Source organism: Theropithecus gelada, chromosome 1 (genome assembly GCF_003255815.1).
Source record: "Theropithecus gelada isolate Dixy chromosome 1, Tgel_1.0, whole genome shotgun sequence".
Classification (NCBI taxonomy): Eukaryota; Metazoa; Chordata; class Mammalia; order Primates; family Cercopithecidae; genus Theropithecus; species Theropithecus gelada.
In genome coordinates this window covers 103880572-103952660 of record NC_037668.1, presented here as the reverse complement: position 1 = coordinate 103952660, position 72089 = coordinate 103880572, and positions in this window count along the sequence as shown.

Below are 72089 nucleotides of genomic sequence, written 5' to 3'. Positions count from 1 at the left end.
TGGCCACAAAATATGTTCAAAGTAAAATTCCTTTCTCTTTCTGTATAGAGTCTTGCTATAGTAACTTCACAGTTCTTCCCAGTCTTTCTCAAGCTATTTTTGTCTCGTTTGTTTATTCTTAAACAAACTATGTGTCTCATTGGCCCAGCTGGGTGGAATAATTCTCAGACACCTACACTCGGGTCTCTTACTGACTCCATGGCTTCACCTGTTGACAGGGCATTGGGGCTGATTCATACATAAGAATGATGAGCCAAAATGACTCAAAACATAACTAATTTGGTAGCTGTACCTAATTCCTCAAACTTCCAGCCAAAGGCCACCAAAACCGTAGGAAAGAGGGAGATCCCTATCCCCAACAAAAGACAAAGGAAGAGGTAAGCTGTCCTCAGGCTGAAGTGAGAGCTCTAACCTCTATAGCTCCAACTCCTTGGAGACTTAAGGGTCTGTTTTTCTCATCAAAGAAATAAAAACAGAGAGAGACACATACAGGATGTGAAGGAACTCTAAAGTTCAGCAAGCAAACAGAAACTAGTTATCTGTCAATCAGAGAAAAAGGAAAACAACAAGAAGAGAAATGCAAGAAAAGTAAGAGAGGCAGACAAGGTGGATGTTGGCAGAAGGAGAAAGCAGGGCAGGCAAGTGAAAGAGATCAAGAGGGAAGGGAAGAAGAGATGGAGAAGGGGACTGAGATTGATCATTGTGACCATTGTTATACAAGGAACATTCAAAAATCTCACACAAAAGACAAGATATGTGAGTCATGTACCTAAAAAGTGACTTAAAACTCCTCCTGCTTGTGAAAGGTATGGAGCTGTGCAGAAGGAGAAAAAGAGCAGCAAGTTTCCTGGGGAGTTCAATAACGCTATGCAATATCTATTGGGAGAGGGCTGATTTGATCCATTATCTTACCTGGAGCTGGTCTACAGCGGTGACCCAATAACATATATTACCTGATTTTAAATTTTAATTCTTCCTGTGCTTATACTGTTTACATAAATAATACATTACTTTGGTCATTAACAGTCGGTATATTAGTATTTTGGACTGGAATGGAACAGAATACTACCTGAAACAAATATATTTGTTTTCAGTCAAGTGTTTTTCTGTTTATCAGCTGTATGAGTCCCTCAAGGTGCAAGAGGCTGAATCCATGTACCCCTAGAAACCACAGGTAGAGTCTGATACACAAAGGAGGCAAGACCAATGTCGGGGAACCCTTGGCCACCATAGGCAAGTGGGTATCTTTCCAGTTTCACTCCTTCCTCTTATTCTAGGTTCCTGGAACCCATTTTTTGACTCATCCCCTGAACTCTCTGACCCATATTTTTCAGTAGCTGCATGTTATTAACCTATTTCTGACTATGGGTCTTTACTGCTAAGTTTCATTGGAGGGTTCCCCTACCTCACCATTTCCACAGCCATTCCTCATCAGCAGCTGCTGCTAGGCTTTCTTCCCTAGTGGATACCACCTATAGGCTCCCATGACCTTGGCCACACTTCAAGCCTGATGAATCAAAGTCATATCAATCGATTACAATACCTATTTTGTCCCCAAAACTAATGTTCATCATCTTCTATAATGCCTATTAGAAGTCTCACGAGGTCTCCCCAAACTTATACAAACCAAACATCAAACTCTTATAGGGTTCAGCAAATAACATAAATGATTGAAGCAATTGGGTAGGGAGAGACTAGGACATGGTGGAGACTGAGACAAACCCGAGTCCAAATCCCATCTCAAGAAGGTATACTCAGCTGGGCGTGGTGGCTCACACCTGTAATCCTAGCACTTTGGGAGGCCAAGGCAGGTGGATCACCTGAGGTCAGGAGTTCGAGACCAGCCTGGCCAACATGGTGAAACCCCATTTCTATTAAAAATACAAAAATTAGCCAGGCATGATGGCACACGCCTGTAATCCCAGCTACACGGGAGATTGAGGCAGGAGAATTGCTTGAACCCAGGAGAAGGAGGTTGTGGTGAGCTGAGATCATGCTACTGCATTCCAGCTTGGGCAACAGAGCAAGATTCCCTCTAAAACTCTAAAAAAAAAAAAAAAAAAAGAAGGTCAAATCACAGCCTACCTTTCCAGATCGTTTGAGTGTTTCATAAATCTCTCAATTTCTTTTTAAGTTGGAAACTAACATTTAAAAAATATATACTGTATGAACTAACACTATGAGGGCTCATATGCCTAGGATATTTGTTTCCTCCAAATCTCATGTTGAAATGTAATCTCCAGTGTTGGAGGTGGGGCCTGGTAGGAGATGTTTGGATCATGGGGGTGGATCCTTCATGAATGACTAGTGTCAACCCCATAGTGATGGGTGAGTTCATGCAAGATCTGATTTTTTTCTTTCTTTTTTATTATACTTTAAGTTCTAGGGTATATGTGCACAACGTGCAGGTTTGTTACATATGTATACTTGTACCATGTAAGATCTGATTGTTTAAAAGTATGTGGTGCCTCTCTTCTCTCTTGCTTCCAGTCTTGCCATGTGACATGCTTGATCCCATTTCACTATCTCCCATGATTGTAAGCTTCCTGAGGCCCTCACTTGAAGCCAAGCAGATGTTGGCGCCATGCTTATATAGCCTGCAGAACTACAAGCCAGTTAAGCCTGTTTTCTTTATAAATTACCCAGCCACAAGTATTTCTTTATAGCAACACAAAATTGGCCTAATACAAGGGCCAAACAAAACACATTTTCAACCCTAGGCTGTAATGTGTGACATGTTGCTTAATAACAGAATTGTCAACAGGGCATTGGCTTGCATATGTGTGATGGACAACAGCAGTCAGACAGAGACCACAAGCCATAGCACATAGCACATAGCACAGCTCTCCACTGTTCATCATTTTGTAATGAGCAGCACAGATGGAAAAAAAAGAGAAAAGAAATCAATAATGTATTTTAGGGGCACCTCAATTAGGCTACATAATAACGAACTGAATTCTGAGTTCCAAAGTAATTGGCAGCCCCAGAGAAACTAAATCCATGTCTCTGGTCCTAGGGAGGTTTCATGGGTCTCAAACCTTTTGTTAGGGTGAAGAGATTCAAAGTGAAGACACATCATCAGTTGGAGCCTAGCCTTTAATTTTGTAAAAATTAAGGTACTCAAAGAGTGAACCTTACGCAAATGTGACAGGAGGAATTATGTTTACTTATTATACACTAGTGACCACATGCCTTTCCCAAAAGATTCCTATCATCTTTGCACACACCAAAACCTGTCCTTAAGACCTTAATTCACCACCTCCCAAGCAGTGTGCATAGGCTCAGGTTATTATTTAAATGAGTTTGCTGAAACCTTGATTCCCTCAGTCCTCAGGGCTGTCTGGTTGCCATGTGGCAGGCAGCTGAAGTCTCTGAGCCTGTTGCCTCTGAACACAAGCAGCCTAATTTTTTTAACCCAGTGTACCATACACATATTATTATTTTTGATATGCCACAATGAGGATAAGATTAGGAAGCACTGCTAACCCATCTGTCTGCAGGGTTCTTTATGGATGGGTTTGCCCTGGAGGTGGACTTCACCTCTGTATAGTTGCTCTGCTCAGCTCTTTCCCTCCAGGGTTGCAGCACTTGTTTCCCAGCTGCTGGGTGTGTTGGCAGCTGGCAGCTCTCAGCTGAGTCCCTCAATGGGATGTGCCTTCCTCTGAAGTGAGCCACTTCATTCAAGGTCACTCTCCTCAAGGACACCCTACATGCACTAACAGTTCAGTGATGACAGATGAGAATAAAAGCCTGGCCCCCTCTTTCCAATTCTAGCTAGGTCTGAAGAGCCACCAGCTTCAGAGCTCCTATAAGTTCAGGTGAGGCCTCTTTCAATACATCACAGTTTAATTTCCCCTTCTGCCCAATCCTGCTTTCCTTGCTTCCTACAGTTGTTGAACCTAGTAGCACATTCAACAATCCTCCTGCATGCAAATCCCTGTCTCAGAGTTGGCCTCCTGGAGCTGACCTATGACAGCCTCCTAATTGAATCTCTCTTTCCTATCAAACTCATGCCCTCTGGAAACACGTAGAAACATAACTAAGCATGGCCTTGCCATCTCAGATGAATCTCATTTCAACCCCCATTTCCATAGAGATTATTAGGGTCTTAATTTCTTAAAGTCTTTTTTTCTCACATAGGTCATGAGGTCTGTCCTGTTTTCACTATCCTAGCCTTCTTCAGTGAGGTTTAGAGAACAAGTTTTACACAGAAGTAAAATAAAACTTCCAGTTCTAACACCCTCCCTCCATTTCAGGGCAGCCTCGGTTAGCAGATGTTGCTGTCCAGGAGTAGATTCAGAATTGGATTGTCCGTGCTATTATCCTCACTTAGACAATAATTACAACAATAACTATTACCACCATCAATTTTATACTTTCTGTGTCATAAGCTCCACACGAAAAGGGTTTTTCCAGAATCTTATCTTTAACTTTTCCAACAAGCCCAATGAGGAAAGTATTATTAACCTTTCTGTAGAGAAATAGTCTAAGAGTCAAATTGCCCAAGGCCATGCCATTCTGGAACTGGGATTAAATGCAGAATCTTTTTGTCCTAAAAGCCTGATCATGGTCCTCTGCACCACTCTTTCCCTGTCCTCCGTTATTCCTACTCCTCAGTTAAAAGTTCACTTTGGAGGGAAAGATTTCTAAGGGCAGGAAGTTTGGTCTGTTTTCTTCTCCCTTGTGTCCAAGTGCCCACAACAGTGGCTGGCATGCGGCAGATGTTCAAGTCGTTGTTTGCCAAATGAATGAATGAGCTTTGGTGACACAATCCTGTCAGAATGGACTCAAACACCAAAAAATGCTGACGAATGTCTGAGCTCATTATTTTTGAGCAGAAGTCAGGGTGCTGCTACTCCATACACTGCTCTGTGCAAATTAGAAAAGGAGTCCCCTCCTTGAGACACCTGTGAGGACATTGTTCTAGCATATGGATTTATTATTAGAGCAAGACACTTTACTGCCATCTGCCCCCAAATAATAAATGCACAGATCTGCAATGGTGGATAACATTCCCTTCAGTGGAGTGCTGCTGTGCACCTGACAACCCGCACAGCGCTGTGTGGCTGCTCTGCCTAGGCTAGCCGGGCTAGTTTATGCATTTGTCTAACTAGATACTGGTGTCAGATTTGTCTTACTTTTTGACAGCTGGACTCTAGCCCACATTTGTGTTTAATTCCTTATTTAACAATCTTTTCTCAATTTTGAGATAATGACCAAACTCTCAGAAAGTTTGTTAGATGACCGTCTAGGTATTACCTAGGCTCCCCACTCCATAAGGTTCATGCTTTCAGAAAGCTCTCTCATCACTCTTTGATGGAGAGCTATTTCCAAGAGCTACACAATTTCCTGACATTCTTCTTTACTTGTTGAAGATAGTTTCTCTTGAGAGAGTACAATATCTTCAGTACTTCAAAAACACTGGGAATGCCACTACTGCCCTTCTGAATCAAGCTTTCTTTCTCATCGGCAATCTTCCCCTCTGACCTGCTTTTACTGACTGTTTTACTCCCTTTGTCCCAGGCAGATAAAATACTGGTGTGGAAAAGGTCAAATTCAGCATGCCAAAATAATATATATTTCCACATTTCCAATGAAAAGAAAGGCAAATTGATAGATCATATTCACCAATCTATCTCTGAGTTTCCTGAGGAAGAGACACTAGAAAGGTGAAGTTATGAATTTTGATTAGGGATGGCCAGATGCCAATGTGTCAATCAACGGAGTGTTTTATTTTATATACAGTTCTTTACAAACAAGGCCAGGATAAAAATAAACAAACAAAATGAATGTAACAGGTTATCCGGCTGTTATAAAATGTAATAAGGCCAAGGGAGATCTCATAGGATCCAAAACTCTGGTTTATTATCCCAAGATAATAAAGTGAACATGATTTAGTGGTCTAGATATGTCACAGTACAAAATTACCAACTGCATTTTGATGATCAATTCAGTCCACATGCCATGGCAACTAAACTAAATCTTAACACTGCAGGTAGACCTAAGTTAGGTAGACGTAAGTTGTTTTTTGTTTGAGAATCCATTTCATGTTGTTTAATCTTCGGTTGGAGTATTTAACACATTGTATGGAATTTTCAGCTCACCTATCCATATTCTTCCCACTGGATTAGAAATTCCTTGAGGGCAAGAAGCAATCTCCCATATTTTCATCTTCCAGGTGATAATTATAATTCCCGATACATCATGAGTTTCCAAAATGCTTTGTGGGAGTCAGCTGGGCATTTTTCCATTGGTGCAGAGGAATTAGACAACATCCTTTATGAATCTTGCTTCAAGATAGTGAAAAAAAGAGATGTCATTAGCAGTACCCAGAAGGCTCAAAGGACATGTTCTTAAGAGAGTACTTTTTAACCTCACAGTATTATCATTCATTGATTTCCTGTAATTTATCCTGAATTTGCTGAAATTCAGCTTTTTCTCAGAAATCTTTGTATATTGCCCTATTGTGTTCAATGACTCAAGCAATGAAACAGATGGTCTTAGAGGGAGTCTTTGGCCCTCCCCATGCTGGGCATGAAGTGAATAAATAAAATTTCCCTAACTACTGTGCCAGAAAGATGATTAACGATGCTGTGCAGCAAGTGTCATGGTGCTACAAAAATGGGGGCTCTCAGAAAGAAGCCCTGCCCAACAAAAACTCATAAAATCCCTCTTCAACATGCCTGTAATCCCAGCACTTTGGGAGGTTGAGGCTGGCAGATCAATTGAGGTTAGGAGCTCGAGACCAGCCTGAACAACATGGTGAAACCCCATCTCTACTAAAAATACAAAAATTAGCTGGGTGTGGTGTTGGGCACCTGTAATCCCAGCTTCTTGGGAGGCTGAGGCAGGAGAATTGCTTGAACCAAGGAGGTGGAGGTTGTACTGAGCCCAGATCATGCCACTGCACTTCAGCCTGGTCTACAAAGTGAGACTCTGTCTTAGAAAAACAAATAAACAAACAATAACGACAACAAAAATCCCTCTTCATTATTCCATTGCATTCAACAATAATCCAGTGGGAGCAGGGGGTGGACTATAAATCCCACAGCTGAGAAGACCTATTCTGTGAAAAGAATGTAGTCTCCAGAATTTTCCAGCACAGAATGCTGTGATCAGGAGGGTAGTAAACACCACAGCTAACATTTGAGAGAATTTACTTTGCCACACACTTTGCTGCTATATACTTGACATGCATTTATCCTTGGAGCTACCCATGGAGGAAGGTATTCTTAATAATCTCTATTTTATAGATAAGGAAACTGAGGTTTATTTAACAGGTTAGTAATTTATTTAAATTCTCAGGGAAAGTAAATAGCAAAGCCAGCCCTGAGCTCTAGTCTGTCTGCTGGAACTCTGCTCTTTAAGCAAGTAAGCTCATAAATAGAAACTAAGTGTGGTAAACAATACCAAGGCTTACCACTGTATTTGAGTTCTTCTCTCCTGAGCACATGGGAAGATTACATGACCCTACCCATTTCAGTTAGTTTTCATCTGTTTTTGGCCAACAAAATGACACAATGCACTTTATTGCAGAAGCATTTAAAATTCGGAGTATGATTCTTCACTTCTGACACAGCAAAGCCTGAAGACCCATGTTGAGATGGCAGCATCACCCAAAGCACACTTCATGGCCAAGGATGATAATAGAGAAGAAAGTACCTCCTAGAAGGCCAAGCCAAGAGCTGTAGGGATTAATGGACTGGGAGACTCTCCTAGAGATCTGAATGGAGTTAAATCAAGGAATGTTCTCTACCTCCAATGTAGGAAATCAACACATGCCTAGTGAGTTTTCAGAATTGCTCCAGACCAGTTACTGTTATATGTCTACCATTCTTCCTCTCACAGAATGTGAATGTTTATTGACATTATCCTGTCCTATTCTATAGGAAAGGTAGGGAGCGAGGGAGGGGTCCCTCTTTTTAGTTCATAGTGTTTCATGGGGATTTGGAGTTCTCTTTCTTGCAGGGAGCAAGGGTAAGGAGTGTATTCTGGATGTGGGGGAAAAGGTGAATAATCTAGTATTTAGTTATTAGATTATAGTAGGAATTACAAATATTCCCCAATATTTCTCTTCTCTCCTTTTGGGAATACTGAAGATTATATTTCTCTGTTCTCTTGGAGTTAGGCATAGCCAGTGGCTTGCTTTAGCCAATGGAATGAGAACAGAAATGATGTGCCACTACTGAACAGGTGCGTTTAAGATCTAGCGCATTATCCTCCATGCTTATTTTCACTGTCACAGCAAACCCTAAACCCCCGTGTTGAAATAGAAATGTTGTAAAATTATAATTCTTCCATCATCCTGGGTGCCTGAATGAGCATTAGTGGGCACTGTCCCTGCCACCACAAGTTAAGCATGTAGTATTAGAAAAAAATAAACTTTCATCTTTCAAACTCAGAGAATTTGGGGGTTACTTGCTAATGCAGTGTAACCTAGCCTATCCTGATGCTACCCTAAAACTTAGCCTTAAGAGAGCACCCAAATTTGAAGCTAATATCCCAGCTCAGAGTGGACTGCATGGGCCAAGAGCAGTGAAAGACACTAAAAGACATTGTAGAATTAAGCTGAACTCTTAGTCAAACTGATCACCACTTGCTCTTTAGTGAAAAAGAGGTGAAATAGACCCAGTAGAGTTTTTTGTAAATGCACACAGATGGTAAAATATTTAAAATTTATGGCATCACAAAAATGCTTTAGTTCTCTGAAAAATTACCAGAGTTAAAGATCCCTTTGGGTATCCCCAGAGAAGACAACTAAGTAAGGAACACCTGATAGCACTGTTTCTCATGGTGTTTTGTTAACATCTTACATATGAAGGGTCGTTGTTAAAGATACAAATTCCTAGGCCCTACCATTGAAACCCACTGCTGTAGCAAATCTGTTTTAAGTGGCCTCTGTCTGTCTGTGTATACTAGATAATGTCTTGAATTTTCCTAGAGTTACTTAACTCCCAGCTCAGTAATGCCACAATCTCTTTAAATCAATAAATGTTTAAGACCATTAACAATTTTTTAAGAGCTTATGCCCAAACTAATATTTAAAAGGGACTTGTAATTACCTGGCCTTTAAGCAGATATTCTTGGTAGACTGGCATAAGGAAGAACCTGTAATGGCCAATGAAATCAGTATTTGAAATATCCCTTGGTATTATTGTCAAGAATATTAAGCACCAACCGTGTGCTTATATTAACCATAATGCTAGTGTTAGGTATACAAAGGTGATGGTTTCATTTCTCAAGGAATTTTATAGGTACACAAATATATGAATATAGTTGTTTCTCATTATTCATGAGAATCATATTCTATAAAGTCATTCCAAATGCTAAATTATCAAATATTGAACCATTGCTCCAAGGGGAAACATGGGGTTAAGTTTCTGTGAACCTCTGGTCACAAAATTTTTTTTGTCCACTCATCAATATGTAACCTTGTTTTATGCGGCATTCTATTTAAAGATACCTTATTTAATAAATATTGTTGATTCATTGGCATTGAATGCAATGCTAGCCAACAGCATTATACTTCATGCCTAAGTGAAGCCTACCTAACACACGTATTTTCTTTTTAAGACACATCAGAGACTTCTTGTGGTTAGGCACACTAGCCAGTCCTTCAGCACTACCTTTGGGGGCCATTCTAGATGGGGAAATCACCAATGAAAAGCACAAAAATGAGACAACATGGCACCAAACAGACTGCAAAATGGACACATGTTCATAGTATGAGAGGTAAAGGAAGAAAGCAGAGTGTCCCTTAACTTGATCTCAGATGGGAATGTGTGTCAGGTGACACAATATTTTTGCCATTATGCATGCATGTGTCCACAATGACTAGGAAAGTGATGCAAATATCGATTTAGGGGTTACAAATAAATTTTAGCATTAGGAAAATGCACAAATATGGAATCTGTGAAAAATGAAGATTAACTGTATGTGCATTCATAATGTACTGTAATGGAAGCATAACAGGGTACAATAGAAATGCAGGGAAAAAGAACTTAATGTAGTGGGTGGGGAAGCACAGAAGATGGAAAAACTGTCAGAGAGGAAGTCATGCTTAAGCAAAAACTTGAGAAGTAAATAGGAATTTGACCAATAGGCAAACAAGAAAAGGATAGTCCAGGAAGGGGGAAACATGTGAGGGAAGAATACAAGGCAGAACAGCCTGGTGAGGAAACACCCTGAAAGGCTTCGTATGCCATGCTAAGGAGGTTAGATTTTATTTTCTGTAAGTAGCAGAGGATGATATCCTGCTTAATTGAGTAGACTCTCTCAATTTGCATTTCTCTTCTATTCGCCACATTGCTTCTCCAACACCAAGTACTAGGAGAGTATAAATGATTATTTTCAGAACTGTAATTGTTTGCCCTATCCCTTTTGTAATTTCTCCTACTTAAATTTCATTTCCTAAATATGGCTTGCCTGAAAGCTTCCCGTTATGATTTATTCACAGAGTAATTTCACATTTAGGAGATGATGTTTTTGCAATGTTTTGATTAGATGAGAATCTAATACATGAAACATGACATGAATCAGTATCTAATTCTCAGACAACTACAACTCTTATCACATAAAACCAGTCAGAGTGGCTGTGATGTCTACTACATGTCAGTTGCATGCTTTTGACTAAGTAGGCAAAAACTATCATCAAGGAAGAAGTTTCTGTGTATCTAGAGAAGGTAAACTATAAACCAATTCAAAGATTTGGCAAATTAACTGGGCAGCCAGCTGAGTGAAATTTGCATTACTGGGGGCTCTATGGTTGTTGGGGTAGTTTAGGAACCTGGAGTCCTTTCTTCACATTGCTAGCTTTAGACAATGCTCAGGCAGGTCTGCCTTTTGTTCACCAAATGAAATTGCCACAGATACTTGGGTGATGAGATGTAGTCACCAGGCATCAGTATAGGCCACTGTCATCCGTCACCTCTTTTATTACTATAATCTCCTATCTGCCCTCCCTTACTCTAGTCTCACTTCATCTCCCATTAATTCCAAACTCATGCCAGAGTAGCCTTCTTCAGATAGTGCTATAACACTGGATTTTGATCCCTACAATTCATTTTGTTAAAGCCCTAACCCCCAATGTGACTGTATTTAGAATAGGGCCTTCATGATTAAATGAGAACATAACGTTAAATGAGAACATAAGGCTGGATCCATAAACAGATAAGACTGGGGTCCTTATAAGAAAAGGAAGAGCTCTCAAAGATCTCTCTTTTTGTGCACACACACAGAGAAAAGATCATGTGAGGATAGTGAGACAGTGGCAATATACATGCTAGGAAGAGATGCAACACCAGATCCCAACCCTGCTGGCACTTTGATCTTAGATTTCTAGCCTCCAGAACTGTAAGAAAATAAACTTCTGTTGTTTAAGTCACTCAGCCTATGGTATTTTGTCATGGTAGCCTAAACAGACTAATACAAGTTAGTATAGCCAACACATTTTTCTCCACCTAGGAGATTTGCAAGGGCTTTCCTTAACATCGTCTCAAGGCCCAGCTTGCTCAGCTTTCCCTTGACTGTCTTATGATTCTCATCCCCACTTAGTATTTGAGTCATGCTGGCCTATTAAGCACTTCCCTTCCAAAGCAAGATTTGTCCTGCCTCAGGGCCTTTGCACATGCTGCTCAAACAGCCCAGAATATGCTTCTCTGTTTCATACCACAAATTCTTATTTACTGTCTCATCTTAAACATCACCTCTTCCAGAAAGCTTTTGCTGACCACTCCATCATTCCCTCTGTGCCACTGTGTTAGGTGCCTCTCTACGGCTCCCGTTATTCCCTGTAGTTTACCTAACAAAGCATGGACATTTCTGTGTTATCACTTCCTGTTTACCTGACTGTCTTCCCCCATTTGACTACAAGCTTCATCAAAGCAGGGATTGTGTCCTATTGTTTCCTGTGTTTTAAGAGCCAACTCAGTGCCAACACTGTTTTTGTTACATTTGTTAAACATTTGAGTAAATAAACAGTGAATGAATCAATACTGCTGCTTCTTTTTTTTTTTTTTTTTTTTTTTTGAGATGGAGTCTTGCTGTGTCACCCGGGCTGGAGTGCAGTGGCCGGATCTCAGCTCACTGCAAGCTCCGCCTCCTGGGTTTACGCCATTCTCCTGCCTCAGCCTCCCGAGTAGCTGGGACTACAGGCGCCCGCCACCTCGTCCGGCTAGTTTTTTGTATTTTTAGTAGAGACGGGGTTTCACCGTGTTAGCCAGGATGGTCTCGATCTCCTGACCTCGTGATCCGCCCGTCTCGGCCTCCCAAAGTGCTGGGATTACAGGCTTGAGCCACCGCGCCCGGCCAATACTGCTGCTTCTAAGGAGGAGACAAGATATAGGACTTAGAATGTGAAAAAAAAATGGGCATGAGTTCTACTTCCACCAGTTATTGGTGTATGACTTGGGCAAGCCACTTATTCTTCCTGTAACCCAACTCTTATTTGCAAAATAGGGAGGACAGTAATTCCAACTTCACATAATTGGCACGAGGGTTGATTAAAATATGCATTGAGAGGCATTGCAAACTATAATTTGTTAAATACATGTTAGTTTTATATATATATATAAAATATACATGTTTATTATTCACAGGGTTAATTTTTTAACCACTGATTTAATTTAAAAAGTTTAATTTGATGCTGTGGGTGCCATTGTATCCTATAAATGAAAATCATTATAGTGTGACTAGGATATTAGAACTCTCATGAAATGCAGCAAGAAATTGGAAATGTTTAAAAAAAAAAAAGGCTAAACAGAGGGAGGCTGTTGCAATTCTAAGCTTCCAGCACTCAATGGAAAAAAAAAAAAAACAAAACTAAGAAACACACTATGCAAAGATCTTTTCAAAAGTGAAACTCTATCCAGTATAAAAGGAAATACGACCCATGATAACTTTATTTGCTGACACTAAAACAATAATTTATAAGCAACCCATTTTCTGTGTGGCCAACTGGAAACCCAGACATTGCAGATGATCCTGGAACATGTAGCCAACGGGCATTCTGCTCTTCAGTTCATTCAACCATATAGAGCTTTCAGCTCACTTCGCCATAGACACTGCACAGGAAGTTTCATAGGCAATAGCTCAGCTTCCCTAAATGATCAGGGAGCTCATGGACAGTCACGCTTATCTGAAAGCTGACACAGAGTATTTCTCACCAATGGCTTTCACAGCATTTCCAAATCTACTTCTTTTCTAATCTAGATCAGCAATCATTTTTAAAGTTTGGAAAATGGTTTATCAGCATATGACCTACCAGTGAACTCCAATATGAAATAACCAAGTTGTTCAAATAAAATAGAAACCTATTCAAACCAGTTCTTGCTTCCCGACTTCAACTGTGAATGAAAGTCATGTCAGGAAGTAGATTTTTCAGTTGTTGTTTTATTAAACTGCTAAGAAGAAGTCTGACATTCTAAAAATATTTCTTCAACTGTTTACTCTGCACTCCGATAATGAGGTAGGCAGTCCACAGCTCCCTATCTTTTTAAACAAGAGTAATTTATTAAAAGGGATAGATCACTTTCACCCAAATTTAACAGGGATGGCGGGAAAAGGGCAACACAAAATACTGACGGGAATGTAAGTTGGCACAACCTTTAAGGTGGGCACTTAGACAACCATAAGCATGCACACAAGGTAGCTGTTTAAATACAGTGGCATTTCTAAAGAATGTCCCTTGGGTTCAGAAAAGTTATTTGAATGCAGTTGACATTTTCCTGTGTACCTATAGCTTGCTTAAGAGATGATGTGGCAAACTGCTAGCCCACTGGTTTCTAATTCCTAGTTCAGCCACTTACTTCTTTAATTCCTACCTAGCTCAGACTATGCCAACTGGGCAAATACAAGTTAAAAGAGGCTTAACTCTCCTAAGAGGCTGGTCCGAGTGCAGTGGTGTTTACAACTAATTGATCACAACCAGTTACAGATTTCTTGGCCGGGCGCGGTGGCTCAAGCCTGTAATCCCAGCACTTTGGGAGGCCGAGATGGGCGGATCACGAGGTCAGGAGATCGAGACCATCCTGGCTAACACGGTGAAACCCCGTCTCTACTAAGAAATACAAAAAATAGCCAGGCGAGGTGGCAGCGCCTGTAGTCCCAGCTACTCGGGAGGCTGAGGCCGGAGAATGGCGTGAACCCGGGAGGCGGAGCTTGCAGTGAGCTGAGATCCGGCCACTGCACTCCAGCCTGGGCGACAGCGCGAGACTCCGTCTCAAAAAAAAAAGAAATAAATAAATAAAAATAAAATAAGAGACTCCCCTCCTCAAGACATGATACAATGTACATAAAAAATAAAAATACAAGCTAACAAGCTTAATAATGAGCACTGTTTTTCAGAAAACATAAGTAAAATCCGTGTATCTGTTTGAGTGTATAAGTTCATGTGTAAACAGACATTGGTGAGGAAAAAGACAAACCAGGAGGTTAATAAGTGACCTCAGAGGGGTGTGGGTAACAGGGAAGACGACTAGATTTTTCTTTATGTACATTTGGATTGTGTTGTTTCAACTGATGAAATAAAATTATTATTTTAATTTTTAAATATCAAATAAAAAAGGATTGTAAAAATATCATTCAGTCTCCAATGTGGAGAACAGATCATTAGTTGCTGAGGTTGGAAAGGAAAAGACTAGGTAGGATATTTCGGCAACAAGGCAAGAGTTGATGGTTGCTTGGACAAGGGTTGGAAATAGTGGTGATGGAGGGCAGTGGGTAGGTTTGGGTTAGATTTTGGAGGTAGAACTAATGCAATGAAGGTAAGCGGGTAGGGGAGTAGTGAAGACAAGAGTGGAATAAAAAATTACTCCAAGGTTTTTGGTTTGAGCATTTGGCCAGGTGATGGTATTGTATGAGAGCTGAGACTGGAGAAGAAATAGGTTTGGACAGGGGTGCCAATAGAGCAAGTGCTCTATTTTATAAATGTCAGGTTTGAAATGCCTTTTTGACATCCATGTGGAGATGGATTGCCCTCTGGACTATGCTATTTAGGATGTGAGTTGGGAGGTAACCTTTATATGAGCATTGGCATCTTAAAGGAACAACATGGAAGGAAACATGGAAGGAAAGCCATTCTTCAACACTGCCTACTTTAATGTACTTCTTTCCTGCAGACAGGGAGTTGCTTTTGTCCCAGGAAACATGGAACAGAGGTAGCTAGTTTTGGATCTTAATATCTGATCTCTCCCACTTCCTATGTCACAGAAGCTCTGATTTGTAATGGTGCCTATGGCCAAGGTGATTAAAAAAAAAAAAACGAACACACACTCCCAGCATTCTTTGCAACTAGATGTGGCAAATAGACTAAATTCTTACCAGCAAGCTATAAACAGCAGTGTTGACTGGCAATTTCAGGTAACCCACATTAAAATATAATTAGTATACGCCTTTTGTAACTTTTTCCTGTATCCCTTTCTCTATCCTGCTGCTACAGATGTGTGTGAGTGTTGGAGCTCTGGCAGCCACCTTGGACTAGGAGAATGAAGTCTAGCGATGACAAAAGACAATGCCTGGGTTCCTGATAACTTTGAAGAGTCAGTGTGTCAGTCATGGACAACCTGGCTCTTGACTTTTTTTATGAATTGGAAAGTTAAATTTGTCACATTTAAGCCACTGTAATTTTGGCTATTCTGTCATATATCAATGTCAAATCTAGTTTTGATTGATGAAGGGCAGAAAGAAACTATTATTTTCAGGATTCGATACTCTCAAAGTTCCTTATCCTTCTCTTCCTGACCCTCATATTGGCAACCTCTATATTCATAATTGGAGTTGGCTATAATTTCCTTTTTTCACTAATTGTCAACCTTCCATATTAACACTGAACTCATAAAATGAATTGGGTTTATAAAATGCATCTTGTTACTTCTCATCTTTTTCTATATATGAAATAGTTTTTAAAAAACACGAGAATTAACTGTTCTTTTAAAAGTTAGATAACATTCAGCTGAGAAACTTTCTGATTCTGCTGTCCTTCTTAAATAGTGATCTTTTTTATACTTTCAATGTCTTCTACATGAATTGGCCTATCAAGTTTTCTATTTCTTCTTATGCCAACTTTCATCATTTGCATTTTACTAGGAAAACATCTATTTCCTCTAGGTCTTCAAATTTATTGTTAAAAAGTTACACTTAGTATTCTCTATATTGTATCTATGGCTTCTTTTATATCTTCAGTTAAGCTTCCTTTCTTGTTTCTAAACATGTTTTCCTCTCTTCTTCATCTTCCCTTACATTTAAGTCTCTGTTCCAACTTATTTGTTTGGTGTCCTTTCTCATGTATTTTCCTTAGGTAGAGCACAGAGCCCAAAACATCTTTCCTTTTGCATGACCCATGAATTGTATATTGCCTCTGTATTGGATCATTAGGTTTTCGTCCTTTTCTCTAAGTCATCTGTGGATGTTATTCTACCATTTCAAGTATTGCTGAAATTCAAAGACAGTCTGATTGTTTTGTCTAATTAACCACTTTTTCTTTCTGCCTGGAATTTTGTGAGGTTTTCTCTTTATACTGGAATTTAGGAATTTTACCAGGATATGCCTAGTTAAGTCTTTTCCTTTCAGTCTTTCCTAAAATGTGGTATGCACTTTCAAACAGTAGTCAGGTCTTTTTTTTAGCTCTCTCATCCATCTATTGCTTTTTTTTTAAATTGGAATTTCTATTTTTTCCATTTTAGGCTCCATAGATCTTTTCTCTAAGTCTGTTCTCTTTTCCATCATGATTTCATTTTTTGAATGTAAATATTTGCTCTGTGTCTTCAGAAATCTGATGTCTCAAATCAGCACATAGCTCTAGACAGGAACTATGTTCTTCTTTCTTCATCTACTGATGTTTCATTTGTAAATTATGTTTTCAATTCTGGACAATCTATTTTGTGCTTTCCTTGTATATCCTTAAGTCTGCTTTTTGTTTTTTTTATCCAGGTTATCCTTTGTCTTCCCTAAGCAGCTGCATTTCAATAAGAGTCCATTCCAAGAGGCACGCTCCTTTCTTTAGTCTCTACCTGGACCCATGATGTGCTTGTTATTTTCCTTTGTCTGCTTATTGGAGTTCGGATGCAGCTTCTAGGGCACCTTGAATGACCAAAGGCAAATGGAAGAAGGCACACCTGGTCTCTGTTTTTTGGGGAAGAAGCACTATAGTAGCAATGAGGCTGTTGGGCCCCATCCATCACCTCTGTACCCAATTTCATCCCATTTGCTCATTCTCTGGGTAAGAAAGGACTCAGCCTGCCTGTTAAGCTACTCCAGAGCTCCTTGAAGTTCAGGGAAACCATGCATTCTGATATCAACTCTCCCCCAGGAGTGACCCAGAAAAAAGTTGTTCCTGTACCCACTCCCTCGAACAACCTCATTCCCACCCTTAAAGCTTTCTACTGGAAGCCCCATCTGCTCTTAGAATCAGAAATGGATAAGGTGGAGTGGGGGATGAAGAAAAGTAAGGCCATGTTTAAGTCTCTATCTTCCCAAAATCCCCTCTGTGTGAGTGGGTGAACTTATGCTTTGGGTTTTTTTATGTGGTGAAACAAGTGAATGTGTTTTAACTAACAGTTATTCCATGACTATTAGATGTACTGAGCTGAATAGGGTCCCTCAAAATTCATGTTCACTTGGAACCTGTGAATGTGACTTCTTTTGGAAATAAGGTCTTTGCAGTTGTAATTAATTAAATTAAGATGAGACCATACTGGATAGAAGTGGGCCCTAAATCCAAAGACTGGTGACTTTAAAAGAAGACCCCATGAAGTCACTGACAGACACAAGGAAAGCCACATAATGGCAGAGACAGAAGTTGGAGAGATGTGTCCACAAATGTAGGAATGCCAAGGATTGCCAGCAACCACCAGATGCTGACAGAGGCAAGGAAAGACTCTTCACTAGAGCCTTCAGAGGAAGCATGGCCCTGCTGACACACTGATTTCTGAATTCTAGCCTCTAGAACTGTGAGACAATGACTTTCTGTTTATTATTATTATTAATAATAATTTGAGATGGATTCTTTTTAAATTTTTTTATTTTTAACTTATAAACAACAGGAATTTATTGCTTATAGTTCTGGAGGCTGGGAAGTCCAAGATCAAGGTGCCAGCAGATAGTGGCTGTTGAGGGCCCATCTTCACAGATGGCCACTTCTTGTTGGGTCCTCACATGGTAGAAGGGGCGAACATGTTCCCTCCAGCCTCTTTTTTTTCATACATTTGTTATATCATTTTATTTATTTATTTTATTATACTTTAAGTTCTAGGGTACACATGCACAACATGCAGGTTTGTTACATATATATACATGTGCCATGTCTGTGTGCTGCACCCATTAACACAACATTTACATTAGGTATATCTCCTAATGCTATCCCTCCCCGCTCCCCCCACCCCACGACAGGCCCCGGTGTGTCATGTTCCCCTTCCTGTGTCCAAGTGTTCTCATTGTTCAATTCCCACCTACGAGTGAGAACATGAGGTGTGTGGTTTTTTGTCCTTGTGATAGTTTGCTGAGAATGATGGTTTCCAGCTGCATCCATGTCCCCCCAAAGGACATGAACTCATTCTTTTATATGGCTGCATAGTATTCCATGGTGTCTATGTGCTACATTTTCTTAATCCAGTCTATCATTGATGAACATTTGGGTTGGTTCCAAGTCTTTGCTATTGTGAATAGTGATGCAATAAACATACGTGTGCATGTGTCTTTATAGCAGCATGATTTATAATCCTTTGGGTATATCCCCAGTAGTGGGATGGCTGGGTCAAATGGTATTTCTAGTTCTAGATCTTTGAGGAATCGCCACACTGTCTTCCACAGTGCTTGAACTAGTTTACAGTCCCACCAACAGTGTAAAAGTGTTCCTATTTCTCCACATCCTCTCCAGCACCTGTTGTCTCCTGACTTTTTAATGATCACCATTCTAACTGGTGTGAGATGGTGTCTCATTGTGGTTTTGATTTGTATTTCTCTGATGCCCAGGGATGATGAGCATTTTTTTCAGTGTCTGTTGGCTGCATAAATGTCTCTTTTGAGAAGTGTCTGTTCATATCCTTTGCCCACTTTTCGATGGGTTTTTTTTTTTCTTGTAAATTTAAGTTCTTTGTAGATTCTAGATATTAGCCCTTTGTCAGATGAGTAGATTGCAAAAATTTTCTCCCATTCTGTAGGTTGCCTGTTCACTCTGATGGTAGTTTCTTTTGCTGTGCAGAAGTTCTTTAGTTTAATTAGATCCCATTTGTCAGTTTTGGCTTTTGTTGCCATTGCTTTTGGTGTTTTAGACATGAAGTCTTTGCCTATACCTATGTTCTGAAAGGTATTGCCTAAGTTTTCTTCTAGTGTTTTTATTGTTTTAAGTCTAACATTTAAGTCTTTAATCCATCTTGAATTAATTGTTGTATAAGATGTAAGGAAGGGATCCAGTTTCAGCTTTCTACTTATGGCTAGCCAGTTTTCCCAGCACCATTTATTAAATAGGGAATCCTTTTCCCATTTCTTGTTTTTGTCAGGTTTATCAAAAATCGTATGGTTGTAGATGTGTGGTACTATTTCTGAGGGCTCTGTTCTGTTCCATTGGTCTATATCTCTGTTTTGGTACCAGTACTATGCTGTTTTGGTTATTATAGCCTTGTAGTATAGTTTGAAATCAGGTAGCGAGATGCCTCCAACTTCGTTCTTTTGGCTTAGGATTGTCTTGGCAATGTGGGCTCTTTTTTGGTTCCATATGAACTTTAAAGCAGTTTTTTCCAATTCTTTGAAGAAAGTCGTTGGTAGCTTAATGGGGATGACATTGAATCTATAAATTACCTTGGACAGTATGATCATTTTCACGATATTGATTCTTCCTATCCTGAGCATGGAATGTTCTTCCATTTGTTTGTGTCCTCTTTTATTTCACTGAGCAGTGATTTGTAGTTCTCCTTGAAGAGGTCCTTCACGTCCCTTGTAAGTTGGATTCCTAGGTATTTTATTCTCTTTGAAGCAATTGTGAATGGGAGTTTGCTCATGATTTGGCTGTTTGTCTGTTATTGGTGTATAAGAATGCTAGTGACTTTTGCACATTGATTTTGTATCCTGAGGCTTTGCTGAAGTTGTTTATCAGCTTAAGGAGATTTTGGGCTGAGATGATGGGGTTTTCTAAATATACAATCATGTCATCTGCAAACAAGGACAATTTGACTTTTTCTTTTCCTAATTGAATAGCCTTTATTTCTTTCTCCTGCCTGATTGCCCTGGCCAGAACTTCCAACACTATGTTGAATAGGAGTGGTGAGAGACGGAGATGGAGTCTTTTCTGTCACCCAGGCTGGAGTGCAGTGGTGTAATCTCAGCTCACTGTAACCTCTGCTTCTTGGGTTCAAGCGATCCTCTCTCCTCAGCCTCCCAAGTAGCTGGGATTACATGTGTGCACCATCACACCTGGCTAATTTTTGTACTCTTAGTAGAGACAGGGTTCCACCATGTTGGCCAGGCTGTTCTAGAATTCCTGACCTCAAGTAATCCACCCATGTTGGCCTCCCAAAGTGCTGTGATTATAGGCATGAGTCACCATGCCCAGCAAATTTCTGTTGTTTTAAACTACCTAGTTGTGCTGATTTTATACAGCAGGCTTAGAAAACTAATATGCTAAGTTAGGTGCAGTGTGAAGAACTTTATCTCATTTCCTTCTCATATCAATCCTATGAGGTAGTACTATTACTCCATTTTATAGATAAGAAAATCAAGCCATGAAGAGTTTAATCCTCTTTCCCATGTCAAACTGTTGGTAAGTGATAAACTCAAATCTATGCAGGCCAATTTTTTTTTTTTTTTTTTTGGTGGAGTCTCATTCTTATTGCCCAGGCTGGAGTGCAATGGCACAATCTCGGCTCACTGCAACCTCTGCCTCCCGGTTCAAGTGATTCTCCTGCCTCAGCCTCCTGAGTGGCTGGGATTACAGGCATGAACCACCACACCTGGCTAATTTTGTATTTTTATTAGAAATGGGGTTTCTCCATGTTGGTCAGGCTGGGATTACAGACGTGAGCCACTGTGCCGGTAAGCAAGCCAATCATTGCTCTCTATAATCTCCTAGTGCCTTAGAAATGGAAGAATCAATATTGTGAAAATGGCCATACTGCCCAAGGTAATCTATAGATTCAATGCCATCCCCATTAAGCTACCAATGACTTTCTTCACAGAATTGGAAAAAACTGCTTTAAAGTTCATATGGAACCAAAAAGAGCCCACATTTCCAAAACAATCCTAAGTCAAAAGAACAAAGCTGGAGGCATCACGCTACCTGACTTCAAACTGTACTACAAGGCTACAGTAACCAAAACAACATGGTATACTGGTACCAAAACAGACATGTAGACCAATGGAACAGAACAGAGCCCTCAGAAATAATACCACACATCTACAGCCATCTGATCTTTGACAAACCTGACAAAAACAAGAAATGGGGAAAGGATTCCCTATTTAATAAATGGTGCTGGGAAGATTGGCTAGCCATAAGTAGAAAGCTGAAACTGGATCCTTTCCTTACTCCTTATATGAAAATTAATTCAAGATGGATTAGAGACTTAAATGTTAGACCTAATACCATAAAAACCCTAGAAGAAAACCTGGGTAATACCATTCAGGACATAGGCATGGGCAAGGACTTCATGTCTAAAACACCAAAAGCAACGGCAACAAAAGCCATAATTGACAATTGGGATCTAATTAAACTAAAGAGCTTCTGCACAGCAAAAGAAACTACCATCAGAGCGAAGAGGCAACATACAGAATGGGAAAAAATTTTTGCAATCTACTCATCTGACAAAGGGCTAATATCCAGAACCTACAAAGAACTCAAACAAATTTACAAGAAAAAAGCAAACAACCCCATCAAAAAGTGGGCAAAGGATATGAGCAGACACTTCTCAAAAGAAGACATTTATACAGCCAACAGACACACGAAAAAATGCTCATCATCACTGGCCATCAGAGAAATGCAAATCAAAACCACAAGGAGATACCATCTCACAGCAGTTAGAATGGCAATCATTAAAAAGTCAGGAAACAACAGGTGCTAGAGAGGATGTGGAGAAATAGGAACACTTTTACACTGTTGGTGGGACTGTAAACTAGTTCAACCAGTGTGGAAAACAGTGTGGCAATTCCTCAAGGATCTAGAACTAGAAATACCATTTGACTCAGCCATCCCATTACTGGGGATATACCCAAAGGATTATAAATCATGCTGCTATAAAGACACATGCACACGTATGTTTATTGCGGCACAATTCACAATGGCAAAGACTTGGAATCAACCCAGATATCCATCAGTGACAGACTGGATTAAGAAAATGTGGCACCCGTACACCATGGAATACTATGCAGCCATAAAAAAGGATGAGTTTGTGTCCTTTGTAGGGACATGGATGCAGCTGGAAACCATCATTTTCAGCAAACTACCGCAAGAACAGTAAACAAAGTACCACATTTTCTCACTCACAGGTGGGAATTGAACAATGAGATCACTTGGACTCTGGAAGGGGAACATCACACACCAGGGCCTATTATGGGGAGGGGGGAGGGGGGAGGGATTACATTGGGAGTTATACCTGATGTAAAGGACGAGTTGATGGGTGCTGACGAGTTGATGGGTGCAGCACACCAACATGGCACAAATATACATATGTAACAAACCTGCACATTGTGCACATGTACCCTAGAACTTAAAGTATAATTTTAAAAAAAGGAAAAAAAAAAAGAAATTTAAATACCTTTCATCTGGCTGTTTCTGCAGGCAACCGCATGTCAAACACTGCTTGTTGGTATGGCTGTGAGGACTTCACTTCAGTGAGCACCTTTCCACACCAGGGAGAGGGAAGCTGGGTTGCATATGAACCAGCAGTCTCTTTGTTGTTAAGCGTGAGATGCTGAGAGTAAGAGATAACAAGATCTAATGGAGCTCATGGATCTCACTACTACTGCCTTTGCAGGAAAGATTGTTTATGATATATATTTTAATTAGTCCTATTAGAATAAAATAATATATTTTATAGCTATAATGCATTGGCTACTTAGCAAAGTTAGAGAAACAAGATGATGCAGTTTCTAAGGGCTAGCCAACCAACAACAATGCACCCTTACACATGGGTATCCCTCCTCTATGTTCCTATTATACCCTGGGCCATTTGCTCCTGTTGAATCCTCCTCACTATGTTATTTTTTCTGTATATCTCTCTGTGTCCCTTACAAGAAGATAAGCTCGTTAGGGGTTGGGACAATGAATCTATCACCAGCCCATGCACAAATGGCTACTGTTGTATATATTACATTATACTCTGATATAGTTGTTTCTTTGGAGGATGGTTCATTTCTCAATTAAACTGTTTGTGCTAGAGAGAGGAGAATTTGGGTTAAGTTGTACTCAGATGAAGTAAGGGGCATGGAATGCCCAAGAGAGGAGTGGAAGGCATTTTGAGTGAAGACAATAGTGAAGACAATAGTATTGATTCTATGCTTCTTCAGTACTAGTGGTTTCTAGATAAAGAAAGCACTAATGGCTTTTGTTGCCATTGCTTTTGGTGTTTTAGATATGAAGTCTTTGTCTATGAAGACTAGGCTTCTTCAGTACTAGTGGTTTCTAGATAAAGAAAGCCCTAATATAAATCAGATAAGGGTGATTAGTACTGTGATCCACGTGGCTGAAACGGAGAGACTGTGTTAGATAGAAAATGAGAAACAAGCAGGCTGGCCTTAATGTCTAAGAAAAGCAGAGAATTAGCCTGTTTTCTATACGCTGTGATTTCAGCAACTCAAGGAAGTTTTCTCTCATTTTAGCAAATGCCTCCTCAATCCCATTGATGCCTAAAATTAAGGCTTTTTAAATTACAAAGTTTGTTCAATTATAAAGGAGATATGTGGAAAAAGTACAATAATTCTTATGTCATGGTATCTCAAAGGTGATACCACATCCTTTGCTGAGAACACAAAATGTGAAGATGAAAGAACATGAAGATTTTGGTCCCTGAGGGTGACGGAATATAGGAGACTCAATAGCAGAGGAAGAATATATATATATATATATATACACACACACACATACACATACACACACATACACACACACACACAAAACTAATTTTACAATTTTGCCTGAAGTATTGCTCTAAAAAGCAGGCTGAAGGTCTGAAAACACCATTTATTCTCTAAAAGTCTGTATTTTATTTACACAGTAGAACGAACACATGACTTATTAATTTATCAGAGCTTCCTTTACCAACATTCTTTTACTCTTTAGGAAAAAAGAATGCAAATATCACAGTCCCCAGGTCATTGACAGTGAATAAGTATTTTATTTCTATCACATAGAATAGAGTAAGGAAGTGTACATAAGTGATTTTTACTTTTTCCCAACTGCTTTTGATCTTACAATAGATTTCCTAGGAGGCCTTTAGAAAAAGACACTTCAAGGACAAACAAGTTCAAGTCTGATTATTATTTCTTTTGACAATACTTATTAAAAACTGGAAAGAGAGGAACGCTGTCAATTTCTCATTTTGGTTGACCTTGTCATTTTCTAATGACATCAGCAAGAATGAGGTATATCTCTGCCAAAGGTAATATTATCTTTACAAGAAGATATGTTGGAGAAATTAATTGTCTGGTGACTCACAATTTTTTATCTCTATATCACAAAAGCAAGAAAAGGAATAGAGATTGATAATGATCAAACAAAATATTGGTCACATATATTTTCATTTAACGTCCATTTTGGTATTCTCACTATCAACTATTCTAAGGATAGAAAGGTTTATATAATATTAACAAATTAATAATAATGCTTTTAATGCTAATAATAATATTAGCTATAATGAGCTTGTGTGCCAGTCACAGTGATACATTCTTTTGTGGTTCATTTTTTTAAAAATGTAATTCTCACAAAAACCCCAGTTCTGTCTAAATTCCAGATGCTGATCTCTTTTTAAACACTGTGCCTTGGTCAGTCAGACCTGGGTTGGAGCAAAGTTTCTGCCATTTACCAGTTGTATGTGACAAGCAATTATAGCACCTCTCACTGTTTCTCGTTTAAAAAGCAGGGATAGTATAGTCGTGGAACTTATACTAAGGTGTGATGATGATTGATTTTATATGGTAACTTGACTGGGCCTTGGGTGCCCAGATATTTAGTCAAACATTATTCTGGGTGTTTCTTGGAGGATGTATTTGGATGAAATTAAAATTGGTAGACTGAGTAAAGGAGATTTCCCACCCTAATGTGGGTGGACCTCATTCAATCAGTTGAAGGTCTGAATAGAACAAAAAGGATGACCATTCCCCAAGTAAGACAGAATTTCTCTTGCCTGACTGCCTTTGACATGCACATTGGCTTTTTCCCTGCTTTGGACTTGAACGGGTCTTAGTATTCCTGGGTCCCAAGCTTGTCAGCCTTTAGAGTGGAACTATACCATTGGTTGTCTTGAGTCTATGGCCTACTGACCACCTGCATACTTGAGACTTGCCAGCCTCCATAATCATATAGATCAGTTCCTTTTAGTAAATCTCTTCATATATGTGTATATGCGTGTGTATGTATATGTATGTATGTATAATAAGATATGTAGATAGATAAATCTTATTGGTCCCTTTTCCCTGGAGAAGGCTGATTCATACAATAGTGTAGTAAGGTCTAAATGAAGTAATAAAATATTTACCAAGTACAGCACCTAGCACACAGTAGCACAAACTACTATGCAATTGCTTTTCTCATAATAGTCAAAATACATAAATTGTTTTGGCTTCTTTATAGAATGAAACTATCCCAGCATTATTCTCCTGGACTCAAGACATGGAATAAATATCATAGTATTGATGATCCTTGCTTATCATTCATTTCACGTGTCTTTGTTGGCTGAATTATTTGCTTTAAAGAAACTATAGATTGAGTGATTTCAAGATCTATGTTGGGTTAGTTATTAAATCAATGTTATTAAAGTTGGCTTATTACAGTGTCAGGAATTTAGAGGTCAAGTATATCTTTTCTTTTTTCTTATATATAGATATTCCAGGTCCTTTATCTGTCAAAGCTGTATTTTTCTAAAAGAAAAAGAGTCTATGAGAAAAACAGCAGCTCAATAAATAAGCTATTCATTCAATACAGTGATATTAACCTACATCATAAGAGTGACAGAAGTACTGTCTACAAAATATTCTTACAAAAGGCATGCAATCAGAGAATGCAGAGAAAACATAATGTAAGTTGTTTTCAATGACCTGTTCCCAAAATGCATCTTCCAAGTAAAAATAGAAGAGTAGATATAGAGATCCTTACAGAGTGATGAACAAATTGGATACAGGAAATTCCATTCAGAACCTCAATTCAGATCACTATGTATTGTACACTTATTTTTGCCAGGCACTGTGCTTGGTACTAGACACAGAAAGGTCAGTGAGACTCAGAGGTACTCTCTGCTCTCAACGAGATCACAATCTAGGTACTGTTCAATGTGGAGTCCAGAATTTAATGAGGCTGTGAGGAAGAAGTGGTCTGCTCAATCTGGAAGTTAAGGATGGAGTAAACAACAACCATGGTCATTATGATGAGGTAAAAGAGAGGGAAGGAAGAGCAATCCTAGGGAGCAGGAAAGCATATAAAAACAAACCAGAGCATAGAAACAACAGTAGGTGTGGGGAAAAGACATTGGTTTCCCATGACCCAAGCAGTGGACAGGTCAGGGGAGCAACACAGAAGTGGTAGATGGGGCTTGTATTAAAGAGGACCTTCAGTGACATGAACAGGAATCTAGATCGGTCACATAAATCATTTGTATTAATCCAACAGGATTGTGTCAATACTATGATAACACTTCATTGCTAAGAACAAGGTATTTCCTTCACCTTTCAGAGTTAATGAGTCTATCAGTGCTAGATTCTCCACCACATGCTTTGCTACATTGTGGTCTTCCAGCAGAATCTGTTTGATAACAACCCTTCCTTTATCTGTTTAGAATGAGCTAGAAAAGAAAAGAAGTAAAAAAAGAGGGTTAGTGAAGGAGAGACAGTTTGTCACTTCGTCTTTTATCCAATTTTACCAATTTCCTGATGGTGGAAGACAGTGTAGGAAAGGCGTGATTTTCCACCTGCCTCCCTCCGTCACCCTAGAAAGAGCTGGAAGTCTTAGGAGAACCATCACTCAAAGTTTGAGAATCACTCTGGAATGTGGGAATAGTAGTTGATTACGAGAAGAGATTTCTAAAATTTAATATGGTGACAAAAAATTTGGAGCCTTTTTATGATATGTAACTGTGTTTTTGGCTTTGCTTTAGAATCACATTCACTTTAATTACCCTGTTTTATTGGCCAATGCAGTTGAACATCATTTAGGTGGCAGGAATGAAAAAAAAGGTTTCCTTGAAGAATGAAGTGAGCATAGTGCAAATGGTGATCATGGGATAAACTTGGTCTCCAGGCTTAATCTATTCCAGAAACTTCTAGAGGCAACATCAAGGGACATACATAAAGGGACTCAAGGCCTGGACTGCCCATATATTAGATCTCAATTGCTGTAGTAGGAAAGATTTCTGAAGGAGTCCCACAAATGGAATCAATGGGACTTATTCAATGTGTTGCTGATATTTTCCCCACAAGAGCCACAATCACACTTAGATTGACCATTATTATTATGGTTAAGCCAACTAGATTAACAGGATAAAAATGAAAAACTGGGGAATTTTAATCCTAGTCCCCAGGTTATTGTGCTTTCAAATAGGAGATGTCTGCTGCTATGAACTGGTAAGTTTTCAGGACATGATACTGACCACTATGCTACTGAGTAGAGTCTCTTTGTTAATCAAACATTACAGAATGCATATGTTGGGCCACTCCTCTTCTCTTTTCATTCATAGGCCTGGAATGGTAAGAACACTACAGCTGCCCTAAGAAAATTCCATCATCTATGTTACCCCTTTTCCAGACTTTTTTTTCCCCAACACAAAAGAAGCCCTGGAGTTACTACCCTATTTGGAGAAACCTGAGGCAAGCAACTCTAGGCATTAAAGAAAATGTGCTCTGCATGTCTGCTCTCTTGGCTTTCCTATCTTCTCTCACAGGTGCTCCTTCCACTTTTCCCTTCCTGGCATGGTTAGCTTTGGAGGAGAAGAACACATAAGAGCCTTTTGGACTGCTTTTATGTTGTTCACACCCATCTAGTTTCAGTAAAAAAATTCTCTGTAGACCTGGAGTTATATGCTGCTGGACTTTGGGGTCAAATTGCAGATTTGCCTTGCTTCCTCATGTGTGTGTGTGTGTGTGTGTGTGTGTGTGTGTGTGTGTGTTTATGCACATTCTCTTCAAGATCTTTTTGGAGGGATTACTGGATAAGAGCAGGATCTAGATTGTGTGGTTTTAAAATGTGTCTGGAAATTCTCTGACACTTCTTATTTCAAAAGGAGAAGCCAAATTCCTCTCCCTTTGATTGTGCATTCGACTTAATTACTTTCTTTTTTTAATTATTAGACTTTAAGTTCTAGGGTACATGTGCACAATGTACAGGTTTGTTACATATGTATACATGTGCAACGTTGGTGTGCTGCACCCATTAACTCGTCATCTACATTAGGTATATCTCCTAATGCTATCCCTCCCCGCTCCTCCCCACCCCACGACAGGCCCCGGTGTGTCATGTTCCTTTTCCTGTGTCCAAGTGTTCTAATTGTTCAATTCCCACCTGCGAGTGAGAACATGCAGTGTCTGGTTTTCTGTTCTTGTGATAGTTTGCTGAGAATGATGGTTTCCAGCTGCATCCATGTCCCCCCAAAGGACATGAACTCATCCTTTTTAATGGCTGCATAGTATTCCATGGTGTCTATGTGCTACATTTTCTTAATCCAGTCTATCACTTATGGACATTTGGGTTGATTCCAAGTCTTTGCTATTGTGAATAGTGCCACAATAAACATACATGTGCATGTGTCTTTATAGCAGCATGATTCCTAATCCTTTGGGTATATACCCAGTAATGAGATGGCTGGGTCAAATGGTATTTCTAGTTCTAGATCCCTGAGGAATCACCACACTGTCTTCCACAATGGTTGAACTAGTTTACAGTCCCACCAACAGTGTAAAAGTGTTCCTATTTCTCCACATCCTCTCTAGCACCTGTTGTTTCCTGACTTTTTAATGATTGCCATTCTAACTGGTGTGAGATGATATCTCATTGTGGTTTTGTTATGCATTTCTCTGATGACCAGTGATGATGAGCATTTTTTCATGTGTCTGTTGGCTGCATAAATGTCTTCTTTTGAGAAGTGTCTGTTCATATCCTTGCCCACTTTTTGATGGGGTTGTTTGCTTTTTTCTTGTAAATTTGTTTGGGTTCTTTGTAGGTTCTGGATATTAGCCCTTTGTCAGATGAGTAGCTTGCAAAAATTTTCTCCCATTGTGTAGGCTGACTGTTCACTCTGATGGTAGTTTCTTTTGCTGTGCAGAAGCTCTTTAGTTTAATTAGATCCCATTTGTCAGTTTTGGCTTTTGTTGCCATTGCTTTTGGTGTTTTAGACATGAAGTCTATTCAACAGCTTTTGATACTAAAAACTCTCAATAAATTCGGTATTGATGGAACGTATCTCAAAATAATAAAAGCTATTTATGACAAACCCACAGCCAATATCATACTAAATGTGCAAAAACTGGAAGCACTCCCTTTGAAAACTGGCACAAGACAGGGATGCCCTCTCTCACCCCTCGTATTCAACATAGTGTTGGAAGTTCTGGCCAGGGCAATCAGGCAGGGTATTCAATTAGGAAAAGAGGAAGTCAAATTGACCCTGTTTGCAGATGACATGATTGTATATTTTAAAAACCCCATCGTCTCAGCCCAAAATCTCCTTAAGCTGATAAGCAACTTCAGCAAAGTCTCAGGATACAAAATCAATGTGCAAAAATCACAAGCATTCTTATACACCAATAACATATAAACAGAGAGTCAAATCATGAGTGAACTCCCATTCACAATTACTTCAAATAGAATAAAATACCTACGAATCGAACTTACAAGGGATGCGAAGGACCTCTTCAAGGAGAACTACAAACCACTGCTCAACAAAATAAAAGAGGACACAAACAAATGGAAGAACATTCCATGCTCATGGATAGGAAGAATCAATATGAAAATGGCCATACTGTCCAAGGTAATTTATAGATTCAATGCCATCCCCATTAAGCTAGCAATGACTTTCTTCAAAGAATTGGAAAAAAAAAACTACTTTAAAGTTCACATGGAACCAAAAAGGAGCCCATATCACCAAGACAATCCTAAGCCAAAAGAACAAAGCTGGAGGCATCACGCTACCTGACTTCAAACTACACTACAATGCTACAGTAACCAAAACAGCATGGTACTGGTACTAAAACAGATATATAGACCAATGGAACATAATAGAACCCTCAGAAATAATACCTCACGTCTGCAACCATCTGATCTTTGACAAACCTGACAAAAACAAGAAATGGGAAAAGGATTCCCTATTTAATAAATGATGCTGGGAAAACTGGCTAGCCATATGTAGAAAGCTGAAACTGGATCCCTTCCTTACACCTTATACAAAAATGAATTCAAGATGGATTAGAGACTTAAGTGTTAGACCTAAAACCATAAAACTCTAGAAGAAAACCTAGGTAATACCATTCAGGATGTAGGACTTAATTATTTTCTCCTAATGAATAGAATATGGCAGAAGTGATGGTTTGTAACTTCTAATACTAGGTCATAAAAGACATTGTCACTTCCACCTTGCTTTCTTGGATTGGCTGCTCTAGAGGAGATCAGCCATCATGTTATGAGGACATTCAAGTAGCCACATTGGAGGAAACTGAAACCTCCCAACAATACTGAGCAGCCCTGAGAGTGAGAAACCTTGGAAACAGATTATCCCACCTCCATCAAGCCTTCATATAAGTATAAGTTTGGCCAACATCTTCACTGCAACCTCAAGAGGGAGGCTGAGGCAGAAATGCCTAGCTAAGCCACTCTTGCATTCCTAACCCACAGAAATTGTGAAGATAAAAAATGTTTGTTATTGTTTTAACCTACCACATTTTGGGCAATTTGTTTTACAGCAGTAGATAATCAATGAAGATTTTAGCACAGAAAATGGTACTATGCTGTAATAAAAACGTAAAGTGTGGGAGAAGTTTCAGAACCAAGAACTGAGAGGAAGCTGAAAGGACTTTGAGGGGAGTGTAAACAGAATCCTAATGGCCTTTGGGGAGGCTGCTGGTGAGGACTTAAAGAAAAATAAGAAAAACATTATTGGAAACTGGAGGAGAGGGGCTCCTCATTATGTTGAGGCAGAAAGCTTAGTGACAATGTTGCATGGAAAGTATAAAATGTACTAATGAACTGGATTATTTAATTCTCTTTTCTTTGTATATGGGCTGAACTTATTGACTTCTAATCAATAAAATGTGGCAGGAGAGAGAGAGTGTGACTTCCACTACATATTAGGGCAATTTGTTACACACCAATAGATCATGAATCCCTTTCCAAATAGTCTCACAATACGATTCCTAAATATTCTCTAAATAAAACTCAGCACCTGGTATAATTGAAAGTTACCACATTTTACAATGAATAGGTTCTCCATTTGGAACAACTTATAAATGATTTGTTCTCTATAAATTCTTCTTTATTTCTCATTTCCATACCAATAACTTTATTGTTAAGATCTTTCTATGTTTGTCTCTCAGACTCACATGAAGTCTTCTTGAGAATAGAAGCTGTTTTTATATAACCACGAATATAGTAGGTCATCAGTATAGTTTATTATCCAAATAAATGGAATCCAGGAAAGGTATTATGAATTTTTAAATTTTTACATTAATAAGAGAATGACTTTTTTATGATAAGTATGCCATAAATATTGATCACGTAATTAACTGATTGAACATGATTTACAGCAAAAATGTCAGAAAAAAAGGATGCGAAGGGTAGAGAAGTTTGTTCAACAGAGTAAAGCTAGCCTGAAAACTAGGAGGTGGATCAGTATTTAAAAAAAATTACCAAGATGTTATTGCACAACTTTCAAAACCAAAACAAAACAAAAACAAAACAAAAACACACAATGTTATAATGTAGAAGGAATAAAGATAGCAGAGAAAATGAGTGACATATATGGCAAAAGGGAATTCAGATAAAAATGAATTACCTTCTTCCTCTTTATTTTCAACCATATTGCTTTTTTAAAATCCCAATTAAATCTATCTTTCCCACTTTACAAAAACAAATATTTTATTATTTTGAACTAGAAATTTTTCCCAAAAAGAAGCTATTAATCTCCTTATTGAGTTGAAAAACATAAATAATCACCCTGTGTATTTTGATGGCACTTTATAAATCACAAGGGATTTTTCACGATACCTAATTTGTGTTTTGCAACAACATAATGAAGTGGTCATGGTAAGATATTATTTTTTGTTTTGCAGTGAGGTAAATAAAATTCATAGGTTAAAGAATTTGCTCAAGGTCACACATAAGGTAAATAGCAGAGACTGTACTTAAACCCCTGTCCTGACTCCAAATCCAGTTTTCTCTCACTACATCACACTGAAAAACTGACTTAAGTACATGGGAAAGTCAATTCAGTTTATCAGTGAATGAATGATCTGCAAGCCCAGCAGTATTTCCTAGCAAACCATAGTCATAAAAGTTCCATCTGGAACAAACTGCCCAATTCCAGAAATATAGGCCACATAAAAATCACACCTAACCTGAAATTAGAAAGGAAAATTCACAACACTGCTGAATGACAGCCTAGTCTCACAAGGTGGCTTCCTTGACTTTATAAAGAACAGTACTTTCATTCATCATCATTATGCTGACTCATATTCTTATGTAAGAGATGGTGGCTATGGATATAAAAACAAAAAAGTTATTCTTTAAATAGTTTTATCACGTTTTAATCTTATTTCAACTTTTTCAATTACTGTAGCTTTGAATAAATATAATCCTTATATTGAAAACTTATTATTTCCAGTTGAAAGAAACACTGTATTGAACATTATAAAAGTATATGCCATAAACTGAATATTTGACCACTAGGAAAAACTGAATATTGAGAATGATTTTAGTGGTTTGGGATAAATCATAAAGGAGGTGATAAACAAGCCAGGGCAGTCACAGGGGGGATTACAGAGGAAGCAATCAGATATTGAAGGCAGAGGTGAGAATGAAAAGACCATGTGTAGAAGACAAAAAGCAAATTAATTTAGCTGGAATAGAAAGGGGCTTGGTAAGAGACCACAAAATATAAGGTGTTGTAGGACTACCACAACAGGGTAAGGATTTTAGATACTAACAGGCAACTGGGAATACCTGCTCCAAGGAGATAATGAAAATGATTAGAAGACTTAGCCGGCAGCTATTGATAGGATGAATGTATGTTTATGAAATCCAAGAGTATAGTAACAAAACGTCCTGAAATGACATTGAAAATCAAGGAAGTATAAAATATATGAATTGGATGGGGAAAAAAATGGAGTGATCTGGTAGTCACCGCCTTAATCAAGGATCAAACTTTGTTTCACTAATGCTGGGACAGTATGATGTCATGTAACTTCTGGTATGATGCAAAATGTACTTCAATATAACCTATGAAGTAATCTTATAAAAAATGCTACACTGAATTTAATGAAGTTAGATTACAAAAAATATAACAGGCATGGTGGCACACACCTATAATCCCAGCACTTTGGGAGGCCAAGGTGGGCAGATCACTTCACGTCAGGAGTTGAAGACCAGCCTGGCCAACATGGTGAAACCCCGTCTCTACTAAAAATACAAACATCAGCCAGGAGTGGTGGCATGTGCCTGTAGTCCCAGCTACTTGGGAGGCTGAGGAGGGAGTGCGGCAGGCCAGTTCTCATTAATTCAGGCCTCCATTACAACTGTCCCAGCACTGACTGAGTAGCTAGGTTAAACATTAAAAGGTGATTGAGCCAGTGCCCTTATACAAAGGCTGGAATGTAACAAAGAGCCCACCAAGAGTTTTGCCTAGGTTTTTCCTGGGCCTTGAAGCATGACAAGATAACAGAAGAATTCTTAACAGAACCCTTTTAGGATTAAACAAGTTTTATTGGGAGTCTGAAGAAACTCCCCAGGCCTCCACAGGGTCTAAAGGAATGTCCCAAACCTTTATGATTTAGCAGGCGACAAGATAAAGGTAATCACCCCAGCACCTAGACCCATTTAGATTAAGTAAACTTATTGAGGCTCCAGAAGAAGGTCTTCAGGACTCAGACCTTAGTTATAGGTTAAAAGAAGTTAACCACTTATGTCTTTAGATTTAATGCACACTTACATGTAGACATATAGCTTATAAGGTATATAAGTTCTGGAAAATTTTGTAATTTTGAGTTGGTCTGGTGATAATTTCCAGGCCTTCTCCCTGTAGCCGGTTACAGAAATAAAAACTTTCTTCCTCCCCAGTTCATCTGCATCTTGTTTCTGGGCCATAAGAAATAGCAGCCCAACCCTCAGTTTGGTCTGTGAACAGGAGGATCACTTGAACCTGAGAGGCAGAGGTTGTAGTGAGCCATAATTGCTGCCACTGCACTCCAGCCTGGGTGACAGCAGCCTGGGCGACAGAGTGAGAATCCGTCTCAAAAAAACAAAGTAAAAAAAGAAAAAAGAAAGAAAGTATAGCAGATAAAGGTAGAAGTTAAATCTCAGTATGAGGAAATAATCAGACAAATTCAGAATGTAGGATAGTCCATAATCATCATGGAGTCAATATTATGAGAGGAGTTTGAAAACAGTTTCAAACTCCAAAAAGACAAAAAATTGAATGCAATTTGTGAATTTCTATTGGTTTTATATTTTTACAAAAACTCTAAAAACACATCTTAGGACATTTGGGGAAAGTTGAATCTGGACTAGATATTAGATAATTTAGTGAAGAGCTGGAGAATTTAGAAATTATGTGCTAAAATAGATTCACTTTGCAAAAGAGAAAACTGAAGACCCACGGAGTTTAAATGTGGAATTTTGGATACAATTATACATTTAATTAACCGTAGTGTCATGTTTAAATCCAGTTCTTCTTATTCTCTATGCAATGCTCATTTCACTATTAGAGACAAGTGCTATTTACATAAATCATGCCTATTACATAGGAAAATAAAAATAACTAACCATATAGTAAAGAAGGAAAGAAATGTCACTTTTCATTTATCTTTTACCAATGGAGTTCATTAACTTGCTTACTGGGTGTGTGAAGGCTGACTAGTTTTCCTAAGAGCTCCAGCCTCTACCTTCTGCAAACATATATTGCTCAAGTCTTCTTAATCCTTTAGAATTAAAGCCATCTATTTCCTTGCTGGTGCAACAATTAAAACCACAACTGAGCAACCACAGCAGAAGGCACAAAAGATTCTATCTTGTTCCTCTTGATTATAAAATTGTATGCCACTTCCCAGAGAAATACAAATGTAATGAAATTCTGGAACAAGAAAAAAGATGTACAGTATTTACAAACTTAAAACTTTCATGACTTGGGTCCATTTTTGTCTTTCTATCTCCCTCCACAGCTGATATTCAGTCCTTTTGATTATCAAGAGAATGATCATTTGTCCATGAATACATACCCATAGTATGATTACATACCCATAGTATGTCTTACCCAAACATAAGTAGACAAAACAAAACAAAACAAACATAAACAAATCTCTCACTCCTTTTCATCTTATCAGGAAGCTGATGGGAGTTGCGGATATGCATGTCTGTTAGTTATTGGCTTGCGGTTTTGTTTGCTTACTCGCTGTTTTGCGAGAGAGTAAGCTTTTGTTCCTCCATTTGTTTACAAGAAAATTGTTAGAAATTCACATACATGATCAATACCCATTTAAGCACAGAAATGACAACTGACAAAATTCAGTGATATCCCACAACAAAATAATCTTTTCATTTGACAAAATACTTTATTTTTAAACTAAAATTAGCTTTAAGAAAGTATACCACACATTGATTTTACTTTATGTCTTCTGCAAGACACTGCCTAGATAGTCAATAAATATTGGTATGGCAAACCTTTCAATAATGGTTCATTCAACATCATTTTGTTATAACATTGATGAGAAAAAAAATCAGTTCCAAGCTGGGGCCACTGTCTGTGTGAAGTTTGCACATTCTCCCCATGTTTGCATAGGTTTTCTTTGGGCTGTCTAGTTTCCTCCCACATCCCAAAGCTGTGCATGTGTGTGGAATTGGTGCATTTAAATGGTGTCAGTCTGAATGAGCGTGGGGGTAAGTGCACCCTGTGATGGAGAGACATCCTGTCAGGATTAGCTCCCACCTTGTGCCCTGAGCTGCCAGGATAGGCTCTGGCCACCCAAGACCCTGAACTCTAATAAGCAAGTTGAAAAATGAATGAATGAATACAAATTATTGTCAAATAAAAATTCATAAAGTAAGTGGTAATCATGCAGACACATGACAATAAATGATGAGCTACGAAAGTGCACAGAGCACCCACCCTGTTTGTCAGTTTTTGAACTGCATGATAATAGGAGATGTTCCTTGATTTAACAGCCATGACTGCCATCACTTACTGATTCACCAAAAACTGGGCAAATAATTAGCGTGCTTATATTTATTAATCCTAAATGTATGAATAGTTCACATGTATTTCAATGCTTAATATTAAAAGCGTTTTATGTCTTTATTTAAAAGTTTAGTGGCTCAATATGCTGGTTCATGCCTGTAATCCCAGGACTTTGGGAGGCCAGGAGTTTGAGATTAGCCTGGAAAACATAGAGAGACCCCATATCTACAAAAAAAAAAAAAAAAAAAAAAAGTTAGCTGAGTGTGGTGGTGCACAACTGTAATCTTAGTTACTTAGGAGGCTGAGTTGGGAGGATCACTTGAGCTCGGGAGATCAAAGTGACAGTGAGCTATAATCACACCACTGCACTCCGGCCCTGACAACTGAGGAAGCCCCTGTCTCAAAACTAAAAATTAAAAATTAAAAAAATTAAAGTTTAGTGATGTTTTTGTGATCAGAAATATGTCTTAGAAACTTAACTCTTTATCTATATCTATCTATCATCTATCTATCTATCTATCTATCTATCTATCTATCTATCTATCTATCTATCTATCTATCTATCTATCTATATGTCTATGGTAAAATTAGTTTTGTTATAAGTAGTTTCTTCTAAAGTTGCATAGGTTTCCAAGAGGCTTATCAAGGACATGAAATGAAGACTTACGGTATTTGGTTTCCAGCATCTATTCACATAGTTATGCTAGCCAACAGAGTGATGCACAAGACCAAATGATCAAGAATCACTTCTTTTTCCTCATGGCCTGAAAAACAGGAAGGGGTTATTCATAATGTGATTTGGGCATCATGTAACTGGTATTCTCAGATACTGAGAGTGATTAAAAATTCTGTTCCAGTGAATAGTTTAATCTCCCCAATGAACTCTTACTGATTTCCATTGCAAAGCATTTTGTCCAATGGCTTTCATTACCTCTGTCTAGATGATCAGATTTTCCAAAATAACAGTTCACATTAATAATGTTTTACTCTAGTCCTTCACCAATATCTTTTAGTCAGTTGCTCCTTTTTCCCTTAAATGATTTGTAATGCAAATGAAAGAATCTGAGAAGTCACAAGTTGGATTCTGACCTCTTAAATTAACTTCATTAAAATAGCTCTAACTACAGAAAAGAACAGACCTTCTTGCTTTTGGGGTGAAGAGAATCACAATCTGAAATGTCAGTTGCCTCAGGCAGGCACATCACATTGAGTTGCATTTAAAGATAGCTTCAAGCTAGCTTCACACTGAATTATAAAAGAAAAGTCACTGAAGTCATCTCTTTTCATCTAAAAGAAAGTAATTTGAGTATTATTTAACATTGAGAATAATGGCTCATGGATACATAACAGCCTACTAATTTTACCCTTATATAACACCAACTTTTCTCTGAAAAATAAAAAACGTATAAAGCTACCTAATAAGTGATATAATTTGATATAATATCAATGTATATTGAATTGATGTGATAAAAATGTAGAGACAATTCAGTAATTGTTTTAGTTGGCAACAATGAAAATTTGTAGTTAATGATTATCTGATGAGGACAAGAAAACAGTTTTTTAAAGTCTAGAAGTATAAAACTGTAAAAACAAGTAAGGCCATCTCATAAAAAAAGTTTTAAAAGAAGGAGTTCTCTGGTAAAAGGAATTTGAGGAGATTAAGTGTTTTAAATGCTTGTTCCCTGGTGCCATAAAGAAATAGCACTTGAACATAAACTTAATTTACTCAGCAAGGCCATTTTCATTTCCTGCAGAAAGGGTATACTCCCCAGCAGTTTTGCCAAGAGAGTACATCGAACAAAGGAGACAGGGTCACTTACAACCTGATGTGTCCAATCTACTGCTGTGTCCAGTTTCCATTGGCTGGAACAGGACCTCACATTCTGTATTTGTCCCAATTGGCTAGCAACTTAGAACTTTTTAAAAGAGGCAAAGGTAGAGGAGAACAAAGGAAGGAGGAAGTAACTTGTGGAATGCTGAAAAAGGTAAAAACACCTTCAAATAAGAAAGAAGAACAGGCTCTGACCTAATGTTTGCTTGGACCATAAAAAGCATGCCAGGGCAAATATTTAGGCTAAATTGTGGGAGCTAAGAACATAAAGTACATTGATTTCTTTATCATGGCTAGCAGATATTTAAGAATGTTAGCACAAGTCTTTGAATAAACTTTGCTTCTAAGAGAAGTTACTATTTATTCCTAATTAACTGGGGAGGAAAGTCTTTGAAGAGGAACCTCTATTTTACTTTTTATATTAAGAAAAACATATATTGGGTTGAAGTTAAAGATCCACTATTACTGGTTAGGCCAGTAATACCTTTTTACCATAAATTTTTCTAGCACTGATAGTGTTCCCAAAATATAGCACTTAGGCATTTGAGAAAACAGCAGAAGCAGGAAGACTACTCTCACCTCTCCCATTCCATTCTTCCCTGAAACAGGCCATGAAAGCTGGGAGGGTCACTCTCTGGCCTTCTCCTTCCCTTCTCCCATGAATATCATTATGTGATCAGTGTCTCGTCCTATACCCAGAGGGAAGGAATGTCACAGGGACACCAAGAAGAATCTGAACAAATAGCCTTGCCAAGTTCCTCCTAATTTATCACCATTATAACATAACTTTTTGTGCTTCAGTCATACTTCTACATTACTGCCCATAAAAATACAGATTTTCTTGTTCCTTTGGGTCTTTATTTCTTTTTCAAAAGATTTCTTAAACTGATACATAAAATTTTACATATATATGGGGTACATGTGAATATCTGTTACATGCATGGAATGTGAAATGATCAAGTAAATGTATTTGGGGTATCCATCACCTTGAGTATTTATCATGTCTATGTGCTGAGAACATTTCAAATCCTCTTTTCTAACTGTTGATACATTGTTGCTAACTATAGTCACCCTACTCTGCAATTGAACATTAGAATTTATATCTTCTATTAACTGTGTTTGTACTGACTGAACCTCTCTTTGTCTCCTCTCCACTCCACCCCTACACCCTTCCCACCTTTGGTATCTATCATTCTATTCTCTGCCTCTATAAGATGAACTTTTTTAGCTTCTATATATGATTGATAACATATGATATTTGTCTTTTAGTGCCTGGCTAATTTCACTTGACCTAATGACCTTGAGTTCCATATAAATTGCTGCAAATGATATAATTTCATTATTTTTTATGGTCAAATAGTATTCAAGTATGTATATATACCACATTTTCTTTAACCATTCATCCTTTGATGGACACTTAGTCTGATTAAATCTTTCCTATTATGAATAGTGCTGCAATAAACATGGGAGTACAGGTATCACTTTGACATACTGATTTCTTTTCCTTTGGATAAATATCCAATAGTGGGATTTCTGATCCATGGGGGTTTTATTTTTAGACTTTAAAAAAAAATTTCCATAATGTTTTTCATAGTGGCTGTACCAATTTACATACCACCAACAGTATGTGAGAGTTCCCTTTTCTCTCCATCTTTGCCAGTATCTGCTATGTTTTATCTTTTTTTTCTTTTATTATTATTATTATTATTATTATAATACTTTAAGTTCTATGGTACATGTGCATAACGTGCAGGTTTGTTACATATGTATACTTGTGCCATGTTGCTGTGCTGCACCCATCAACTCGTCAGCACCCATCAACTCATCATTTACATCAGGTATAACTCCCAATGCAATCCCTCCCCCCACCCTCCTCCCTCCCCATGATAGGCCCCAGTGTGTGATGTTCCCCTTCCCGAGTCCAAGTGATCTCATTGTTCAGTTCCCACCTATGAGTGAGAACATGCGGTGTTTGGTTTTCTGTTCTTGTGATAGTTTGCTAAGAATGATGGTTTCCAGCTGCATCCATGTCCCTAAAAAGGACACAAACTCATCCTTTTTTATGGCTACATAGTATTCCATGGTGTATATGTGCCACATTTTCTTAATCCAATCTGTCACTGATGGACATTTGGGTTGATTCCAAGTCTTTGCTATTGTGAATAGTGCCGCAATAAACATATGTGTGCATGTGTCTTTATAGCAGCATGATTTATAATCCTTTGGGTATATACCCAGTAATGGGATGGCTGGGTCATATGGTACATCTAGTTCTAGATCCTTGAGGAATCGCCACACTGTTTTCCATATTGGTTGAACTAGTTTACAATCCCACCAACAGTGTAAAAGTGTTCCTATTTCTCCACATCCTCTCCAGCACCTGTTGTTTCCTGACTTTTTAATGATCGCCATTCTAACTGCTGTGAGATGGTATCTCATTGTGGTTTTGATTTGCATTTCTCTGATGGCCAGTGATGATGAGCATTTTTTCATGTGTCTGTTGGCTGTATGAATGTCTTCTTTTGAGAAATGTCTGTTCATATTCTTTGCCCACTTTTTGATGAGGCTGTTTGTTTTTTTCTTGTAAATTTGTTTGAGTTCTTTGTAGGTTCTGGATATTAGCCCTTTGTCAGATGAGTAGATTGCAAAAATTTTCTCCCATTCTGTAGGTTGCCTGTTCACTCTGATGGTAGTTTCTTTTGCTGTGCAGAAGCTCTTTAGTTTAATGAGATCCCATTTGTCAATTTTGGCTTTTGCTGCCGTTGCTTTTGGTGTTTTAGACATGAAGTCTTTGCCCATGCCTATGTCCTGAATGGTACTACCTAGGTTTCCCTCTAGGATTTTTATGGTATTAGGTCTAACATTTAAGTCTCTAATCCATCTTTAATTAATTTTCGTATAAGGAGTAAAGAAAGGATCCAGTTTCAGCTTTCTACTTATGGCTAGAAGAGAAACCAAAAGAACAAAGAAGAAAAAGAAATGAACAAAGCCTGCAAGAAGTATGGGGTTATGTAAAAAGACCAAATCTACGTCTGATTGGGGTGCCTAAAAGTGAGGGGGAAAATGGAACCAAGTTGGAAAACACTCTTCAGGATATCATCCAGGAGAATTTCCCCAACCTAGTAGGGCAGGCCAACATTCAAATCCAGGAAATACAGAGAACGCCACAAAGATACTCCTCGAGAAGAGCAACTCCAAGACACATAATTGCCAGATTCACCAAAGTTGAAATGAAGGAAAAAATCTTAAGGGCAGTCAGAGAGAAAGGTCGGGTTACCCACAAAGGGAAGCCCATCAGACTAACAGAAGATCTCTCGGCAGAAACTCTACAAGCCAGAAGAGAGTGGGGGCCAATATTCAACATTCTTAAAGAAAAGAATTTTAAACCCAGAATTTCATATCCAGCCAAACTAAGTTTCATAAGTGAAGGAGAAATAAAATCCTTTACAGATAAGCAAAGGCTTAGAGATTTTGTCACCACTAGGCCTGCCTTACAAGAGACCCTGAAGGAAGCACTAAACATGGAAAGGAACAACCGGTACCAGCCATTGCAAAAACATGCCAAAATGTAAAGACCATCAAGGCTAGGAAGAAACTGCATCAACTAACGAGCAAAATAACCAGTTAATATCATAATGGCAGGATCAAGTTCACACATAACAATATTAACCTTAAATGTAAATGGACTAAATGCTCCAATTAAAAGACACAGACTGGCAAACTGGATAAAGAGTCAAGACCCATCAGTCTGCTGTATTCAGGAGACCCATCTCACATGCAGAGACATACATAGGCTCAAAATAAAGAGATGGAGGAAGATTTACCAAGCAAATGGAGAACAAAAAAAAGCGGGGGTTGCAATACTAGTCTCTGATAAAACAGACTTTAAACCATCAAAGATCAAAAGAGACAAAGAAGGCCATTACATAATGGTAAAGGGATCAATTCAACAGGAAGAGCTAACTATCCTAAATATATATGCACCCAATACAGGAGCACCCAGATTCATAAAGCAAGTCCTTAGAGACTTACAAAGAGACTTAGACTCCCATACAATAATAATGGGAGACTTCAACACTCCACTGTCAACATTAGACAGATCAACGAGACAGAAAGTGAACAAGGATATCCAGGAATTGAACTCATCTCTGCAGCAAGCAGACCTAATAGACATCTATAGAACTCTCCACCCCAAATCAACAGAATATACATTCTTCTCAGCACCACATCGCACTTACTCCAAAATTGACCACATAATTGGAAGTAAAGCACTCCTCAGCAAATGTACAAGAACAGAAATTATAACAAACTGTCTCTCAGACCATAGTGCAATCAAACTAGAACTCAGGACTAAGAAACTCAATCAAAACTGCCCAACTACATGGAAACTGAACAACCTCCTCCTGAATGACTACTGGGTACATAACGAAATGAAGGCAGAAATAAAGATGTTCTTTGAAGACAATGAGAACAAAGATACAACATACCAGAATCTCTGGGACACATTTAAAGCAGTGTGTAGAGGGAAATTTATAGCACTAAATGCCCACAAGAGAAAGCAGGAAAGATCTAAAATTGACACTCTAACATCACAATTAAAAGAACTAGAGAAGCAAGAGCAAACACATTCGAAAGCTAGCAGAAGGCAAGAAATAACTAAGATCAGAGCAGAACTGAAGGAAATAGAAACACAAAAAACCCTCCAAAAAATCAATGAATCCAGGAGTTGGTTTTTTGAAAAGATCAACAAAATTGACAGACCGTTAGCAAGACTAATAAAGAAGAAAAGAGAGAAGAATCAAATTGATGCAATAAAAAATGATAAAGGGGATATCATCACCGACCCCACAGAAATACAAACTACCATCAGAGAATACTATAAACACCTCTATGCAAATAAACTGGAAAATCTAGAAGAAATGGATAATTTCCTGGACACTTACACTCTTCCAAGACTAAACCAGGAAGCAGTTGAATCCCTGAATAGACCAATAGCAGGCTCTGAAATTGAGGCAATAATTAATAGCCTACCAATCAAAAAAAGTCCAGGACCAGACGGATTCACAGCCGAATTCTACCAGAGGTACAAGGAGGAGCTGGTACCATTCCTTCTGAAACTATTCCAATCAATAGAAAAAGAGGGAATCCTCCCTAACTCATTTTAGGAGGCCAACATCATCCTGATACGAAAGCCTGGCAGAGACACAACAAAAAAAGAGAATTTTAGACCAATATCCCTGATGAACATCGATGCAAAAATCCTCAATAAAATACTGGCAAACCGGATTCAGCAACACATCAAAAAGCTTATCCACCATGATCAAGTGGTCTTCCTCCCTGGGAATCAAGGCTGGTTCAACATTCACAAATCAATAAACATAATCCAGCATATAAACAGAACCAAAGACAAGAACCACATGATTATCTCAATAGATGCAGAAAAGGCTTTTGACAAAATTCAACAGCCCTTCATGCTAAAAACGCTCAATAAATTCGGTATTGATGGAACGTACCTCAAAATAATAAGAGCTATTTATGTCAAACCCACAGCCAATACCATACTGAATGGGCAAAAACTGGAAAAATTCCCTTTGAAAACTGGCACAAGACAGGGATGCCCTCTCTCACCACTCCTATTCAACATAGTGTTGGAAGTTCTGTCTAGGGCAATCAGGCAAGAGAAAGAAATCAAGGGTATTCAGTTAGGAAAAGAAGAAGTCAAATTGTCCCTCTTTGCAGATGACATGATTGTATATTTAGAAAATCCCATTGTCTCAGCCCAAAATCTCCTTAAGCTGATAAGCAACTTCAGCAAAGTCTCAGGATACAAAATCAATGTGCAAAAATCACAAACATTCGTATACACCAGTAACAGACAAACAGAGAGCCAAATCATGAATGAACTTCCATTCACAATTGCTTCAAAGAGAATAAAATACCTAGGAATCCAACTTACAAGGGATGTAAAGGACCTCTTCAAGGATAACTACAAACCACTGCTCAGTGAAATAAAAGAGGACACAAACAAATGGAAGAACATTCCATGCTCATGGATAGGAAGAATCAATATTGTGAAAATGGCCATACTGCCCACGGTTATTTATAGATTCAATGCCATCCCCATCAAGCTACCAATGAGTTTCTTCACAGAATTGGAAAAAACTGCTTTAAAGTTCACATGGAACCAAAAAAGAGCCCACATCTCCAAGACAATCCTAAGTCAAAAGAACAAAGCTGGAGGCATCACACTACCTGACTTCAAACTATACTACAAGGCTACAGTAACCAAAACAGCATGGTACTGGTACCAAAACAGAGATATAGACCAATGGAACAGAACAGAATCCTCAGAAATAATACCACACATCTACAGCCATCTGATCTTTGACAAACCTGAGAGAAAAAAGAAATGGGGAAATGATTCCCTATTTAATAAATGGTGCTGGGAAAATTGGCTAGCCATAAGTAGAAAGCTGAAACTGGATGTTTTATCTTTTTAATAGTAGCCATTCTATAACTAGAATAACATGCTATCTTATTGTGGTTTTGATTTGCATTTCCCTAATGCAAAAACTTTTTACCATTTTAGTGATGGTAAAAATTTCCACATACAACTGTTGGCCATTTGTATATCTTCTTTTGGGAAATGTCTATTTGCATCCTTTTCCCACTTTTTAATTGAATTCATTTTTTTAATTGTTGTTTTGAGTTTCTTGTGTATTCGGATATAATTTCATTGTCAAATGAATGGTTTAAAAATATTTTCTCCCATTCAACAGGTTATCCCTTTACTCTGTTTATTGTCTTTGCTGTGCAGAAGTTTTTTAGTTTAATATCTTAATACAGTTCTATCAGTTTTTCTTGTTTTGGGTTTTGTTTGTTTGTTTCATCTGTGCTTTTGATGTTTTAGCCATGAGATCTTTGCCTATGCTAATGTCCTGAAGTGAGTATGCTATGTTTTCTTCTAGTAGTTTTGTAGCTTCAGGTCTTATGTTTCAGTCTTTCATCTATCTTGAGTTTATTTTTGTAGACAACAGAAGATTGGAGTCCAGTTTCATTTTTCTGCATATGGATATCCAATTTCCCCAGCATCATTTATTGAAGAAGGAGTCCTTTCCCTGTTGTATGTTCTTGCAGCTTTAATTTAAAATCAGTTGATTGGGAGGCCAAGACAGGCAGATCACTTGAGGCTGGAAGTTCAAGACCAGCCTGGCCAACATGGCAAAACCCCATCTCTACTAAAAATACTAAAACATTAGCCAGGCATGGTGGCTCATGCCTGTAATTCCAGCTACTTGGGAGGCTAAGCTGGGAGAATCACTCGAACCCAAGAGGCAGAAGTTGCAGTGAGCCAAGATCACACCACTGCACTCCAGCCTGGGTGACAGAGTAAGACCCTGTAGAAGGAAGGAAGGAAGGAAGGAAGGAAGGAAGGAAGGAAGGAAGGAAGGAAGGAAGGAGGGAGGGAGGGAGGGAGGGAGGGAGGGAAGGAGGGAAGGAAGAAAGGAAGGAAGGAAGGAAGGAAGGAAGGAAGGAAGGAAGGAAGGAAGGGAAGGAAGGAAGGAAAAGAAATCAATCAGCTGGATGGCCAGGAGCAGTGGCTCATGCCTGTAATCTCAGCACTTTGGGAGGCTGAGGCGGGCAGATCAAGAGGTCAAGAGATCGAGACCATTCTGGCCAACATGGTGAAACCCTGTCTCTACTAAAAAGTACAAAAATTAGCTGGATGTGGTGGTGCTCACCCATAGTCCCACCTACTTGAGAGGCTGAGGCAGGAGAATTGCTTGAACCTGGGAGGCAGAGGTTGCAGTGAGCTGAGATCACGCCACTGCACTCAGCCTGGCGACAGAGCAAGACTGCATTAAAAAAAAAAAAAAAAGAAATCAGTTGGGTATAAATATGTGGATGTATTTCCAGATTATTCTGTTCCATTAGTCTATGTGTCTGTTTTTATACCAGTACCATGTTGTTTTGGTTACTGTACCCTTATAATATATTTTGAAGTCAGATATTATGATGCCTCCAGCTTTGTTCTTTTTACTCAGGATTGCTTTGGCTTTTTGGGCTTTTTTGTTGTTGTTCCATATAAATTTTAAGATTTTTTTTTAATTATGTGAAAATGAAATTGGTGTTTTGATAGGGATTGCATTGAATTCTTAGATTGCTTTGAGTAGTATGGTCATTTTAATGATATTAGTTCTTTTGATCCATGAGCATGGGATGTCTTTCCATTTGTTTGCATCCTCTATAATTTCTTTCATCATTGTTTGTCTTGTTATTGATTTCTAGTTTTATTCCATGTGGTCTAAGGAGATAGTTAATATGATTTTAGTTATTTAAAATTTGTTGAGACTTGTTTTGTGTGCTAACATATGGTCTATCTTGGAGAATGTTTGATGTACTGATGAGGAGAATGTATGTTCTGTAGCTGTGGATGAAATGTTCTGTAAAAGTCTGTCAGGCCCATTTAGTCTAACGTGCAGTTTAAATCTAATCTTTCTTTGTTAATTTTCTGCCTAGATGATCTGTCTAATGCTGAGAGTTGGGTGTTGAAGTCTCCAATTTTATTTTATTGAAGTCTGTCTCTCCCTTTAAATCGAATAAGATTTGCTTTATATGTCTGGGTGCCCCAGTGTTAGGTGCATATATGTTTATAATTATTATATCCTCTTGTAGAATTAATCCCTTTATCATTATATAATGACCCATTCTGTCTCTTTTTACTGTTTTCACACTCTGTTTTATCTAAGTATAGCTACTTGTGCTTGCTTTGGTTTCCATTTGCATGGAAAATCTATTCCATCCCTTTACTTTCAGTCTTTACGTATTTTTACAGATGAAATGATTTCCCTGTAGGCAGCATACAGACGGGTCATGTTTTATTATCCATTCAGCCAGTCTATATTTTCTAAATGGAAAGTTTAATCTGTTTACATTCAAGGTTATTATTGATATGGCTTATTTCTGCCATGTTATTAATTGATTTCTGATTGTTTTGTATATTCTGTCTCTCTCTCTCTCTCTCTCTCTCTCTCTATTTATTGTTGTGGTTTGGTGGTTTTATATAGTGGCAACATTTGAGTCTTTTCCCTGTTTGTGTGTTTGCTCTGTAAGTAAGTTTTATATTTTCATGTGCTTCCATGATGATAGATATTATGCTTTCATATAGATATATGCTATCCTACACCTGGAATGTAGGATTCCTTAAGCATTTCTTGTAGTTCTTGTCTAGTGGTGATGAATTCCCTCAGCTTTTGCTTGTGTAGGGAAGACTTTATTTCTCCTTCATTCATGAAGGCTAACTTTGCTGAGTATAATATCTGTGCCTGGAAGAAGTTTTTTTCAGTATTTTGAATATATCATTATATTTTCTCCTGGTCTGTAAGATTTCTGCTGAGAAATCTACTGTTAGTCTGATGGGGGTTCCTTCATAGGTGACTAGATGCTTTTCTCTTGCTGTTTTATAATTCTCTCTTTGTTTTGACTTTAGACATTTTGGCTATAATGTGCAGTGGAGAATCTCAGAGCAACTTGTATCTGCACGTGTAAATACCTTGCTACACTTGGGAAGTTTTCAGCTATTACTTAATTAAATACATTTTCTTTTTCTTTTTTATTTATTTTTTTCTTTGGGACAGTGTCTCACTTTGTCACTCAGGCTAGAGTACAGTGGTGTGATCTTGACTCACTGCAACCTACATCACCTAGGCTTAAGCAATCCTCCCATCTCAGCCTCCTGAGTAGCTGGGACTACAGATGTGTGCCACCAAGCCCAGCTAACTTTCTTTTAAGAGACAGAGTTTTTCCATGTTGCCCAGGTTGGCTTCAAACTCCTGGGCTCAAGCAATCCACCCACCTTTGCCTCCCAAAGTGCTGGGATTACAGGCATGAGCTACCACACCTGGCCTAAATAGGTTTTCTGTCCCTTTTGTTTTTCTCTTTGTCTTCTGGGATTCCAAAATTTTGACTAACTGGGCACTTTATGGACTTCCATATGTCAGAAAGTCTTTGCCTGTTCTTTTTTTTTCTTTATTTTTATTTGACTGGATTATTTCAAAACACCTGTCTTCAAGTTTGAGATTTTTATTTTGTTTGATCTAGTCTATTCTGGATGCTTTCAAATGTATTTTGTATTTCATTCAATGAGTCCTTTATTTCCAGAATTTCTGTTTGGCTCTTTTTTGTTTTTTTTTTTTTTTTTTGAGACGGAGTCTCGCTCTGCCGCCCAGGCTGGAGTGCAGTGGCCGGATCTCAGCTCACTGCAAGCTCCGCCTCCCGGGTTCACGCCATTCTCCTGCCTCAGCCTCCCCAGTAGCTGGGACTACAGGCGCCCGCCACCTCGCCCAGCTAGTTTTTTGTATTTTTAAAGTAGAGACGGGGTTTCACCGTGTCAGCCAGGATGGTCTCGATCTCCTGACCTCGTGATCCGCCCGTCTCGGCCTCCCAAAGTGCTGGGATTACAGGCTTGAGCCACCGCGCCCGGCCGGCTCTTTTTTTAATGATATCTATCTCTTTGATAAATTTCTCGTTCAGACTTGAATTTTTTTTTTTTATTGTTTTTCAGTATTCTCTTGTATTCCACTGAGCTTCCTTAAAAATCAATATTTTGAATTTTTCTGAGAGTTTGTAAATTTATTTTTGACTGGAATTTGTTGCTGGAGAATTCTTGTGTTCCTTTGGAGGTGTCACATTTACTTGCTTTTTAATGTTTTCTGTGTCCTTATATTGACATCTGTGCAACTAGTCCAATGGTTGCTTCTCCCAGTTTTTTGAATTTGCTTTTGTAGGGGAGGACCTTTTCCTGACGATGCATCTGTAGTGTTGGGTAGGGTGCTTTGCCTATAATTCTGGGTGCATGTAGTACTGCAGTCTTGGTGTGATTCTTTGGATGTAAACAGTATTATTTGAGTATGATTTCCTTTATGGCTTAGAGTGTGGTTATTAGTAGAGGCTGTGATGAAGTTTTGCTAGCAATGGGGATACCAGGTGGGCCAGTCTTCAGGTCCCAGTGATGGCAGCAGTGGGTTGAGCATGTCTGCCTTTGGTGCCCCAGTATGGTGTATGCTGGCACCAGTAATAGCAGGTCCAGCCAGGCTGATTCTTAGGCCTATAGCCATCTTGCTCAGATGCCAGTGGCGGCAGCAGTGAGCCAAACAAATGGATAGGTTCTCAGGCCTCTGGGTAGCAGGCATGGCATGAGCAATGGTGGCAGCAGCGGCAGGAAAATCCTCTGCATACCAAGTGATACACACTGGTCTTAATGGTGACTGCAATGAGCGGGGCAGGCTAGTTTCCAGGTCCGCAAATGACACATGAAGATAAGTTCCAGCTGTGATGGTAGCAGCAGGGTGGGTGGGTCCAACCTCAGCAGCTCTAGAGAAGTACTCAGGTACCAACAGTGGTGACCCGGGCTGTATAATTCCCCAGGTCTCAGGACAGTGTGCTCTAGCACTGAGGGGTGGGGTATGAAGCTATGCAAGGCAGACTTGTCTTCAGGCCTCTCAATGGTGTGTACAGACACTGACTGTGGTGGGCAGGGGCAGGGTGATTCCCAGGCCCCTGGCAGAGTACTCAGGGATGTACTACAGCCTTGAAACTGAGGAGGCCAGGGTTGCTTTCAGTGGCATCAGCTGTACACAGGGGAGTGAGAAACGTGCTTCACTCACACTTCAGCCCTAACAGCATCAGCCTGTGCTTGGCTTGCACTTTATCTCCAGTAGTGGCCGCTTGTGTTCCACACAAGCTTTAATCCACATGCAGCAGTCCACAGCAGTAACAGCCATGGGCAGGAAACTATCTAGGCATGTGAAAGTGCACAGTGGCTTCACTGCTGAAGGCAGTTGCAGCCTGTGGCCTGCACTTTGGCCCTAGCATCAGAGCTAGCTCCAGCAGTGGTTGCATGCAAAGGATGTCAGTGAGGCTCCAGGGATATGTAAATGCAGGTGCTGCTGAGCCCCAGGGTGACGTGCAGTCTCTTTGCATTGGGCTCTCATAATGGCACCTTGCTGTAGCTGCTTAGGTCTCTGAGAGTGTGTGGGACCCAGGAGCAGTGCCATTGTGTGGTCTCCAGGCAGCTCTCTATGTTAGTTTCAAGGCCTGTAAGAGTTGAGGCCCTCTCCCATGGCTAAGATTGCAGGAGTGCATGGTGGAAAGGGGGCCCACTGGGGGTCTCTCACCTTTCCTTGCATTGGGGAGTCTCTCCTGGCTCCCAGCTGATCCTGGTCAAGCAGGTTGCCTCTCTTTCTTATTCTTCCTTGCTTTAGGTGTTTCCTGTCACTTCTCCATTGAATTCCAGTGCTCTCTCCTGGATGATCTATTCAAAGTGTGATTATCTACTCACTATTTAGGTTCTCCTTTGTGGAGGAGGTGAGTAGGAGATGTCTCTGGTCAGTTGTCTTGAAGCCCCTCAGCAGCTGAGTTCAATAGTGCTCTAAATAGAGGTAGGCATCAGTGGCCTTTTACATGTAAAGATTATTTATTTAGCCATTTTTTAAAAGTCTTGAACTCCAAAGGTTTAAGACCACTTGCAATCTAGGTATCTAAAAAAAAAAAAAGTCAAGACAGAAGGCAAATAAGAAAGGAAAATAATCCCAACTGCTGGGTGATACTATTGTTCTGAAAGTATTTGAGTTATTTTTTAGCGTTAACAGCAGCCTAAGTCATCTCTGAATCTTTATTTCTGAAGGCTGTCATGTCACATAAAACTTACATTACATAACCAGAATCTACAAGGAACTTAAACAAATTTACAAGAAAAAAGCAAACAACCCCTTTAAAAAGTGAGCAAAGGACATAAACAGACACTTCTCAAAAGTAGACATACATGCGACCAACAAACATGAGAAAAGTTCAACATCACAGATCATTAGAGAAATGCAAATCAAAACCACGATGAGATATCACCTCACGCCAATCAGAATGGCAATTATTAAAAAGTCAAAAAGCAACAGATGCTGGCAAGGTTGTGGAGAAAAAAGACACTTTTACACTGTTGGTGGGAGTGTAAATTAGTTCAACCATTGTGGAAGACAGTGTGGCGATTCCTCAGAGACCCAGAGACGGAAATACCATTTGACCCAGAAATCTCGTTACTGGGTATATACCCAAAGGAATATAAATCATTCTATTATAAAGATACATGCACGTGTATATTCATTGCAGCACTATTCACTATAGCAAAGTCATGGAATCAACCTAAATGCCCATCAATGATAGGCTGGATAAAGAAAATGTGGTACATATACACCATGGAATACTACACAGCCAGCCATAAAAAGGAACAAGATCCTGTCCTTTGTAGGGACATGGATGGAGTCAGAAGCCATCATCCTCAGCAAACTAACACAGGAACAGAAAACCAAAACCATATGTTCTCACTTATAAGCAGGAGCTGAATGATATCACATGAACACATGATGGGGAACAACACACGCTGGGCACCTGTCAGGGTGGAGGGAGGAGGAAGAGCATCAAGAAGAATAGCTAATGGATGCTGGGCTTAATACCTGGGTGATGGGATGATCTGTGCAGTAATCCATCATGGCACACGTTTACCTATGTAACAAACCTGCACATCCTGCACATGTACCCCTGAACTTAAAAGTTGGAAAAAAAATAATAATAACATTAAGTAAATTTCTATGCTTTTCTCTTGTTAATCTCTCTCTCTCTTTTTTTTTTTTTGTTTGTTTGTTTGTTTGTTTTTTCTGAGACAGAGTCTCGCTCTGTCGCCCAGGCTAGAGTGCAGTGGCGCGATCTTGGCTCACTGCAAGCTCCGCCTCCCAGATTCACGCCATTCTCCTGCCTCAGCCTCCCTAGTAGCTGGGACTACAGGCACCCGCCACCACGTCCAGCTAATTTTTTGTATTTTTAGTGAAAATGGGGTTTCACTGTCTTAGCCAGGATGGTCTCTGTCTCCTCACCTCGTGATCTGCCCTCCTCAGCTTCCCAAAGTGCTGGGATGACAGGCGTGGGCCACCACGCCCAGTCGCTAAGCTCATACTTAACAGTAAAACAGAGCAAGAGAAGAAGACGGCATAGAAGCTCCTGTATGCATGCCGTTTTCAGCTGGCTAATAGTGGGTACCCAAAGTACTCTGTGAAGAATTCTTAAGCTTACTGTATGCTCAGCAGGAAATAGTGCCTCACAATCAACATCTGCCATGGAAAAGGAAGATCCTTTGGTACACTGCAGACATTTCCTTCAAAGGCAATAGCAAGGCAAAGAAGCCCCCTGACAACAATTATTTAACACCAACTTGAAATTTTTAGACAATATAATAAGGTAGGAAACAAAATGTGAACTGTAACTATTGTACACAGTGTCAAAATTATTTGTATTTTTAGATGATACTCCTTACTAACTAAAAATGAAATAGAAAAAAATGAAATTAAAAAGATTAATAAGAGAGCCCAGTAAGATTTCTGATAACAAAATAAGTATTCAAAATTCAAGAGTTTTCCTATATTTCTATAATAACCAGTTAGAAAACATAATGGAAAAATCCCACTCAGAATAAAAACAAAAAATATAAAATACATAGGAATAAGTGTATTATGAAATGTATTGAGGTCCTATATGAAGAAAACAATGAAACTTTGAGTGACCTAAAAAGGGACTTAAATAAATGAATGACCATCTCAAGTTTCTAGATGAAAAGCTTCAATATTAAAAAGAGTTTATTCTCCTCATATTAATTCATAAAACAAGTACAGTTCCTATCAAATATAGGAGAACTCAACCATGATATAAACACAACTTAAAAATCTAAATCATCGAGGAGGATAAACTTGAACTGGCAATTATTAAAAGATAACAGAAAACTAGAAAATTGTTTTGTGAAGTATTGACCCAAAAAGACATAAATAGATAAATGTAATGATTAGAAAGCCCAGAAACATTCATTTTTGAGATTGATATATATGGTGTATACTAAAGGAAGTGTTTTTGTGATCAAAGGATGACACAGGTTATTTTGTTGGATATAAAGTTGGATCTCTTCTTCATGGAAAACCAAAACTTAATTGCAAAATCATTGAAAATAACTAAATATGTAAAATGAAAAAATATCAAATCTAGGTGTTGATACAGATTAATTTTACACAATCTTGAGAGATGGTGAGAATTGACTTTCTAAGCATTAAAAAAATGACAATGAGAAACAACGATGGACTAAACTTTAGAACACTTTAACAAGTATATAAACACACATATGTATCTCTTTTTTCTTTCTTTCTTTTTTTGAGATGGAGTCTTGTTCTGTCACCCAGGCTGGAGTGCAGTGGTGCAATCTCAACTCACTGCAACCTCCACCTCCCAGTTTCAAGTGATTCTCCTGCCTCAGCCTCCCGAGTAGCTGGGACTACAGGCACCTGCCACCATGCCCGACTAATAGTTTTTGTATTTTTCATAGAAATGCGGTTTTACCATGTTGGCTGGCTGGTCTTGAACTCTTGAGCTCAGATGATTCACTCGCCTCAGCCTCCCAAAGTGCTGGGATTACAGACATGAGTCACCTTGCCCAGTCCACATATATATCTCAAAATAATTTTTTAAATTAAACTAAATTTTACAATACATGTGACTAACAAAGAATGGACATCCTGACAAATTGATTTAAAAAATGATAAGACAAATACTTTAATAAAAAAAGAAAGAGTAATAGTAGGTGTTACTTATTCACAAAACAATAAATTTATATTTCTTTATTTTTATTTTTATTTCAATAAGTTTTGGGGGAACAGGTGGTGTTTGGTTACATAAATAAGTTCTTTAGTGGTAATTTATGAGATTTTGGTGCACTCATCACCCAAGCAGTGTACACTGTACCCAAGGTGTAGTCTTTTATCCCTCACCCCCCTCCCACCCTTTCCCCTGAGTCCCCAAAGTCCATTGTACCATTCTTATGTCTTTGAATCCTCATAGCAGAGGTCACATACAATGAGAACACACAATGTTTGGTTTTCCATTCCTGAGCTACTCCACTTAGAATAACGGTCTCCAGTTCCATCTAGGTTGCTGTGAATGCCACTATTTCATTCCTTTTTATGGCTGAGTAGTATTCCATGGTATATATACCAAAATGTCTTTATCCACTAGTTGATTGATGGGCTTTTGGACGGATTACATATCTTTGCAATTGTGAATTATGCTGCTATAAACATATGTGTGGAAGTATCTTTTTTGTATAATGACTTCTTTTCCTCTGGGTAGATACCTAGTAATGGGATTGCTGGATCAAATGGTAGTTCTACTTTTAGTTCTTTAAGGAATCTCCACACGATTTTCATAGTGGTTGTGCTAGTTTACATCCCCACCATCGAGTGTAAGTGTTCCCTTTTCACCACATGCACACCAACATCTATTAATTTTTATTTTTTTATTATGGCCATTCTTGCAGGAGAAAGGTGGTGTCTCATTGTGGTTTTGATTTGCAACAAAACATTTAAATTGTCAACAAACATATGAACAATATTGCTTCACTAGTACTCAAATTAACACTGAAGGAAATTCACCGTTTTCCCTATCACATTAGTTAAGTTTTAAGAAAATTTTAATGCCCAGAGTTGGTTAGGTTTTAGCGTAAAGGTACCCTCATAAATTGCTAATAGGATTATATATTGGTAAAAATCTTTTTGGATGGTTCACTAGACAGGATAATGTTTCTCCAAAATATCCACATCTTAATCTCCAGACCCTATGAATATATTGATCACTTGACAAAGGGGATTTTGCTGATGTGATTAAGACTCGTGAGATGGGGGGATTATCCTGGATTAGCCATATCAATGCGGGCTCAATGTAATCACAAGGATCTTTACAAAGGAAAGATGGAGGCAGGAAAGTCAGAGTTAGACAGGGAGATGAAATGATGGAGGAAGCAGAGGTGAGAAAGAGAGAAAGGAAAGAGATTTGAAGATGCTACACGATTGTCTTTAAAGATGGAGGAAGGGACTATAAACCAAGAAATGCAGGCTGCCACTAGAACCTAAAAACCAAAAGGAGAATAATGATGCAAGAATGAAAATGTACTCCACAGGCCTTTTATCAACCATTTATCCCTTAGGGCCTCCAGTAGTAATGCAGCCCTGCTAACCTACAGAACTGTTAAGAAAGTAAATTTCTCTGCCCGGCCCCACCTCTGTCTGGGAAGTGAGGAGCGGCTCTGCCCGGCGGGCCCACGATCTGGGAAGTGAGGAGCGCCTCTGCCCTGCACCCGGCCACCTACCCTCTGGGAAGTGAGGAGCACCTCTGCTCGGCTGCTGTGCAATCAACCCTTCACGTGTGAAGTGGCAGCCTTGTGCGTGATCTTTCTGCCCTCCCCAAGTTTGCATTTTTGACATTAAAGTTTACTCTTAAATTAAAAGCTTTAAATTGCAGAATATAAAAAAAACATAAATTTATATTGTTTAAAATCACAAAGTTTGTGGTAATTTTTGTTTTGTTTGAGACAGTGCCTCACTCTGTCGCCTAGGCATTTGGGTTAGTTCCAAGTCTTTGCAATTGTGAATAGTGCCACAGTAAACATACATGTGCATGTGTCCTTATAGTAGCATGATTTATAATCCTTTCGGTATACACCCAGGAATGGGATGGTTGGGTCAAACGGTATTTCTAGTTCTAGATCCTTGAGGAATCACCACACTGTCTTCCACAATGGTTGAACTAATTTACACTCCCACTACCAGTGTAAAAGTGTTCCTGTTTCTCCACATCCTCTCCAGCATCTGTTGTTTCTTGACTTTTTAATGATTGTCATTTTAACTGGTGTGGGATGGTATCTCATTGTGGTTTTGATTTGCATTTCTCTGATGACCAGTGATGATGAGCATTTTGTCATGTGTCTGTTGGCTGCATAAGTGTCTTCTTTTGAGAAGTGTCTGTTCATATCCTTTGCCCACTTTTTGATGGGGGTTTTTTTTTTTTTTTTTCTTGTAAATTTGTTTAAGTTCTTTGTAGATGCTGGATATTAGCCCTTTGTCAGATGAGTAGATTGCAAAAATTTTCTCCCATTCTGTAGGCTGCCTGTTCACTTTGATGGTAGTTTCTTTTGCTGTGCAGAAGCTCTTTAGTTTAATTAGATCCTATTTGTCAATTTTGGTTTTTGTTGTCATTGCTTTTGGTGTTTTAGGCATGAAGTCCTTGCCCATGCCTATGTCCTGAATGGTATTGCCTTGGTTTACTTCTAGGGTTTTTATGGTTTTAGGTCTAACATTTAAGTCTTTAATCCATCTTGAATTAATTTTTGTATAAAGTGTAAGGAAGGGATCCAGTTTCAGCTTTCTACATATGACTAGCCAGTTTTCCCAGCACCATTTATTAAATAGGGAATCCTTTCCCCATTTCATGTTTTACTCAAGTTTATCAAAGATCAGATGGTTGTAGATGTATGGTGTTATTTCCGAGGTCTCTGTTCTGATTCATTGGTCTATATCTCTGTTTTGGTACCAGTACCATGCTGTTTTGGTTACTGTAGCCTTGTAGTATAGGTTGAAGTCAGGTAGTGTGATGCCTCCATCTTTGTTCTTTTGGCTTAGGATTGCCTTGGCAATGAGGGCTCTTTTTTGGTTCCATATGAACTTTAAAGTAGTTTTTTCCAATTCTGTGAAGAAAGTCATTGGTAGCTTGATGGGAATGGCATTGAATCTATAGATTACCTTGGACATTATGGCCATTTTCACGGTATTGATTATTCCTGTCCATGAACATGGTATGTTCTTCCATTTGTTTGTGTCCTCTTTTATTTTCTTGAGCAGTGGTTTGTAGTTCTCCTTGAAGAGGTTCTTCACAACCTTTGTAAGTTCGATTCCTAGGTATTTTATTCTCTTTGTACCAGTTGTGAATAGGAGTTCACTCATGATTTGACTCTCTGTATGTCTGTTATCGGTGTATAGGAATGCTTGTGATTTTTGCACAATGACTTTGTATCCTGAGACTTTGTTGAAATTGCTTATCAGCTTAAGGAGATTTGGGGCTGAGACGATGGGGTTTTCTAAATATACAATCATGTCATCTGCAAACAGAGATAATGTGACTTCCTCTTTTCCAAATTGAATACTTTATTTCTTTCTCTTGCCTGATTGCCGTGGCCAGAACTTCCAACACTATATTGAATAGGACACTCCTGAACACCTTCTTCTGAACTCCTGGCCAGTTCATTCATCGTTTACTTTGAACCTCATCAGTAGCTGCCTCATCACTGCTTTCTCATTTTACCTCAATTTCTGAACCTAGACAAGATCATCTGTGTCAAGAGATCCCTTTCTTCCAGTTATTGTTTTGGTAATAATTTTATTTTTATGATTTTCTTTTCTTTAATTTAGTTCAAGAATGCGGTTTAGCTCAGCTCTTCTTTTTCACATTAGACCTCTTAAAAATATTAATTCTAATATTGGCTAAAAACATTTTACAATAAAGCCTGATTGAAAGATAATGAAATGGCAACCTTAACAATCAAGAGCAAGAAAAACAAACAGCTGTGGCCTTCCCCTTTTCCTTCTCAGTTGCGCCTTAAATGGCATTCCAAGATGCTGCTTCTGGAACAGCCTTCTGCAATCAATACAACCTCTTGGAGTTTTTACTGTCTCTGACACTGGCAGGTTCCCCTGTTCTCACTCTCTCTCTCTCTTACTGTTATCTTGCTATAGAATGCCTATTGGCCACCAGGTATATGGCAGAATAACTGGATTTCTGCGAGCCAGTGGGGAAGACTAGAAGGCAAACCGGGTTAAAACGGAGTGTAGAAAAACAGAGGCTGTCCTAGAGGCAAGCTGAGGCTGAAGGTAATTTACTGAGTACAGCACCTTTGCTGTAAGAAAAAGTCAGCTTTGACTATGCTGCATTTCTTTCATTTCCAAAAAAGCAGAGGTAGGAGACAGAAAGAAGGAAGGAAGGAAGGAAGGAAGGAAGGAAGGAAGGAAGGAAGGAAGGAAGGAAGGAAAGAAAGAAGGAAGGAAGAAAGGAAAGAAAAGAAATCAGGAGAAAGGAAGGAATGGAGTTAAGGAGAAGAGGGAAATGGAATGAGCATTTATTGAATACCTGCAACATACAACATACTATACTTTTCTATTTGTTGTGTCATTTAATCCTCACCAATAGTCCTGTAAGGTAGATAATATTGTCTCCATTTTTCAAATAAGAAGAGTGAAGTTCACAGAGGTTAAGTAACTTGCCCAAAATCACATAGTTGGGATTTGAACACATAACTGTCTGATCCCAAAGTCTGAAAAAAAAAAGTAATAAAGTAAGGGGTAGGCTCCGGAAAGATGTTTGTTTAAATGTATTAAGAAAAATCATTTTAGGAACATGTTACCAGGCCTAATGGGAAACTGAAGTGAGATATGGGATTGTTCTTGCTGAAATAAGATATCTGGTCCCCATACCTATTCCATAATGCTTTATTTTAAAAACAGATAATATTTATTCATTTATTTCCTGCATAAATAATTGTAGAACACTAAGTGAAAGGCACTGTGCTAGTTGCCATTGAAGGTACAAGTGTGAACAAGGCATGAAATTTAGCCTAGCAGAGAAAGAAAGTAAACATGAAATTACAAGGCAGTTTGATAACTATTATAACAAGTGATACCCCAATGATGTATGGGAACAAGTGATTATTGACAAAGAGAAATGTCAGTTTCAGGTTGAGGCTTAAGGCATGAGTAAGCAAAACTGAAAAATCTTTCTTCCACAAAAGTTGACATTAAGTTTGAAGGAACTGCACACACATACACAGAAACAATACTCTCATTCCAAATGATAAAAGAAAGACTTCTGTCACTTCATCTGCCATGTCATTTATCACAACAGAGCTAATTTCAGAGCATATGGTGAAAAGCAACATTGGACTAAAAGCCAGATCTGAATTTTCATCTAGGCTTGCCTGAGTGCTGGCTATGTGACTATGGGAAAGTAATTTTACCTTCTCCGAGCCTAAGTTTTTTCATATGCTAAGGGAGTTAAGCTAAACCATTTCTAAAGTCTCTCCCACTTTTAACACTCTCTGTAGTTCTAACTCTAATGACTGCTCAACTACATATCACAACTTGCTAATCAGAAATTTGATTGGTAACTGTCTTAGAATATTAGACTTTTGAATATTTATAGAGAAGTGGAGTCAGGTGGAGGAATAGAAAGTTCCACCCATTGTCCCCCCCAGCAAGTACACCAAGTTAACAACTAACTACTCAGAAAAAAAATCACCTTCATAATAACCAAAAATCAGGTGAGATTTTAACTTCATATCACTGAAAGAGGCACTGAAGAGATAGAATAAACAATCCGGAATCACCATTGCCATCCCTCTGCCTCCCTGGGTAGCAGTAATGTGATGCTGATAGCATCTCTGGGAACTAAGGGAGAGAGAACACAGCAATTGTGAGACATTGAAGTCAGCGCTATTCTGTTAAAGAAGAAAGACCAAACTCAACTGATACCTGCCCACAAAGAGAGCATTTAAACCAGCCCTAGCCAGAGGGAAAGCACCTATCTCAGAGGTCCAAATTTGAGTGCCTATGAAGCTCATCACCAAGGCTATAGCACTCTGTCTGTAAGTAAACTTGAAAGGCAATCTGGGACGCAAAAACTGCAACTCTGTAGGCAAGTCCTAGTGCTGAATTAGGGCAAGAGACAATGGACTGGGTGGTCACATGGCATCCCGAGACACCAGCTTGGGCAGCAAGGGAGTGACAGCATCACTCTTCCCCTAACCCAAGGCTACACAGCTCTCGGCTCCAGAAGAGACCTCTTCCTTCTGCTTGAGGAGAGGAGAGGAGAGGAGAGGGAAGAGTGAGGAAGACTGTATTACACCTAAGACACTAGCCCAGCCACAGCAGGATAGGGCACCCATCAGAGTTATGAGGCCCCTGTTTCAGGTCCTTGCTCCCAGACAACATTGCTAGACACACCCTGGGCAGGAAGGAAACCCACTGCTTTAAAGGACCCAGTCCTGCCAGCATTCATTACCTGCTAACTGAAGAGTCCCTGAGCCTTGAATAACTAGCAGCAATACCCAGGTACTACATTGAGGGCCTTGGGTGAGCCTCTGAGACTTGCTGGCTTCAGGTGAGACTCAGCACATAACCAGCTATGGTGGCTATGGGGCAAAACTCCTTTTGCTTGAGAAAAGCAGAGGAAAAGGTAAAGGAGACTTTGTCTTCCACCTTAGACGCCAGTACAGTCACAGGGGAGTAGAGCACCAAGTGGGTTCTTGGGATCCCCGACTCCGGAACTTTACTCTTGGATGGCATTTCTGGACTTGCCCTGGGCCAGAGGGGAACTTACATCACTAAGGGTGAGTCCCAGGCCGGGGAGCTTTCACACAGCTGACTTAAGATACCTTGAGCCTTAGGGAACATCAGTGGTAGTCTGGTAGTATTCCTCATGGCCTGTGGTAGCAGTGTCTATAGTGTGAGGCTCCTCTCCCTTTGGAAAGGGTAAGGAAGAGTGGGAAGGACAGTGTCATGTGGGTTGAGTGCCAGCTCAGCCACAATATAATAGAATACCAGGTAGACTTCTAAGTTTTTTGACTCTAGTCCCTGACTCTTGGACAACACTTCTGAACCCACCTGGGGCTTGGGGAACCTCACTACCCTAAAGGGAAGGACATAGGATTGCCTGGCTTTTCTACTTGCTGATTGTAGAGCCCCAGGGCCTTGAGTGAACATAGGCAATAGACGGGGAAGGCCCTGGACAAGAACTAGCTCTGTGCTAGCTTCAGGTCTTCCCCAGTGCAATCACAGAGGTAGTGACAGCAGGGTGTTTATGCCACTCCATCCCTAGCTTTAGGTGGCTCAGAACAGAGAGAGAAAGAGACTCTGTATGTTGGAGAGAAAGTAAATGAAGGGAAGAAGAGTATCTGCCTGGTAATCCAGAGAATTCTCCTAGATCTTGCCCAAGACCATCAAGGCAGTACCTTTATGGGGAAAAGTTGAAAGCCTTTCCTCTAAGATCTCGAACATGACAAGAATGCCCACTGTCACCACTGTTACTTAACATAGTACTGGAAGTCCTAGTTAGAGCAATCAGACAAGAGAAAAATATAAAGGGCATCCAAATTGGATAGGAAGAAGTCAAATTATCCTTGTTTGCTGATGATATAATCTTATATTTAGAAAACTCTACATTCCACAGGAAAATTACTAGAATTGATAAATACAAAATCCACATAAAAAAATCAGTAGCATTTCTATATGCCAACAGTGAAGAATGTGGAAAAGTAATTGGAAAAGTAATCCCATTTGCAATAACCACACATAAAATTTAAAACCTAGGAATTACCTTGACCAAAGAAGAGAAAGACCTCTATAATAAGAACTATAAAACATTGATGAAGGAAATTGAAGAGGACATCAAAAATGAAAAAAAAAAAAAAAAAAAAAACGATTCCATGTTCATGGATTGGAGGAATCAATATTGTTAAAATGTCTTAACTGCCCAAAGCAATCTACAGATTCGATGCAATCTCTAACAAAATACCAGTGACATTCTTCACAGAGATATAAAAAGCAATCCTAAAATTTATATGGAAACACAAAATATCCACAATAGCCAAAGCTATCCTAAGCAAAAAGAAGAAAACTGGGGGAATCATGTTGCCTGACTTCAAATTATACTACAGAGCTATAGTAACCAAAACAGCATGGTACTAGCAAAAACTAAAACAAAAAACAGACACATAGGCCAATAGAACAGAATAGAGAACCCATAAACAAACCCAGAAAAAATTATGGAAATTCTCCAGGATATTGATCTGGGCAACCAAAGCAAACAGGAACAAATGAGATCACATCAAGTGAAAAAGCTTCTGCACAGCAAAGGATACAACCAACAAAGTGAAGAGACCACTCACAGAATGGGAGAAAATATTTGCAAACTACCCCTCTGACAAGGGATTAATAACAAGAATATCAGGAGCTCAAATAACTCTAGAGAAAAAAAGCTAATAATCCAATCAAAACATGCGCAAAAGATTTGAATAGACATTTCTCAAAAGAAGACATACAAAAGGCAAACAGGCAAATGAAAACGTGTGCAACATCACTGACCATCACAGAAACGCAAATCAAAACTACAGTGAGATATCATCTCACCCCTATTAAAATGGCTTGTATCCAAAAGACAGGCAATAACAAATGCTGGCAAGGATGTGGAGAAAGGGCAACCCTCTTACACTGTTGGTGGGAATGTAAATTAGTACAACCACTATGGAGAACAGATTGGAGATTCTTCAAAAAACTGAAAGTTGAGCTACTATATGTTCCAGCAATCCGACTGCTGGGTATATACCCAAAAGAAAGGAAATCAGGGCCGGGCGTGGTGGCTCAAGCCTGTAATCCCAGCACTTTGGGAGGCCGAGACGGGCAGATCACGAGGTCAGGAGATCGAGACCATCCTGGCTAATATGGTGAAACCCCGTCTCTACTAAAAAATACAAAAAACTAGCTGGGCGAGGTGGCGGCCACCTATAGTCCCAGCTACTCGGGAGGCTGAGGCAGGAGAATGGCATAAACTCGGGAGGCAGAGCTTGCAGTGAGCTGAGATCCGGCCACTGCACTTCAGCCCGGGCGACAGAGCCAGATTCCGTCTCAAAAAAAAAAAAAAAAAAAAAAAGAAAGGAAATCAGTATACTGAAGAGATATCTGCACTCCCAGGTTTATCGCACCACTGTTTACAATAGCTAAGATTTCGAAGCGCCTAAGTGTCCATTAACAGGTGAATGGATGAAGAAAATGTTGTACATATACACAATGGAGTACTATTCGGCCATAAAATAAATGAGATCCAGTCATTTGTAACACTTATGGAACTGGAGATCATGTTATATGAAATAAACTAGGCAAAGAAAGACAAACATCACATGTTCTCACTTACTTGTGGAAACTAAAAAATCAAATGAATTGAACTCATGGACACAGAGAGTAGAAGGATGGTTACCAGAAGCTGGGAATAGCAGTGGGGTGGTTGGTGGGGAGGTGGGTATGGTTAATGGGTACAAAAACATAGAAAGAATTAATAAGATCTACTATTTGATAGCACAATAAAGTGACTATAGTCAATAATAATTGTATATTTTAAAATAACTTAAAAATGTAGTTGGATTGTTTGTACCTCAAAAGATTAATGCTTGAGGAAATGAATACTCCATGATGTGCTTATTTCACATGGTGCATCATTTTCTATAATGTCCTTATTTCACACTGCATGCCTGTATCAAAACATATTATGTACCCCATAAATATGTACACCTACTGTGTATCCACAAAATTTTTTTTATCTTTTAAAGTTATATTAAGATGAATTTATTATTGAAGAAGAGAAAATTTTAAATAAATTTAGTGTAGTTAATTTGTACAGTGTTTATAGTCTACAATAGTGTACAATTATGTCCTAGGCCTTCATACTCACTCACAACTCACTGACTGACCCACCCAAAGCAATTTTCCATCCTCCAAGCTCCATTGATGGTTAGTACCTTAACAAGTATGCCGTTTTTAAAAAATCTTTTATTTTTTATTTATTTCTTTATTTTTTTTTTGAGACAGAGTCTCTCTCTGTGGCACAGGCTGGAGTACAGTGGCACTATCTTGGCTCACTGCAGCCTCTGCCTCCCGGGTTCACGCCATTCTCCTGCCTCAGCGTCCTGAGTAGCTGGGACTACAGGTGCCCAACACCACACCTGGATAATTTTTTGTATTTTTAGTAGAGACAGGGTTTCACTGTGTTAGTCAGAATGGTCTTGATCTCATGACCTCGTGATCCAACCGCCTTGGCCTCCCAAAGTGCTGGGATTACAGATGTGAGCCACTGCCCCCAGCCCTTTTATACTGTTTTTAGTGTGTCTTTTCTATGTGTAGATACAAAAACATTTACCTTTGTGTTATACTTGCCCACACTATTTAGCATGCTGTACAGGTTTGTAGCCTTGGATCAATAAGCTATACCATATAGCTTAGGTGTATAGTAGGCTAAACCATTGAGGTGTTTTTTGGTTTTGTTTTGTTTTGTTTGTTTGTTTTTGTTTTTCCTCTTTTTAAAATTATACTTTAAATTCTAGGGTACGTGTGCAAAACGTGCAGGTTTGTTACATATGTATACATGTGCCATGTTGGTGTGCATTAGATCATTTGCATTAGGTATATCTCCTAATGCTATCGTCCCCTCCCCACAAGAGATCCCTGGTGTGTGATGTTGTCCTTCCTGTGTCCAAGTGTTCTCATTGTTCAATTCCCACCTATGAGTGAGAACATGCAGTGTTTGGTTTTCTGTTCTTGCAATAGTTTGCTGAGAATGATGGTTTCTAGCTGCATCCTTGTCCCTACAAAGGACACGAACTCATCATTTTTTATGGCTGCATAGTATTCCATGGTGCATATGTGCCACATTTTCTTAATCCAGTCTGTCACTGATGGACATTTGGGTTGATTCCAAGTCTTTGCCATTGTGAATTGTGCCACAATAAACATACGTGTGCATGTGTCTTTATAGCAGCATGATTTATAATCCTTTGGGTATAGACCCAGTAATGGGATGGCTGAGTCAAATGGTATTTCTAGTTCTAGATCCTTGAGGAATTGCCACACTGTTTTCCACACTGGTTGAACTAGTTTACAGTCCCACCAACAGTGTAAAAGTGTTCCTATTTCTCCACACCCTCTCCAGCACCTGTTGTTTCCTGACTTTTTAATGATTGCCATTCTAACTGCTGTGAGATGGTATCTCCTTGTGGTTTTGATTTGCATTTCTCTGATGGCGAGTGATGAGCAGTTTTTCGTGTGTCTGTTGGCTGTATAAATGTCTTCTTTTGAGAAGTGTCTGCTCATATCCTTTGCCCACTTTTTGATGGGGTTCTTTGTTTTTTTTTTTTTTTGTAAATTTGTTTGAGTTCTTTGTAGGTTCTGGATATTAGCCCTTTGTCAGATGAGTAGATTGCAAAAATTTTCTCCCAATCTGTAGGTTTCCTGATCACTCTGATGGTAGTTTATTTTGCTGTGCAGAAGTTCTTTAGTCTAATTAGATCCCATTTGTCAATTTTGCCTTTGTTTTCATTGCTTTTGGTGTTTTAGACATGAAGTCCTTGCCCATGCCTATGTCCTGAATGGTATTACCTACGTTTTCTTCTAGGGTTTTTATGGTTTTAGGTCTAACATTTAAGTCTCTAATTCATTTTGAATTAATTTTCGGATAAGGAGTAAGGAAAGGATCCAGTTTCAGCTTTCTACTTATGGCTAGCCAATTTTCCCAGCACCATTTATTAAATAGGGAATCCTTTCCCCATTTCATGTCTTTCTCAGGTTTGTCAAAGATCAGATGACTGTAGATGTGTGGTATTATTTCTGAGGGCTCTGTTCTGTTCCATTGGTCTGTATCTCTGTTTTGGTACCAGTAATATGCTCTTTTGGTTACTGTAGCCTTGTAGTATAGGTTGAAGTCAGGTAGTGTGATGCCTCCAACTTTGTTCTTTTGGCTTAGGATTGTCTTGGCGATGCAGGCTCTTTTTTGGTTCCATATGAGCTTTAAAGTAGTTTTTTTCCAATTCTTTAAAGAAAGTCATTGTTAGCTTAATGGGAATGGCATTGAATCTATAAATTACCTTGGGCAGTATGGCCATTTTCAAGACATTGATTCTTCCTATCCATGAGCATGGTGTGTTCTTCCATTTGTTTGTGTCCTCTTTTATTTCACTGAGCAGTGATTTGTAGTTCTCCTTGAAGAGGTTCTTCACATCCTTTATAAGTTGGGTTCCTAGGTATTTTATTCTCTTTGAAGCAATTGTGAATGGCAGTTCATTCATGATTTGGCTCTCTGTTTGTCTGTTATTGGTTATAAGAATGCTTGTGATTTTTGCACATTGATTTTGTATCCTGAGACTTTGCTGAAGTTGCATATCAGCTTTAGGAGATTTTGGTCTGAGATGATGGGGTTTTCTAAATATACAATCATGTCATCTGCAAACAGGGAAAATTTGACTTCTTCTTTTCCTAATTGAATACACTTTATTTCTTTCTCTTGCCTGATTGCCCTGGCCAGAACTTCCAACACTGTGTTGAATAGGAGTGGTGAGAGAGGGCATCCCTATCTTATGACAGTTTTCAAAGGGAAAGCTTCCAGTTTTTGCCCATTCAGTATGATATTGGCTGTGGGTTTGTCATAAATAGTTCTTATTATTTTGAGATACGTTCCATCAATACCGAGTTTATTGAGAGTTGTTAGCATGAAGGGCTGTTGAATTTTGTCAAAGGCCTTTTCTGCATCTAATTAGATAATCATGTGGTTTTTGTCTTTGGTTCTGTTTATATGCTGGATTACATTTATTGATTTGTATATGTTGAACCAGCCTTGCATCCCAGGGATGAAGCCCACTTGATCATGCTGGATAAGCTTTTTGATGTGCTGCTGGATTTGGTTTGCCAGTATTTTATTGAGGATTTTTGCATTGATGTTCATCAGGGATATTATTCTAAAATTCTCTTTTTTTGTTGTGTCTCTGTCAGGCTTTCGTATCAGGATGATGTTGGCCTCCTAAAATGAGTTAGGGAGGATTCCCTCTTTTTCTATTGATTGGAATAGTTTCAGAAGGAATGGTACCAGCTCCTCCTTGTACCTCTGGTAGAATTTGACAGTGAATCTGTCTGGTCCTGGACTTTTTTTGGTTGGTAGACTATTATTGCCTCAATTTCAGAGCCTGCTATTGGTCTATTCAGGGATTCATCACCTTCCTGGTTGAGTCTTGGGAGAGTGTATGTGTCCAGGAATTTGTCCATTTCTTCTAGGTTTTCTACTTTATTTGCGTAGAGGTGTTTATAGTATTCTCTGATGGTAGTTTGTATTTCTGTGGGGTTGGTGGTGATATCCCCTTTATCATTTTTTATTGCATCTATTTGATTCTTCTCTCTTTTCTTCTTTATTAGTCTTGCTAGCAGTCTGTCAATTTTGTTGATCTTTTCAAAAAACCAGGTCCTGGATTCATTGATTTTTTGAAGGGTTTTTTGTGTTTCTATCTCCTTCAGTTCTGCTCTGATCTTAGTTACTTCTTGCCTTCTGCTAGCATTTGAATGTGTTTGCTCTTGCTTCTCTAGTTCTTTTAATTGTGATGTTAGAGTGTCAATTTTAGATCTTCCCTGCTTTCTCTTGTGGGCATTTAGTGCTATAAATTTCCCTCTACACACTGCTTTAAATGTGTCCCAGAGATTCTGGTATGTTGTATCTTTGTTCTCACTGGTTTCAAAGAACATCTTTATTTCTGCCTTCATTTTGTTATTACCCAGTAGTCATTCAGGAGCAGGTTGTTCAGTTTCCATGTAGTTGAGCGGTTTTGATTGAGTTTCTTAGTCCTGAGTTCTAGTTTGATTGTACTGTTGTCTGAGAGACAGTTTGTTATAATTTCTGTTCTTTTACTTTTGCTGAGGAGTGCTTTACTTCCAACTATGTGGTCAATTTTGGAATAAGTGTGATGTGGTGCTGAGAAGAATGTATATTCTGTTGATTTGGGGTGGAGAGTTCTGTAGATGTCTATTAGGTCCACTTGGTGCAGAGGTGAGTTCAATTCCTGGATATCTTTGTTAACTTTCTGTCTCGTTGATCTGTCTAATGTTGACAGTGGGGTGAAGTCTCCCATTATTATTGTATGGGAGTCTAAGTCTCTTTGTAAGTCTCTAAGGACTTGCTTTATGAATCTGGGTGCTCCTGTATTGGGTGCACATATATTTAGGATAGTTAGCTCTTCTTGTTGAATTGATCCCTTTACCATTATGTAATGGCCTTCTTTGTCTCTTTTGATCTTTGATGGTTTAAAGTCTGCTTTATCAGAGACTAGGATTGCAACCCTTGCCTTTTTTGTTCTCCATTTGCTTGGTAGATCTTCCTCCATCCCTTTATTTTCAGCCTATGTGTGTCTCTGCTTGTGAGATGGGTCTCCTGAATACAGCAAACTGATGGGTCTTGACTCTTTATCCAATTTGCCAGTCTGTGTCTTTTAATTGGACCATTGAGTCCATTTACATTTAAGGTTAATATTGTTATGCGTGAACTTGATCCTGTCATTATGATATTAACTGGTTATTTTGCTCATTAGTTGATGCAGTTTCTTCCTAGTATCGATGGTCTTTACGTTTTGGCATGTTTATGTAATGGCTGGTACCCATTGTTCCTTTCCATGTTGAGTTCTTCCTTCAGGATCTCTTGTGGGGCAGACCTGGTGTTGATAAAATCTCTAAGCATTTGTTTGTCTGTAAAGGGTTTTATTTCTCCTTCACTTATGAAACTTAGTTTGGCTGGATATGAAATTCTGGGTTTAAAATTCTTTTCTTTAAGAATGTTGAATATTGGTCCCCACTTTCTTCTGCCTTGTAGAGTTTCTGCTGAGAGATCTGCTGTTAGTCTGATGGGCTTCCCTTTGTGGATAACTCGACTTTTCTCTTGGCTGCCCTTAACATTTTTTCCTTCATTACAACTTTGGTGAATCTGACTATTAGGTGTCTTGGAGTTGCTCTTTTTGAGGCGTATCTTTGTGGCATTCTCTGTATTTCCTGAATTTGAATGTTGGCCTGCCTTGCTAGGTTGGTGAAGTTCTCCTGGAAAATATCCTGCAGAGTGCTTTCCAACTTGGTTCCATTTTCCACATCACTTTCTGGGACATCAGTCAGACATAGATTTGGTCTTTTCACATAATCCCATATTTCTTGGAGGCTTTATTAATTTCTTTTTACTCTTTTTTCTCTACACTTCTCTTCTCACTTCATTTCATTCATTTGATCTTCAATCACTGATACTCTTTCTTCCAGTTGATTGAGTCAGTTACTGAAGCTTGTGCATTTGTCATGTAGTTCTCATGTCATGGTTTTCATCTCTATCAGTTCGTTTATGGACTTCTCTGCGTTGATTATTCTAGTTATCCATTCTTCCATTCTTTTTTCAAGGTTTTTAGTTTCTTTGTGCCGGGTACATAGTTCCTCCTTTAGCTCTGAGAAGTTTGATTGACTGAAGCCTTCCTCTCTCAACTTGTCAAAGTCATGCTCCATCCAGCTTTGTTCCGTTGCTAGTGACAAGCTACATTCCTTTGGAGGGGGAGATCTGCTCTGATTTTTTGAATTTCCAGCTTTTCTGCACTGCTTTTTCCCCATCTTTGTGGTTTTATCTACCTTTGGTCTTTGATGATGCTGCTGTACTGATGGGGTTTTGGTGTGGGTGTCCTGTCTGTTTGTTAGTTTTCCTTCTAACAGTCAGGACCCTTAGCTGCAGGTCTGTTGGAGTTTGCTTGAGGTCCACTCCAGACCCTGTTTTCCTGGGTATCAGCAGCAGAGGCTGCAGAAGATAAAATATTGCTGAACAGTAAGTGTTGCTGTCTGATTCTTGCTTTGGAAGCTTCATCTCAGAGGTGTACCCAGCCGTGTGAGGTGTGAGGAGTCAGTCTGCACCTACTTAAGCCTCAGCAATGGCGGGTGCCCCTTCCCCAGCCTCGCTGATGCCTTGCAGTTAGATCTCAGACTGCTGTGCTAGCAATGAGGGAGGCTCCATGGGCGTGGGACCCTCCGGACCAGGCGTGGGATATAATGTCCTGGTGTGCCGTTTGCTAAGACCCTTGGTGAAGCACAGTATTAGGGTGGGAGTTACCTGATTTTCCAGGTGTTGTTTGTCTCAGTTTCCCTTGGCTAGGAAAAGGAATCCCCTTCCCCCTTGCACTTCCCAGGTGAGGCGATGCCTTGCCCTGCTTCAGCTCTCGCTGGTCGGGCTGCAGCAACTGACCAGCACCGATTGTCCGGAACTCCCTGGTGAGATGAATCCAGTACCTCAGTTGAAAATGCAGAAATCACCCGTCTTCTGTGTCGCTCGCGCTGGGAGCTGAAGACTGGAGCTGTTCCTATTCGGCCATCTTGGGCATGCCCCCCGCCCCCATTGAGGTTTTTGTAAGTACACTGTATGATAGTCATACAACAATGAAATAGCCTAACAATGCATTTCTCAGAATCTGTCCCCATTGTTAAGTGATGCATGACTGTATATCTATACACACACACGTATATGTAAACTGATTGTAAGACAAATTTACAAAGTTTAAAACCTAAAGTAGAATGATGATGGATGAAATAATTAAAATTTATATCACAAACTTCCTTTGACTGAATAGATTCTAAATCTCTACCTATATGATGCAGTGCTCAAACTGAAGATTCATATATTAATATGGAACACGACGGTAAAATGATTATTCAAATAAAGGAGTAATTTTTTTTTTTTTTTTTTTTTTTTTTTTGAGACGGAGTCTCGCTGTGTCACCCAGGCTGGAGTGCAGTGGCGCGATCTCGGCTCACTGCAAGCTCCGCCTCCCGGGTTTACGCCATTCTCCTGCCTCAGCCTCCGAGTAGCTGGGACTACAGGCGCCCGCCACCGCGCCCCGCTAGTTTTTTTTTGTATTTTTAGTAGAGACGGGGTTTCACGGTGTTAGCCAGGATGGTCTCGATCTCCTGACCTCGTGATCCACCCGCCTCGGCCTCCCAAAGTGCTGGGATTACAGGCTTGAGCCAGCGCGCCCGGCCAATAAAGGAGTAATTTTAACACTTAAAATCAATTGTGTTACTGACACAGGAGCACAGAGGCTATAAAAAATGTTCTGAGTCCCAAAGTAATTCTTGACAACTGCCAATATTTTCAAGTTACTCAGTTTTATTGCAAAAATATGTACTTGGGTAATGTTGTCTAAGCTTATTACAGAAATGCCTTCATTGAATTATTAATAAATATCAAATCCTTTTTTTCTAGGAGATGGAAGGGAATCAAATTATAGAAGACACGTTAATTTAAAAGTCTGGAGAATTTGGGCTGGGCGCAATGGCTCACACTTGTAATCTCGGCCGAGATAGGTGGATCACCTGAAGTCAGGAGTTGGAGACCAGTCTGGCCAACATGGTGCAAAAATTCACTGGGCATGGTGGCACACACCTGTAGTCTCAGCTACTCGGGAGGCTGAGACAGGAGAATCTCTTGAACTCGGGAGGCGAAGGTTGCAGTGAGCCAAGGTCATGCCACTGCACTCCAGCCTGGGTGACAGAGCAAGACTGTATCTCAAAAGAAAACAAAAAAATTTGGAGCTTTTTCAATAAAACTCTGGTTAAAAACTTTGCTCATTACACTTTAAAAGAGTGAATTTTATAGCATGTAAATTATATCTCATTTAAAAATTGATTATACTAGGTAGTGTCCATTATTAAAAGGAGTCACACGACAGTGGCTTAACAAAATATCTGGAAACTAATTTGTGATAATCTAAGAGTGCAGAAATGTTAGGATAAGCTATAGAATGCGTAATTATTTTGTCCCTTAGATTTTTCTGTCTCTTAAATGTCAGCTGTCAATTGACCACTGGTTGAGTGCTAGATTCTAATAATTTTATGCTTGAATTCCCTAAAATACTGATTACTATGTTATGTGCTTCATCTTTGTTAGATATCCAGAAACCAGTTAAGAGGCTCAAAACCACAATGAGCTATCACCTCATACCTGTTATGATGGGCCATTATTTAAAAAAACAAAACAAAACACAAAAAACAAACAGAGAACAACAAACATTGCTGAGGATATAAAGAAACTGGAGCCTTTGTGCACTATTGGTAGAAATATAAAATTGTGCAGCCATCATAGAAAACAGTAAGGAGGGCTGGGGGAGATGACTGATGAAAGAATTAAAATTTATATCACAAGCTTCCTTTGAC